We start from the raw sequence: 72,089 nt of genomic DNA, 5'->3' as shown, positions 1-72,089 counted from the left end.
GAGTGGTACCTGTGGGGGCCAGAGTGCCAGACACAAGAGAGATGGAGAGGAATGGTACGTGGGAAATGGGGACTGGGGCATCGGACTGTGCGGAACTAAGCTGAATGCAAGGGTAGCTCGGGGATTTGCTCATCGAAATTAGCACTCTTCTTTCCATGTTTAGTGGTCATCATGGGTGTCTTGAGGATCACCTAAGAGATAACTTAGGTGACCTTGAACCAGCACAAACTCCTATAAGGCTAGGATAGATTTAGAAAGCAATTCAGGTGGGTACTGGAGCTCATGCCTACAATTCTAGCACACAGAAGGCTGAGGCAGGGAGATTGTAGCAAATTGGAGGCCATCCTGGGCAACATAGTGAGTTCAAAACCAGCCTGGGATGCAGAATGATTTGCCAGACAGCCTGGACTATGCAGAATAAGAAATATAAAAAAAGGAAACAAAAATTATAAGGTAAAATTCATAGGTGGCTTGGATATATTGAGGTGTTACAGAAAGGTTAAATCTGGCTTTCAGCTTGAGTGCCCGGATAGAGAAAGATGCTGTTCCCCATGGTGAGACATACAAGAGAGTTTATAGAGGGTGGCTGGCCTTGGTAGGCTTTCCTTTGTGCTCAAGACAACTTTGTGGTATCAAGGGGCTGTTTGTGAGCAAATGGAGAAAAAGAGTATGAAATGCACTGGGCCATTTTATGAAATGCACTAGGTCACTATAAATATTCAGATAACAGTTATGTGTATAATTTCATAAAATGATATTATAGTCAGGCATGATTGCAGGAAGACACTTAAGATCATATTTTTAATTAATAAAATACACAGTAAAGGTGATATGTGCATCAAGAGACAATCTAAGTTTTTTAAAAAAAATCATACAACTAAGGCTTAAACTCCATCCTAGAAACAGATCTGCTTTCCACTTAATTGGCTAGATATAGAGAAACTTGGACATTATGTGTTGGGACACCAATAAACAAGGATGAGTCTCAATATCAGATGAGAACAAAAGACATATCTTAGGGGGAGACTCCAACACAGCAGGGACTCCCTTCCAAACCCCTGATTAGGCACAAAGCACACCCAAACACCTGTTTTCACAGAGATCCTTTACTAAGTAGGGAAGGGAAGTTAAGGCAGCTGCTTTCTGACTCAGGCAGAAAACAGCAACAAATGACCTCGCAGGTGTGGTCTGTGTTAGAATGGACTAGAATTTGGTGGCAAAGGAGATAAGGGATGAGGGAAAGGGGGAAGGGCACAAGAGAAAGGGGGCATGGGTATTTGTCCTGGGGGAACAAAGGACTGCCTCTATATAAAGAGGAGACAGAGGGGACACATAGCAAAGTTTATAAAGTTAAAGGGAGAAACCCGTGTTAAGATGAGGTACTTTAATTTTAACTGAACATGTTAATTAGGTGAGACAAAGGGGCTTCTGATTGCTGGACCTCACAGCTTTGATAGCTGGACTTCAGTAGTTGGCCTTGGGGGGGAGGGGCCAAATAAGGTAAGAATAGACCTAAGCTAGCTTTAGGAATGTAATCTAATGGTTTCTAGCAAGACAGAGGAAATGAGAGAGAAGGGCAAGGCCTGCCAGAGCTACACGCTCTAGTGGGCTAGTGTCCTTTCAACCTTTCCACATGTCCAAACCTTTACTACGAAATAATCTCACCAAAGCAGGACCAACATCCAGGTGTCCAGACATGAAGACTGCTGACTTTGTCAAATGAGACTAGTTAGGTGACTCAGTGGTGTTTCAATCCCTAAAGGTGGAGAGGCTTCCTCTGCCTAGACCCTGATAAATGACATTGCTTGCCCTGCCTAGAAACTGACAAATGACTTCCTTTCAGAAAGCAGGGCACAGAGGTGGACTCTGCATATAGAATTATGTGTTTGATTATGTTACCTCATCACCATCATGGAATGCAGATCTGTGTTCTTTTTTCAAAAGGGGTCATGGCAGCAAAGGCAACAACACTATGCAAGAGGGGCTTGAACGGATTTGAAAATGTCAATGTATAAAAGGGAACAATGGAAAAACTGGAAAAGCAGCTAATAAAACCAAAGAAAACACACACAAACCATGTGTTGCTTTAGGGGTTAACATCTAGAAGTATCAAGGACAGTTTCACCTCAACAGTAGTAACCGTGGCAACAAATAATACAGTTTAAAAAGGGGTAAAAACTTGAATGGACACTTTTCTCTAGAGAAGACTGGCAACCAGACAGCAAACAGGAAAAGATGCTCAATGATCTTAATCATTTGGAAATGCAAATAATGACTCCATATACCATCTCAACACCCATCAGGATCACCACGATTACAAGAAAATAATAAGTGCTTGGGCACGCCTGTGGGGTGATTGTCTTGATTGTGGTAACTGAAGTAGAGAGAATTGCCACTGTGGGCGGCTCCATCCCCTGCCTTGGATTGCACCCAGGGCTGTGTAAATGGAGAACAGGAGCGGAATAGAAGCCGGCATTCATCCCTTTCTGGTTCCCATTTCCGAATGCAATGTGACCAGCTGTCTTAAGCTTCTGCTGCTTAACTTCTCTGCCATGTCGGAGTATGCCCTTGAATTCTGAGCCACAATCAGCATTTTCTCTCTTCAGATTCTTTGATCAGAGTAATTTATTACAACAGTAGGAAATTAAATTAAATGTTATTGGAAGCAGTGTGAAGGAATTTTTCAAAAACTTAAAAATATAACCTACCATGTGATCCAGCAACCCATCTCTGGATTTATATTCAGAAGAATTAAGAGCAAGGTCTCAGGGAGATATTTACACATCCATATTCATGGCAGCATTCTCCAAAGGGAGAGCAAATAAACGAGGTACAAAATGTGTTACGGGCACACAGTAGAGTATGATTCCAACTTAGGAAAGAACGAAACTGACTCAGGTTACATCAGGGATGACCCTTGAAGACACTGTGCTAAGTGAAATGAGTCAGTGACAAAGAACAAATATTGCATGGTCTTATTAAAGGTACCTAGAGTAGCTGAATTGATAAGGGCTGAAGGTAGAACAGTGGTCCTAAAGGATAAGGATGAGCAGGAAATGGGTAGTTAGAGCTTGATAGATACAGTTTAACATCAGGAAGATGAAAATTTTCTAAAATGGGTGATGTGGTGACTTAATAATGGGCACAGAATTATACATACAAAATAGTTTAAATGATGACATTTTTATTATATATGTCATTACAGGGAAAACACAAAAACTTCAATTTTAAAAATCTTACAGAAAAATAGAACCTATTTAAGCCAAATTCAAACATAGAAAGTTGGTACCAAAATATCATTTTATATAAAATCGTTCACAGTAGTCACACTACCCCCAAAAAAGTACCCATAAAACTGAGCACTAAAGACAAAGCTAATGACTTAAAAGAATCCAGAGGAATAAAATAAAATACAAAGTGCAGGTACTTTAACTGTGGAAACACACACACACACACACACACACACACACACACACACACACACACAAAATAAATAAATAAATAAATAAATAAATAAATAAATAAGCAAATAAATAAATAAATAAATAAGAAAACCCTTGGGGCTGGAGGGATGGTCCAGTGGGTAGGGGCACCAGATGTCAAACCTGACAATCCAAGATCAATCCCCAGATCGCACATGGTGAAAGGAGAGACCTGACTCCCACAGGCTGTCCTCTGACCTCCAGACTTCTGTGTAGCAAACAGGCATGCACACACACACACACACACACACACACACACACACACACACACACACACACACACACACACACACACACACACACACGGGTAAATAAGACAAAAAGGAGTCTTGACCCATTTAGTAGACAGTGACTGAGTGCACAACAGGTCATTAATCAGAATGAGAACAGGTTCAGAGACATTCTGGTTTGCAGTTTGGTCAAGCAACATCTCTGAACCAAATGAAACTTTATGTTTGGAAGTGAGAGACTTCAGGCTTTGCATTTTTCTCTCTCTGTGGATACATAGAGAAAGACCAGTGTCCCACAGAGGCTGACTCTAACCTATTACTGGCTGTTTTGCATAGAAAGAAATGTCAGTCTTTAGTGACTTAGGAAAAGTTCATTCTCTACTTCCCACCTCTGCCAGCAGAGAAAGGGGTTTTTCTAAACAAGAACACATTCACTTGAAAATTTAAAGAAGTTTCTTGTGCTGGGAGTTAGCAGTAGATTTGTGGTCCTGTGGGTCCTGCCATATCTGTTCTTGCTTAGTGCTATTTTCTAGACTCTCCATCAGTATCTGATGAGTGAGCACAGAGCTGCTTTCCCACTCACCAGGACATGCTCTGAGCATTGCTCCATCCATAAAGCCACCTTTGACCTTTCCTGTCCTGTGGCATCTTGTGCATACTGTCAGCACAGAATGTCCTCGCTATATAGGATCTGAGCTCCCTTTGGCCCTGAACTTCTTGTCTTCACCTCCCTTGCATGCTACAAGCATGTAACTATTAACTTGATTCATTAAATCTTGAGTGAACCTCATGCACTTAATTAGCAGGCCAAGAGATGAACAAACAGAGGTAAGCAAGAGTGAACAGAGCCAGCTATCCACTTATGGTCTTGCTGCTCCAGGCTGAGCTTCACCCTATCCCTAAGGAGGACACCATCACCCTATGAGCCAATGGAAGAATGGCAGGATCCTACCTTGGACATTCACATTGTGCTAGACAGCATATGAAAGGGACCCAACAATGGCAGTCCCAAAACACAGGAAACTGAGCCACCTAAAAAGAAAAGAAAAGAAAAACAGCATTATTCGTACAGATATATTCTTAGATCAGGGAGCAAAACTAACTCATAAAACAATCATTGTGTTCCTTGCACCTGACCCCCTCCCTGGCTCCTTGGTCAGAGCTGTACAGACTCAGCTCCAAAAGGAGAGGGTATGTATCAGGAGGCTCCCTTCTTCTCTATATTTCTTGCATCTCACTCTGGTATTTTAAAATCATGACATTCATTATTAATCAGTTCTATCCAGTTTGAGATCCACATGACTAAGCTCTTATCCAAGACAACTTGAATTAAGTTGGCAAGCATCACTTCATCAAGCATGTGCTGAACAAAATCTAAATATATCAGCCAAGGAGATAAGCATCCATTGCTCCTCCGCTACACAGATATGCAACTATGATTTCATTTGGGGGTGGGAGGACAACCAACAGAGACATAGCCAAGTTTCCACTGCTATTTGAAGATTGATAGATACATTTTGGACTGTCACTTTTTTCTAAAGCCTGATTATGGCAGCTCCTAAAAGCAGCTTCTTTCTTAAGATAATGCTGAGTCTATTTCACTCTGACCTTCTGCCATCCTGAGTGTCCTCTACTGTGTCCATGCTGTGTAGCTTCTTGAAAATAGCACACATGATTGATGTGCTTACTATTCAGTGTTCTGGACAAGATTTGTGACCAAAGGTTTTCCTATGAATTCCCCCTGACTCTCCCTTGCACCAGATTTTACGGTCTCATAGCATTTGCGCCGTGGAGATGGTGAGTGTACATATTTGCTGTGGAAAACTCTTCCCACAGATGTCCTCTGAGAATCCACTAAGTAGGAGCTTGTGTTCTCTCTCAGAAAACCATCTCAGACGCCAAGGAGGGACTGTGAAGCATGTGTCACTGCCTCCCGAGTCCTTCCTGTTCGACTGAGAAATTCATGCCTGTGCGATGCTTTGCATTTGCTGGGGTGTCACAAAAGCTGCAGAACAGACGGCTGCTCTAAAGCCACATATTCCCTTGGTTGGCTTGCTAAGAAGGGAAACACATTAGACAGAAACAAGGAGTGTTTCTCCCTGCTCTGTGCAGACTGATCTGAGGAGCCTTTGGATTCTCCCTGCTGTCGTGTTGGCTCCCATCTCACCCAGTGTTCTCCCTTACAGGGGGGCTCTTCAGTGACTCATCAGCAGTGCAAGCATGCTCACCATTTCCTCATGCCCCAGTGCCTTTGAAACTCACAAGGTGCTAGGCAGCCCTGCACTTTCAACCTAACACGAGTCAAAAATGGAAGGTCAAGGGCCAGAGAGATGGCTCAGAGGTTAAGAGCACCGACTGCTCTTCCAGAGGTCCTGAGTTCAATTCCCAGCAACCACATGGTGGCTCACAACCATCTGTTATGAGATCTGGTACCCTCTTCTGGAGTGCAGATATACATGGAAGCAGAATGTTGTATACATAATAAATAAATAAAATCTTTAAAAAAAATGGAAGGTCAAGTCTTTCCTAAGAACCTTCTAAACCCTGAAAGTGACCCCATTCTGAAACCAATCAGCAGGATTATCAGATACATAAAACAAATCAGCTGTGTCTCCCAAGAGTTTACAGCTCATCTGGAGACATAAACTAGAATCAAGGAAGCCCTGCTCCCAGTGCTCAGAGATCTGAACTAGAGTTATATCAGGTACTGAGAAAGTGAATAAACCTGGCCCTTGAACACACTGGAGCTGAGCCTGCCTATTTCATAGTCTCCAGGCTTCAAAGACCAAAAGTGCCCCCAAACCCAAACTTTCTAAAAGGTAAAACAATCCCACATGTCTGATAGTTTGACATCTAAAATTATTTAATATTGTTAAGAAGGTAGTATAGTTCAAAGATAGAATGTGTACCTAGCATTTGTGAGACCCTGAGTTCAATTCTCAGTACCATAAAAAAATATAGTGTTTAAAAATACTTCAGACAGCCGGGTGGTGGTGGCACATGCCTTTAATCCCAGCATTTGGGAGGTAGAGGCAGGTGGATCTCTGTGAGTTCGAGGCCAGCCTGGTCTACAAGAGCTAGTTCCAGGACAGCCTCCAAAGCCACAGAGAAACCCTGTCTCGATAAACCAAAAGAAAAAAGAAAAAAATACTTCAGGCTATATATATAGTTATATATGAAATGTAAGTGAATTTGGGGTTTAGACTTAGTTTCCATTCTCAGCATGAGTGTGTGTGTGTGTGTGTGTGTGTGTGTGTGTGTGTGTGTGTGTGTGTGTGTGTTTCAAATCCTGAAACATTAACATTTCTGGTCCTAATAATTTCCAATAAGGGACTTTCAACCTGTGCTGCACCTTGAAGGAGCTGTAGGATTTGACTGAGAGGAAGAGAGAACAGCTAGACAGGAGGGCTGTAGGAACAGAGGCCTGGAGGCAGGCTGTCCCAAGAGGACCATGAGTACAGACAGCCATACCACCAGATGGGTTTCATCAGGTAACATTTCTTCACACCTTAATTTTTGCATGCTTACCTTTCACAGAAATTGTAACCTATCATCTATCAAATCAGAAGAAAGCCTGGTATCCAACCCCAGCTTTATCATTTTCTAACTGTGAAACCTACAAGTTGATATAATCCACTCTTTGGGCTTCTTAGTAGTTCAACAAAATAATAATGACATTTTCATAAGCTAATTGTAAAAATGAAATAAAATATGCCTAAGTAGCACAGAGCCCACACTCAGTCAATGAGTCAACCCCTACTAATGCTTGCTGCTGAATCTCATGTTGAAGACCCCTAATTTCCTTTATGTTTGCTTGGCTTGAGGTTTTTTTGAGATAGGTTCTTGTGGCTACATGGTACACTAATTGGTACAATGGCTGCACTAGAACTCACTATGTAGATCAGAGTGGCTTCAAACTCACAGAGATCCATTTACATCTGTCCCATAAGTATTGATATTAAAGGTGTGTGTCACTCAACTAAGAACCCCTACTTCCAATCTTATTCAATATGATTACATATTTTTATGGAAAATTCTACTTCTATGTTTTGTCTGATCACTTGAGCTAAAAATGATTTCCTATGATAGATGTTTATAATATATCAGCTATACTTTGACTCCTATAATTATTGCTTTTCTTATTTCATTGGTATCCATGTCTATCTTTTATTCTTGCCATGTCCTGTTTATCATCTCACTGTATGAGGACCAGCTCCTCCTTGCATATCACTCTCCTCTCACAGTGAGTGAATGGTCTTGCAGAGCCTGATAAATAGGGAGACCTGAACTCAACAGTGACTATCAAAACAACAAATGGGCAAGATGGTGCTTTATTTACCGAATAAATGTGTCTGCATCACCTGATTTGAGAACTGAGGTCATCTTTAGTTATGACAATGGTCATTGGGATTTTCCTTGTAATCCCTTTAGAGCAATAACCTGTGGGTCGTGACCCCTTTAGAAGTCAAATGACCCTTCCACAGGGATCACATAACACCGTCAGAAAGCACAGATATTTGCATTATGATTCACAATAGTAGCAATGAAAATGATTCTCTGGCTGGGAGTCACCACTATATGAGGAAGTGTATTAAAGGGTTGCAATGTTAGGAAGGTTGAGGACCACTGCTTTAGAGGTTTGACTTAGCCCAAAGCTGAGATTTATAGATGATAAATATCTACAATTTACAAATGGGCATTTCTTGAATTTTCTAATAGAACTTGTTAATATGGCCAAACAATCTTGGCAGTTGATATTCCTTTAGACATATAGAAGCCGGTCAGTGATAGTGCATGCCTTTAATCCCAGGGAAACAGAGGCAGGCAGATCTATGAGTTTGAGGTCAGTTTGGTCTACAGAGTGAGTTCTAGGACATCCAGTGCTACACAAAGAAACCCTGTCTCAAAAAAAAAGGAGGAGGAGGAGAAGGCTAGGCAGCCTCTAAGAATGGAAGTGATTGTTCTCTCAAGAATTCCAAAGAGCAGGAGCTAGATGAATGACTCAGTAGTTGAGAGTACTCAGTGAGCAACCATGAAGAACAGAGTTCAGATTCTAATATCCACATAAAAAGCCAAGAGTCTCAGGCAGGTCTGTGGAGACAGTATTATTACAGGGGTTTGCTGGTTTTCAGCCTAGCTAAGATATAAACCCCAGGTTCAAATAGAGACCTTACCATGGGTCATAGAGGAAGACATCTGAACCCTCCTCTGGCCTCCACACACTCATAGGCCTCTGTATCTTCACACACTCCACATAAATATGTATTCACACAGACACATACATATGTATAAATAAAGAAAAATAAAAAATATTTCAAAGAGCAATGAGAGACACATATTTTTATCCTTTTACTTGTATACTCCAATGAAGAACCTTTCTGGCTTTGATATCCCCAAAGAAGGATGATATTATAAAATTCCCAGAGGTGGGGAGGTCACAACATTGGAGACTGGTTCCTTACTACACCCATTTGAATCGCTCTATTGTCTGTGTTCCAGCTTAAAGATGTTAGTGTATGCGGACTGTATGGACCCCGTGGAAGATAACTAGATTAGAATCTTCTTGAGATCAGCCATGAAGATTTTATGTTCAGGAATGTTGTCCCCAGAGGAAGAAAGGCTGGAGGCTGAGGGATAATTTAAATACAATAAGACAGCAGCACTCCAATGGACTCTAGCTAACAGTGAAATGATCTAGTTCATATCTACATCAACTGGGTATTAGTTAGCAGAAATTTTCTGAAGGAGCCAAAGCTCAAGGCCAGGGTCTATTATATGTGTTAGCTCTAGGGAAAAACCCAGTGTAGAGTCTATAGTACAAACATCAAAAAAGCCAAGCAAACTACCAGAAGACAGGGCATGGTTGCAATGAGTGCTTTAATCCCACATGTTGAAAACTTGACCCCTTAGGCAACAGTGTTGAGAAGGAAAACGTTTAAGGGGAGGTTCATAAAGTCTCTACTATGACAAAGGGATTAATGCCATGGTCACAGGCCTGGGTTCCTTTTCACAGTGGTGAGATCAAACCTCTTCTGGTCTCTTATCCCTGAGATGCTATCGTAAGATCTCCTCGTGATACAGGAAAATGTCCCCAGTAGATATGGCTCTTCAGCTGTGGACTCACCAACTTTCCAAACTGTGAGCCAAATTCTTATCTCTTCATTATTAATCCAACCAGTTTACAACAATAGCAAATTAAACCAGAGGGTGAGCCAGGATTTAGACAACGCTTTGGAAGCCTGCATTTTCTTCTTTATACCAGCCAAGCAATGGAAAGTGTACAATGGAAAGTGAAGGAAAATTAAGAATAGCCTGTCTGTACTACCTCTTTTTGGTCTACTGGAGAAAAGTCCAGGTAAGGTTGAGCTGAAGAAAAGCAGGGAGTTTGGATATATGAGAAATTTTGATGTTCACTTCCTCTAAGACAATTCAAATGTGACTGAAAAATGATGGCATCTCCCAAGACATTAGATAGAAACAGGAACAAGAGGTGGATTTAGAAATAGTAATCACAGAAAAAATGATTTTCCAAGTGAGCTCTTCTGTATCCCACCTGCTCTAAAAGTCTTATTACAAGCATCACAATTCATAAAAGAATTGAAGCATACCACCCATTTTCACCTCTGTGTTAACACTCTGCCCATAGTCAAACAGCACTCTATGACTGCATCCCAAGCATGGGCCATTTACTGCAGCACAGATGAGAGGAGCTCATTTCCCAGGACCACACACACCGGATGTTAATGTGTGCGAAGTGGGAAGAATAATTGCACCCTTCACGGTGGCTGAGCTAGAGATGAATATTGGCATTAGTCCTTGAGCAGAATTAACTACCCTTTCTGATATGTTTAATTTTCATGGTGTAGTGCAAAATACTCCTCGTAGGTGCTGAGTTAGAAGTTGAATACAAAAACCAAATAACATGCCATAGTTTTAATTAAAAAAGAAAAGAATAGACTCCCCTTCACCAGTCTTCCTGACTCCTTAGGATGGTGAATGGGGACTGTAAAGTTGAAAAGAAGACAGGGAAAGAGACCACGACAAATCTTCATTCACCTCACTATATTGATATGATGGGGGCCAGAAGAATTTTCAAAATTCCAAGTGAATTTTGAACCACAGATAACGTCACCAGCACTAATTCGGATCATTGATACTAACATTCCTACTTGGGAAGACTAGTTCATATTGAAGTGTTAACAGAAAAATTTCTTCTCTCTCTCTCTCTCTCTCTCTCTCTCTCTCTCTCTCTCTCTCTCTCTCTCTCTCTCTCTCTCTCTCTCTCTCTCTCTCTCTCTCTCTCTGTGTGTACATATTCCCATGTGTAGTGTGTGTGTGCACACATGTAGAGGACAATTTCTAGTGTCTTCTTCAATCAATCTCTACCTTATTTTTGAAGACAGGGTCTCTCACTAGACCTGGAGCTCATATACTGGCTAGGCTGACAGCCAGCAAGCCCCAGGCAAGATTCTCTGCCTTGCCAAACTGAGGATTACAGATAGTCCCTGAGGCACCTGGCTTTTCAGGTGGGTCCTGGAGACTGAACTTGGGGTCCCCATGCTAAAGTGCCAAACACATTACTAACAGCTATTTTCCCAGACCCAATAAAATTCGTCAACCTACTTTCCCCACTAACAGCATGGCACACTATATAACCAGGAATGCAAAATCAGAAAGAAAGAAGTTGAGATGAAATCTATTGCCTCATAGAACTTCCCTCTCCCTTCCTGTTGTAGGGCATTTTCCTCCTTACTGAATAACTCCCTCTGAGAGAAAAGAGACAGCTCAGCTCCAGAGACTTCAGAGTAAACAAAGGGACAAACAAAGGTCTAGGAAGCAGAAACATGAAAGATTCCTCAAGGCCCCTCCCAGGCATTATAAAAGCAGTGAAGAAATAATAGGGGAAGAGACGCTAACCACACAGAGGACAGAGTCAAGGACTGTTGCTTGTGAATCCTACAATGTGCTCCAGCGTGCTCCCGAGGACTCCATAGTGTTCCACCCATCCTAGAAGTTCTCAGTACCACAGACTAGGATATGGATTAACAATCACACAAATCCAGACCAAATATATAATATGGGGAAGAAAAAGTAACAAGTCATTTTACTGATATCAAAATACATTAAGTACGTTCAAACTTAAGTATCTAAACAGGCAAGCTAAATTAAAAAAAAAAAAAAGAATGATCCCAAAGAATATAAATAGCCAGGCATAGAGTAACATATGCCCATGATCCCAGAACTGAGAAGGTAAAGACAAGAGGATGAGAAATCCAGGCTCATCCTCAACCACACAGCAGTTTGAGGCCACGCCTGAGCTATATAACACCATGCCTCAAAAATAAAAGCATATGTATGTTAATCATTTATAAAATAATGTTTCATGATTAATAGATATTTGGCAGTGGGTATAATGTATTTTTTTCCACTTCTCCTCTAGCTCTCCCTAGTTCTCTTTCATTTTTAGTTTTTCTTCCTTTGCCTTGTCACATAAACAACAGAACAGAAAGCCAAAACACACTTTTGTGGTATGTTTAATTTAATCACATAAAGTCTTACATTTACTACTTTTAAATATCAAATTAGATGATTAGACATGCATTTATTTCTCCTAAGTTAATTTTTGGTTAGCAAACAAAGAAATAATTTTTCACTGTGACATTTTCACATACATGTAATTATTCTGGTTTTTTTTTTCCTTTTTAGTCCTTCTACTGCCCTCCTCCATGCCAGGCCTCCTATTTCTCATTCCCTTCTCTCCATCCCTTAGTTTAATGACAAATATATTTCATTACTCTCTCTTGTTCCTTCCTCTTAGCTCCCTTTAGAGCCCTTTGTATATATTCTCTCTCTCTCTCTCTCTCTCTCTCTCTCTCTCTCTCTCTCTCTCTCTCTCTTTCTCTGTGTGTGTTGTGTGTGTGTGTGTGTGTGTGTAAAAATCTAGATTTCCTATGTGAGAAAAATATGATATTTTGCTTAACATTATTTTGCTTAACATCCATTTCCCTGTGACTGCCCTAATTTTAATTTTCTTTACAGGTGACTAAGATTCTGCTATGTAAACATGCTACATTGTCTTTATCTGCTGATGGGCATCTAGGCTAGTTTCCATGCTTTGGCTACTGTGACTACTACAGTAATAAACATTAATGTCTATATCTGTAGCATGATGATTTCAAAACCTTCCAATGTTTACACAAGAATGATATATTCAGATCATATGGTAGTTCTAATTTCAGTTTTTTAGGCACTTCCACGGCATTTTCTTTCATGAATGCAGCCCTTTATCTACTTTTTTTGAGGGTCAATTAAATAAAAACTTATATGCTCTTCCCTATATGAAATCAAAACAAAAGGCACATGGGTATGTGGAATGACCACAGGCTGAACATACACAAAACCATCTGAATGTTGCTCTGTTTGCATTTTTCCAGAGAACAGAAAAGTTCTATTTTTTTTAACACAAATGATTCCTTAGCAAATTTGCCAGGAAAACTTTTAGCTAAATGCTAAAATGAAATGCTTGAATGAAACAGGAAACACCGAAGATCTTCCCACAAACTCCCACAAGCACAAAGCCACAAAGACCCAGTCAGTTGCCCATACACTGTGTTCCCAGGTCTTGGATGCACTGCCTTCTTGTCAGATCATCCCCAATCAATACCAGATGTACCATCCAGATAAGTGCTCATTAGTCATATGTTTTAAGATGAGCCTAGTTCTCACACCCACCCAACAGCGGGAACGGAAATGATTACTCTGGGCACCATGACAGTGTGACTGTGAAAGCAACTGTTTAGTGTTAGCTGATTTGCATGTTGGTGGAGAACTCCAGAGTCGTGTCTGGAGGAAGTCTGTCCTGTCTACACTTCCATATGAAGCTCTAAGAGCAAGGAGGTCAGATTCTGAACCCATATCCAGCCACCCTGTCTAGAGTGTGGTGTCCCTTATTATCCTCCCCTGCCAAAGCCTAATTGCTTGCATCCTTAAAAGGAGAAGGAGCAGCTGTGGTAGAAGTTTCCATGCTTTAGGTAATACATTCAAATCCAAGACTAGATGTCAGATATCACTCAACTTTGAGAAGCAAATGAAAACATCCCTCTAGCTTTGTGCTGGGAAAAGGAAATATCTTTTCTACTCTCCTACTCAGCAGGTAGAACAGTGTTTCTTATGTCCAGTTCTAACACCCTAGACAGCCCAGAGCTATTTGTTTCCAAAACTAACATGAATGAAAATAACTAACTAAAAATGGGGTTTCCCATTGGCAAGTTGAGAAAATGTCATAAAGATGTGGAGAACTGGCCAGGAAGCAGCAAAGATCAGGACCTGACCCCATTCAGTGCTTCAAGACAACTAGAACCTTCTCATGAAATGGAAAAGTGGATTCTTCCCAACTGAACCATGGGACATGAACGCAAAAGTTGTGTTAAACTATGTAAGAAAAAAAAAAACAGACAGCATAAACAATGATGGTAAAGTCAGCTGTGGGACATTGAGAGATGACCTGCAAAAGAAGCAGGAATAATGATGGGGACTCCAAAAGCTTCCTCAACTTTCTGAGCAGAGAGGAAACTCCCTGTTCTTCTGTAACCTTGAAAATAGAAAGGGATCCCCTCCAAAAGCATAAAACTTCATTTCTTACCAGATAGGCAGATGAGAACTGGAGAATGATTGGGACATGCATTAAATACATAACAGCTGGATATAAAGATTATAATATTTGTTATTTATTATGTATTTAATGCATGCCCCTGTTATGATTCAAGTCCCCCCATAGAAGCCTCCCTGGTTACTTTACCAAAACTCTTACAACTATACTACTCTCAGTCTAAGCCAATCCCCCCCCCAATCTCTTACGTCTCGAGCTGCCCACTTGCAGCTGGATTCCTTGGTGGGTATCATCACACAATCCCACAAACTCAAGCACTTTCCAGAATGATTCTTTTACCTCATAATTGAACTTAAATCTGGTGTGTCTTGTTAACCGGCATCCCTGAGTCATTGACCCCCCAATAAAGCTGTTTTTCTCTAGCCTCACATTGGGAAAGTTGTCGTCATTATTTTTCATGGCCTTATCGACTCCATTGTATGTCTACCCTCTTGCAAAGTTTTCATTCTTTGAGACTAAATCACCTAGGTGCAGCACCTTTCTCCTGGCTCAAAACTTTTTTCTCTACCCCCAGCTCTAGTATGATTTTTGTCATATCAACATACATATAGCAGGTCAGTCTAGAATCTTCAGAGGTAGTCAGATTCTTGATGGCCTCACTGTGTGACAACATGTCACTTCAACAGCACTCCCAAATTCTGAGAATCATACCATTTTAGAATTTTCACCACCATGAATTACACAACCTCTGCTATGTTAGGTGCCAAATTTTACTCTCTAGTGACCCTCCTTCACTTAAGTGTCATCACTTAAACATGTCTCAGCCTCAATATGACTGTTAGTCCATTACACCTAAAATAGTTTCCCCTATGTAGAGACCCATCACCCTGTCACTTTCCTCCTTGCCTGGCTTAGATGAAATTAATTAAATTATATCCTTGCAAACATCATCTATTCCCTTGCCCAATTTTCTTCCACTAAACCCACCTGGCAACTCTCTACCTGGGAAGCAAAGCAATTCAACCTTTCTGTGCTTGTACCCAAGCAGTTTAATACTGCCAGACAATTTCAAATAAGTCAAGAAAAGTGTTTATCTTTTAATTGATACTTTTATTACAAATTTAATTCCAACTATCCAGCATCACTAATGCTTTCTGGAAACCTTAATTTTTGATTCTATGACTTTCATGACTTCACTTTCCTCCTTTGGTCCACTCTCTGCCTCAGATATGGAGGTTGCCTCATGCTGCTTCCTCATCTTATCACCCCCAGGTCATCCCATGAGCCATGTATACACAACGGTTCTTATGTTAAACTTGTGCAAGTGACCTTCTAAGGTTAGTCTTTATGCTTTCACAGGGATTTTGACTGTAGCACCCAGTTTCATCAGTCTTTCTCCTCCTACCACACTATTTTGAGCTGTGTACAAGAGTGCTTTGCTATGTCTCATCCCCAAAGGAGAGTTTTTACTGAGGAGGGGAGAGACACAAGCACTACCCTCTCTTACACACTCAGCCAGCCTTGGTTCTCTTCCCACACATGTTCTCAGGAGTCTCTACCACCTCCTCTCTGCTCACTCCCCAGTCCCTCTCCACCCCGTGCATTTCCTAAACTCTTGTTGATCACACATAGAAAAGCTGTGGGTTTTATACATTCAGCCTGATTTACTCTCTCTGAAGCACTATTTGTATGCCACCAGATTCTATTTTCATTTTGAAACAGAAAACACAACATCTGCAAGTTTATGTGATTTTTCACTTTCTAAAATTAATGTAGATCCTGCATTATATTCTTATTGGATGCATTAAGTTTTCAGCACAGTTGGGTGTTGGTGGTGCATGCCTTTAATCTCAGCACTCAGGAAGCAGAGGCAGGCAGATCTCTGTGAGTTTGAGGCCAGCCTGGTCTACAGAGCAAGTGCCAGGGTAGGCTCCAAAGCTACACAGAGAAACCCTGTCTCAAAAAACAAAACAAAACAAAGCAAACAAAAAGATTTCAGCATAAGCAGAATGGTGACATGAACGCTAGAAGTGTAGGCATTAACTTCCAACTTTAAAAAAAAAGGTATGATTTTACCTGTTTCTTTCGCAATGACTTCGACTTTAATGAGCAACAGTAATATTAATATATATATATATATAATGAACACTTACATATTACATATGATAATAAAAATTAACACAAATTTTAGCAAAAGATGGCTGAGCTTGTTTCCTTTTTCCTTTTCTCCAATGGACAGTGCTATTTTTTGTACTTCTTTGTGATACGTACTTCAACTTTGCATCCTTTCCAAAAGTGGAGGTATAAAATGCGTAAGACTCATAGAAAAGTCTAGTTTGCTGTGTGCATTCTCTTATAATTTGAGCTCCAGTGAAATGCATGCCCACAATATGAAATCTGTATTGAGTATTGTACATATGTGAAAAAAATGATACTTCCTCAATAAATGAAGGGATATCCTTTTATGTATTTGCAATTATGATATAAAATTTCTCCATATCACACTCAGCTCTTTAGGAAACGTATGTGTGTTGTTGCCTGATTATAGATTTTGATCATGTTGTCAAAAGACAGTTTTGTTTTTAGTTGTTGTGGGGATTTTTTTGTCTGTCATTATTACGTTAACCTTGCCTGGGGAGATATAAAGAAACATCTATTCACCTCAAATAGGACACCAATGACAGACCAAAGTAAGGATTCTATCCAAGTCCAACTTGGTGAACCAGTTGGAGGACTTAGTTACAGGAGCATGGGTGACCCCAACAGGGCTTCATCACCTCAAGATCTTACGCCATCATGCATGATGACCTCATGGAAGCTGCATTATACAGTCCCTGTTTCAGTTAAACTTCCACTTCTAATATACCCTATCATTGCTCAGGTCACTTGCAGCTTCAGGATGGAGGAAGGAAGAATGGTTGGACTCTGAGATGGGGATTTTGTGACCTTCCCCACTGGAGCTCTTAACAGCTCCATTGGCATTGCTGTAGACCTAATTATTTGATTGATTCATTTCCATGACTACTGGACCAAGGTTAACTCTGCTTCAAGATGACAATGGGATGACCATCACAATCCCTGAGGAAAAAGCCATCCTGTTAACAATCACAGCATTTCAGATGAGAAGTTACAAAAGCTGGGCATTGTTATCCATTCTAGTAACTAGTTCTTACATATTTTGTGTTTTAGATAGATTTCTTCATGGACTATGGTTTATCTGCTCATAACTGTTATAACTGAGTGCATGCTTGCCAGAATATGTTACTATTATGTTATTAGATAGCTGATGAACTTTCTGATGTTTTGTTTCTCAAATAAATTGCCTTTAAAATATAAATGTGTTTTTTAAAAGTCTTATAAATTTTTTCAAAAGTATGTTTGCAGGAATTTAGGTTTTATGGATTTTTGACTTCATGAAAGTGAGCTTACAGGAATTCAACATTCAGAATTACAGTATTTGAGAGTATGTCTTTTGAAATTATGGCAAAAACAGCAAATTAAATGCTAACAAATTGGGCACTCTGAGGGAAAGGGATTAATCCCCAAAGAATGACACTCACTAAGGTTGAATAATAAGCAAATATAAAGTCCTAAACAGACAGAAACTTAAGGGAGGGTTGATTGAACTCACCATTAAGAGGGAGCATGGTCCAGCCTGGCTGGGTACCATGGAAATAGGAGGATGAGGTGACTAATAATGCTGCATCTATATTCAGGAAGCATGTCGGTGGTGCTCAGCTAGCTTTCACTTTAGTTTTTTCTATCACTTCAGGACACCAGCCTAGGGGATGGTGCCACCAAGAGTTCCCCTGCTCAGTTAAACTTCTCTGGAAACACTCTCATTGACACACTAAAAGGTGTCTCCACAGTGATCCTAAATCCAGTCAAGTGGACAATGAAGATTAAGAGTCTCAGCTGACACCACCTTAATATACAAGCCAGGGAAACAATATCACAAGGAAACTATTGCCAGGGGCCAGAGGGATTACACAAGACTGGCTGCTCCTCCAGAGAACCAAAGTTTGAGTCCCAGCACCCACATGGATGCTCACAACCATCTATAATTCCAGTTCCAGGGGATCTGATGTCCTCTTCTGGCCTCAGCCAACACCAGGCATACACACAGTGCACAGACATACATTCAGGCAACATATCCATGCAAATAAAATAAAAGAATGAGCAAAACCAAGTTTTGTTATAAAACACAAGCCAATTGTTCTGATGAACATTGACACACACACAAAAAAAATTCAATAAAATATTAGTGAAATATCCTTAATAATATGTTAGCAAACCAAATGTAACAGCACATTGACACAGTGGGATTTATCACTGGCAAATATTTATTTCTGGTTTAACATATGTAAATTTATTAATGTGCTGTGTACCACAGTATCAAAAAGATAAAGACCACATCTCAACAAGGTAGAAACAATATTTTACAATTTCTAATACTCTGAAAAATCTCTTGCTGTAGTATAGGAACAGAAGGAATGTTTCTCAACATAATAAAGGCCATTTATTGAAAACACACAAATAACAACTATTACCAATGGGAAATTTTTCCCAGAAAGATCCAGTAGAAGACAAAGATTCCCACTTTTACCACTTGTATTCAACATAGTACTAGGTGTACTAACAAGAACAGTCTGACAGGATAACAAAATAAAGGCAATAAGTAAAAATATCTCTATCTTCAGAATACATAACCCATAGAATAAATAGCAAATACAGACCACCACAAACTCATCTGTTTATTCTTTTATACCACCTAAAGCAAATACATATATGTATTTATATAAATTCCTATCAAATTGCAATGGTATTCTTCACAACAGTAGAAAAGATAATTTGCATGGAAACACAAGAGATGATCATCAGTCAAATGAATTCTGAGAAAGGGAAACAAAGTTGGAGATAGCACACTTCTTGTTTTTAAATTATATTAGAAATTGTTGGATCAGTTGGTGAATTGAAACTACATCAGTATGACCCAGCAATAAGAAAGAACAGAGTATATTCCTGAGAGGGACTGAAGAGAACAGTAACAGATATAGTCACAAATGGAATGAGGAAAAATAAAAGGTGTAGAGAAACAATAACGACTCAGCCAAGGAAGCCACACAGTCCCAGCCTTGTGGCTCCCTAGTGAGGCTGGGGGAAGCAGAAGCCAGGAAGCCCTCACACAACAGACTGAAGGTTCTATCCATAGGACAAGCCCATAGCTGTATAAAATCATCTCAAATCCAGTTGGGGGCTTTGCTGTGGAATGTGGAATGTGCAAACAGTAGATAGAAATTTCATTACACTACATCCTATAGCACAGAGGTCTGTGTCTTGGAACCATCTTGAGAAGGACATTATTCTTTAAAACTGAGCCACACAGTGGACCTGGGAACATTGATCTATCAGAAATGAGGAACTGAAGTCAGTTTCCACAGTCCCAATCCATGAGATACTCACAAGAGGCAGTCAGGAGAAGCAATAAGATAAAAAATGTAAATGGTAGGAGGTTCAGTTCAAACAATAAAGTATAGATGGGAAGGCACCTTATCTCTGGCAGCCAGGAACCAGCCTTATCACCTGAGAGTAACTTTAGAGTTTGGCTCGAATCAGAAGATAGAGAAGCTATCCCTTCTGGAATGAAGTTCATGACAATAGACATTGAGAACTTGGGAGCTCCATTTGACTACTGGGAATACACAGCCATGTTCTCTCCAGAAGGTGCTTAATGCATAACAGATTATAAAAATGTGGAGACAGCTCTATCTGCACAGATACACATGCTGTGCTTTCTTTCCTTACTCCCAACATACTTGGAAGACACCTCACTGCTCCCAGTTAGATTATTAACCTCATTAATAGACTATTATAGCAAGGCTTCAAGTACTTAAAACAAAGAAAATCCATTCAAAGCTAGAAGAAGAAAATGATAACTCACAAAATCATGAGAACATCATCAGAACTTTCAACAAAACCCTCAAAGACAGGAAAGTATGCCAGCCATGATTGAATTAGCAAGCAAATTAATCTGTTAAGATTAACATAACAATAACAATAACAAAGATTTCAACACATGTACAAACTAAATCAATTCATCTCCTGCAAACTTGTACAGCCACTTTGCAAATCAGTATGACGGTTTCTCAGGAAAATGGGAATCGATCTACTTCAAGATCCAGCAATTCTACTCTTAGGCATATACCCAAAGGATACACATTCATACAACAATGGCATCTGTTCAACTATGTTCATAGCAGCATTATTTGTAATAGCCAGAACCTGGAAGCACCATAGATGCCCCTCAACTGAAGAATGGATAAACAAAATGTGGTTTGTTTACACAGTGGAGTACTACTCAGTGGTTAAGGAAAATGACATCTTGAAATTACAGACAAATTGATGGAACTAGAAGAAACCATCCTGAGTAAGATAACCCAGATACAGAAAGACAAACATAGTAAGTACTCATTCACCATATAAGTGGATATTAGACATAGAGCAAAGGATACCTAGCCTATAATCCACAACCCCAGAGAAGCTAGGAAACAAGGAAGACCCTAAGAGAGACATACATGGACACCCCCCCCCCACGCAGACGGAGAAAGGTAAAAGATCTCCTGCATAAATTGGAAGCATGGGGAAGGGGGAAGGGAGTGAGGAGAAAGAGAAGGGGAGAAGGGGAGGGGGAAAGAGAACATGAGAGATAAGGATGGTCGAGTTAGGGGAAGAACAGATAAGGAGAGCAAGGAAAGAGATACCTTGATAGAGGGAGCCATTAAGGGTTTGATGAGAAACCCGGCACTAGGGAACTCTCCAGGAATCCACAAGGATGATCCCAACTAAGAATCTAAGCAATAGTGGAGAGGCTACCTTAAAGGCCCTTCCCCTATAATGAGATTGATGACTACCTTATATGCCATCATTGAGCCTTCATCCAATAGCTGATGGAAACAGAAGCAGAGATTCACAGCTAAACACTGAGTTGAGCTCCTGGAACCCAGTTGTAGAGAGGGAAGAGTGATGGGCAAAAGGGTCAAGACCATGCTGGGGAAACCCACAGAAACAGCTGACCTGACAAGTGGAAATTTCTAAACACAAAACTATATAGCTGTGCATGATAGCTAATGCCTAAATCCCATCACTTGGAAGCCTGAGGCTCAAGGACTATTATGAATTCCAGACCAGTATGGGATACACAGTGTCACAAAAACTAGTTATTGTAAAAGATATAACAATGTTATTTGAAAATATTCTAGTATTACTCTAGCCCAAACTAGTTTTTATAGGCCCTATGCAAGTGGGTAATCAATCTAAAAACAACAGAGGATAAAAACAACTATAACCATTTATTAACACATAGCTAGGTGTTAGAGCAGGGGGATGGTTCAGCCGAATCTTCCTTGAGGTTTCAACGAAGCAGTGTCGAATCTGGGCCATCTAAAACATCTAAATGGCTGGAAACCAGCGTGACTGGTCTTAAGCATCCCCCGTCTCTGTGCCTCTCAGATCATCTCCCACCTGATGACTTCAACACATCAGCTCACGGTTGGGGAGGGAGGGGGGAGGTGTATGTTTGAAGAAGACCAGGTAGAAACAGCTACTCTAATCACGAGCCTCAGTATCCCTTTTGTGACACTCTATTGTTCAAGTCAGCTATGAGGCCCACCCAGATTATGCTTTTCAGTGAAGGAGTCAATGCCATGTTCCAAGAAGTGTGATGAGATGTATAATACATTCTGCCACATGGAATTATGAGAGTCAATATTAACATTTCAAAGAAGAGTTTAAGCACAATTATACCAAAATGACCTGAGAATTAGGCCAAAAGTACTCATTATCTCAGCTTAGAGTTATCAGGCAAAATATAATGTTTAGTTAAATTTGAACTTAGATAAACAAAGAGTAGTTGTTGAGATTTTTTTTTATTGTAACTACCATGCAACATTTAGGAGATATTTGCTCACACCCCCAAAATTATTCATTTGAAGTTCAAATTGAGGGAAGCATTCTTAATTTTGACTTGCCAAATCTGACAACCCTCTCCCAGACTGACCTGGGTTCAGGAAATGGTGGTTTCTGTCTAGTGTTCAGTTTGGTGAATGGGATACACTGTTTGTATCATCATTGTCCAATTCTGTCTGTGTGGTAATCAGAACTCTTTCTGAAGCTGTTCCCTCCCTGGAATGGACATGAATGTCTGAGTTTTCCATGTCTACTATGTATTACAGAACACTGACTTTGTGGGTCTTTGGTTTCCCAGTTTTCTCTTGAGATCTCTCAGCTGCGCAGGAGCTGATCCCCTGGCAGCAGCTCTGTTTCCCGACAGGCAACATTAATTCATTTTCACATTCACGCTGACATCACTTCCCTTTCTGTCTAACAACAACAATCATGGTGAAAGTCTATTTGGAAAACAGCTTGATGGAACAGCTGTTTTATCTGCATTATGTGTCTAAAGCTTTCTCTAATTTGGAGAGAGAAATGCCCCCAGCCACAAGAATCAGGTATCAAGGAAACACTACACTTTGCTGATTTATTATTCTACTAGCACTGTTAATACACAAACTATTTACATTGGTTTTGTATAATCCTCACTAAATTACTAAAATGTTTGCCATTTATTTCCAAACCTGTCTATCCAGGGTGACCTGCAGTGGCTTTCCCACTCATTATTCCATAAATTCTCAAGCTGTTTCACACTCCCAAAGTCCATTAAAGAATAGCTCAAGGCTTACCTTTGTGTGGAGTCACTAGCTGTTGTGTAATCCATTTGTCACCAAATTTAGATCTGAGACTTTAATGCTCACTTTGGACATATTTAGCATCATCTTCTTCCCCTGCTCAGACAAGCATAAGTTGTGATGACTCACCAGAATTCAGGTTGCCATGGGAACTATCAGAGTGATACTATCACTTGTAAGAAATGGTCTGGGTAGCAAGCAATCGGGCCTCTGCATCTGATTCATGGGGTGGTCCTGATTTCCTCTTTTACTGTTACAAAAGAGAGTGGAGAGGACTGTACAGTGTTAGCTCTATATCCATTGTCTTCTCTTTCCTTAAGAACAGAATCTCAACAATGACCCACCCCCTTCCACGAGAAATTGGGTACTCAAAGAAACAGTCCAAACCAGTTGAGAGCAACACCAGTTGGTCCACACAAAACTCAGGTCCCCTTTAGTCTGAGTCAGTGAAGAAATAGTATCCCCTGGCCAGGCAAGTGGACAAAGAAAGGCAGTGGTGGCACAGGTACCTTGAGAGCCACCCACAAGTAAGTATTAGAACAGTCTTAAAATTGAACCAACCCAATGTCCAGCAAAACACAGTTCCTCAGGGCATCAGTAAGCCATTGTGATGAAGCAAACAAATGAGACAATAAATTTGTTTATTGGATAATCACATTGACTATAGAATGGAGAACCAGCCGAAAGGTAACACAGTGGCTTTAACCTTTCTGACAAGCTTAGGCTCTGTTCAACAGACATTTGATCCGGTGAAGTGGTAACGCTATGGAGGAGTGGTAGTTTCCTGGCCATTTGGTGTACTTCGGGAGAAGAAAACCTAAGCCACAAATCATAGATCGACAATATTCCATTGTATGGTGTAAGCCAACACAGAGTGATCCAGTGAGCTAGATGATTCTCTTTGCTAACCTGTTTTATCAACATACCTCAGAGTTCTGCAACTGCTCATACCAAAATGTCTAAGCAAAAACATGGAATCTGTTGCTAACACCTAAATTCAGTTTTTAATGATGTCAGGACTGCCTCTCCATTCTGCTTTTCATTCAGTTGTATGCATTGTTTTATTCTCAGCAGACCAACAACTCCAAACCAATCCAATTTTAAATATTTCTATGTTTTGTTTTGGTTTCTGAGACAGGGTCTGACTATGTAACTTTGTCCTGGAACTCAGTGTGTAGACCAGTCTGTCCTCAAACTCATAGAGATCTGCCTGCCTTTGCCCCCCAAGTCCTAAGGTTAAAGGAGTACACCACTATGCCTAGCCAATTTTAAATATTTCTTAATGCCAAATATAAAGAACATGCCCTCTATATTGGCATTTATGTAAATCTCTGAAAGGGATCAAATGTCTTTATCATACATAGTCCTGTTCAATGTAAAAGTGATCTATAGGTTGGATGGTGTTCCCTTAATTTGACTATAGCTTGGAAATAGGGCCTGCCAGGTGATACTGGTTACATGATGACAGGCAGAAAGTTGAACCCCTAAACCCATGATGTTGAAAGCTTTATAACAATACAAAGAGATGTCAGGACTCTTTCTCCATATGATCATACCAAAGAAATGCACCATGAACACATGGACAGATAGGAGCAACCTACAAGACAGGTGAAGTCTTAGAATGAAACCTAATTTTGCTGATATTTTGACCTTGAACTTCCTGACACCAAGAATTATGAGAAAGAAAAGTTTTGTTGCTTAAGCTGCCCAGCCTTTGGTACTTTGTCATGACAAGCTGATGTGAATGGGAAGAAAAGGAAGCCATTTATTTTAAATGTTGGGAGCTAGAGAAATGGCTCAGGAATTAAAAGCCAGTACAGTCTTCTAGAAGACCCAAGTTTGTTCCCTAGTACTCACAACAGGCAACTCACAACCACCTGTAACTCCAACTCTAGGGGACCTCATTCCCCCTCTGGCCTCTACAGATACTACATTCATGTGTACAGTCCACACAGAGTCACACATATACACAAAATTAATAATAAAATAGAATCCTTTTAAAAAGGAAAAAAGTTAGAATTGCTGTGTACTAAAGATGGTTTAAAAAAATACAGAGAATCTACATTTCCTACCTACCATCAGAAACAGCTTAAAGACTGTGAGTCTTGGTTTCATCTCTATTGTTGTTATAAAAATACCCTGAAAAAAGCAACTTAATGGGAAAATAGTTTAAATTGGCTCACAATTCCAGGGGGGATATAGTACACCATGCTGGAGAAAAGTCATGGCCACAGAAGCATGAGGTCAGCCTGTCATATTCCATCAGCAATTCAGAACCAGAAAAAAAAAAAAAAAAAAAAAAAAAACAGAAAACAAGGCTGGGAGCTGTCAAGCTCCTAGACAGATCCCCAGTGACATACTTCCTCTACCAAGGCTCTACTTTCTAAGCGCTCCCTATAAACTTCCCAAACCACTAGCTGGATACCAAGTGTTCAAATTCCTGAGCCTGTGGGGCCATCTCACAATCTACCCACAGCATTATGTGCTTGAGTTAGTGCAGGGAAACAGTGTTGGTTCCCAGGCCTTTAAAACCATGCCTCATATCCTCTAGCCTTTTCTTCTCTACCCTCAATATTTTAGAAGTCACCCATTCGAGATGACACAGGAGGCCAGGCATCCTGCTTAGAGAAAAGAGTCCCAATCCAGAAGAGACTGGATTGTGAACAAGAAAACACTTTTATTTTAGAAACTGAGATTTATGGATTTGTCTCTGCTTGCAGCTAAGTCTAGCCTTAACAGTCTGCCAACGTGGAACTCTGCTACCAAATAAAAGTAGTATGCTGAGTGAGAAAGTTGAAGAATTTTAAAGTGTTCAGAATAGTTGATAAAGTTGATAACACCCACATGACTCATTGAACACAGAGAGATCGAATTGGTGCCTACACAGAATCTTCACTCCCATCTTTGGTACAGGAAGGTACTCTGCAAGCTACCAAAAGAGGAACATAAACACCAACCCATCCACAAAACCTTTGATCTAAAATCTGTCCTATCTGCAAGATATGCTAGGACAATAGTGGCATAAAGTTTGTGGAAGTCACCAACCAATGTCTGGTTTGACTTAAGGCCCATTCCATGAGATGGAACTCATATCCAACACTGCTTGGGTGAGTAAGAAAGACCAGAGAGCCCAGAGACATAGGGTAAAACCAAATAATACTGGTCTAACAAAAGTGACAAAATAATAATAAAATGACTCCTACTGATATTCTGCTATACTCAGACATCATCAGAGAAGTTTCCTCTGACAGCTAAAGGAACAAAATAAGGAGACCGACAGCTAGACACTACACAGAGGGACCTTGGAACACACATTTCTAAATGGGATGTCTCCATCAAATCCCTCAACTCAGAACTCAGGGGACCCCATGGAAGAGGAGGCAGAAGGAGTGTTAGAGTGAGAGGCAACGAAGGACATCAGGAGAACAAGGTCTTCTAAATCAACTGAGCAAAACTCATATGAACTCAGAGACTGATGCAGCAAGCATAGGACTCTGCACCTGGTCCTCTGTGTAGATATTATAGTTTTTGGGTTTTTTTTTTTTTTTTTTTGGTTTTTTGAGACAGGGTTTCTCTGTGTAGCTTTGGAGCCTATACTGGCACTCGGCTCTGGAGACCAGGCTGGCCTCGAATGCACAGAGATCCACCTGCCTCTACCTCCTCAGTGCTGGGATTAAAAGCATGTGCCACCTACACCCGGCAGATATTATAGTTTTAATTTAGAAAATTTATAGTATTCCTGAGAGTATACATGAGTGTGTCTCTGATTCTAGTGCCTTCTTTTGGGGCTTTTTTCCTTGTGTTGGTTTGTCTTGTCTAACTTTGATGTGATGGTTTTGTTATATCTTATTATATTTTATTTTGTTAAAAATAAACTCTTTTAAAAAGAAAAAGAAAAACTGATAAAAGAAAATCATAATTGTAAAGAATTAGAAGGGAAGGAAAATACAGAAAATTCTTATACTTACGTATGTCTATGCTTGTGCTTGCTTATATGTGTTGCTAGTGATTGGCACCAAGACTTGGCATGTGTTGAACAAGTAACCTGCCAGTGAGCTGCATCATAGCCCCATAGCACTGTTGTATTTAAGGTAAAACATGTTCTTATTATTGATTTTAAAATCTTCACCAAAAGAGAGAGAATGGTTAAATAAAGCACATGTGGTAAAACATTCACCATTGCAACTGTGTAGAGATGGAACAATTGATACACTATCTTCTTATTTTTTATATGTCTAAAAATTTTTAATAAAAACATATTGTAAAAATCCATGAATGAGACAGAAAAATCTCACAATAAATACACAGCAGAAAATCATGTGGCAAAGGTGGATTTGAACAGATCAATGATCCAAACAAGCATAAATATACCAATCATATTAAAATACTTTCAGACTAAAGAAATAGTAAACCAAATAGAACTATACACTATCTATAAAGACAACTGAAACAAAATGATTCAGCAATGCCGAGAGTGGCAGCAGAAACAGGCACCAATGAAAAAGTAACTAAAGCAAAGGGCCATTTGTATTTGAGGAAATAGATGAAATTTTAAGCACTGACTGCCTACTCAACTTCCACCTTCCTTCCTCCCTTCATAAAAGAACTCTGATTTTGCATGCATGTGGTATGTTTGCATTATCGCAAGCAAAACATTCAGACACACAAAATAAAATAAAACAAAACTAAAAACCAAGACCAGAACGCTGAATTTGCTCCATCGGTAGAGGTGCCACGGAACTTCAACTTCCTCCCTACCATGGGGATAAACATTGAGCGTCTCTAAGGTCTTTTTCTCACTAGTGATTCACTGAAATGTGAGTATTACCCCACTTTCTGGCCAGTGATACTGACAAGGACAGTGATTCTGAGGAATATTTTTTCAAGTTTAGACATATTGAAAAAAATGTGAACCATTTTTCCCTCTGGACACTCGATTGCCTCCATGTGCTCTCTATGGTGGGCACTGAAAACTGATAACCAGAGAGCAAAACAGACAACTGGGAGATCAGACCCCACACAGTGAAGGAACCCAGTTAGTTCCCTCAAAGTATCATCAAGCTGATAAATAGCCCAAGAGGGTACCCCCCTGATGGGGGAGGTCCTTTTGTATATATGTTTATCTTATTGGTTGATGAATAAAACACTGTTTGGCCAATCAGGCAGGAAAATAGGTGGGGTTAGGAGATGAAGAAAATTCTGGAAAAGGTAGGCAGATAAAGCCCACCAGGAGAGTCTCCATGTAGGCTGCCAAAGGAGTAACAGGTCCAGGCATTCTCTGGTAAGCCAAGACCACATGGAAATATATAGATTATGGGTTAATAATTAAGACAGAGCTAGCCAATAAGAAGTCCTAGCCACCGTCCAACAGTTTAATAACTAATAAAGCATCTGTGTGTTTATTTGGGGTTGAGGTGGCTGTGGAACCAGGCTGGTGGGACAAGAGACCTTCCATAACACCCTCCTCTGAGTTAATCCAGGACTCCTCAAAAGGAGTTGTGGGACAGGAATAAACATGAGGGACTTTCTTAAGGAGATGAGAGAAAGTGGGAGTAGGTCAAGAGAGGCTGAAGAGCCAACTGACTGCAATGCAAGCATATCTCTCCAGGGAAAGGAGGCTGCACAGGCATGGCCAAGGCTGTCTGGACCAATGAGCTACCAGCAGCTGTCAGAAGACTTCCAAGTCTGGTGAATACAAGCATGCCCTGAGCTCCTAGTGGTGCACAGATACTGTCTGGGTGCAGACTACAAAAAGCAAGAGCTCTGGGAAAATGCAGAGAGGATTTTCTGTTTAAAGCCAATGTGGCTGTTGGTGGATCAGGCTCTATGAGGATCCAGGTCCACAAGGCATAGTGTCATGGCATTCACAGCCTCATTTTGACAGCCTTACTCCTCCTCTCTTTGACCTTATTATACAGATAATCAGAGCCACGTTGATTTAAGCCAAAAGGTATCCTAACTTACCTTAGTCATCAGACATCATACAACAATAAAATCAACCACAAGGAAAATATAGCAATTGATATTTGTTTTTGTCTAATGGATTAGCTGTGAAATAGATTAGAAATGTTGACAGAAATGAGGGCATGAGTAAATCCACATTTATAATAGAATGTTCCAGTATCTCTAGCATTGATTTATAATTTAACCAAAAATTGTATTAGGAATGACACAGAGGAACTAAGCATCATCCTTAGTAAATTTTAATCATTCAAAAGAACTCACTTCATTGCACATAAAAGACAATACAGGGATGAGGAGTCAGCTCAGTCTGTAGAGTGCTTGTCTGCCATGCAGGAAGTCCTAGATTCAATATCCAACACTGCTTGGGGCATGGTGCTGTATGCTTGTAACACCAGCATGTGAAAGTAGGAAAATCAGAAGTTTAAGGTCATCCTTGGCTACATAGCAAGTTCAAGGCTGATCTGGGCTATATGAGACCTTCGATTAAAGGAGGTGGAGGGGTGAGGGGAGAGACTTGAAAATAAATACACAACAGTAATAGTCAATGAAAATAAAATAAGCTATGTATACTTTGGGCAAGTATGTAAAGGAAAAGTGTGTTCCTATTTCTTGGTAGAATGTATTTACATGTATTTGGCCTTTTGGAAGACTGTATTGACAAATACAAATCAAAAGATAAAAAAGTCAAATATCCCCTTTGATAAAATAGCATGTGCCTAAATCTATAAAGTGACAGAGAAATGTTTATGCTGAAAAGCCACAACCTCCCACCATCCCATTTGAAAGCACATTTCTGGATCCCCAGAGCAATTTTCCAACCAATCCTAACTTCACTTGTGTTAGCCACCTGGTTGTAACCTCCATTATTTGAGATAAGGCACTTACTCCTCAACTCTTTAGTGATCAGTTTCATTAAACTGTATATTAACTTATTAACACTACAGTTTACAAAACTGAAAATATTTAACATGCTTCCTAAGCACCTTGCTAGGCTATATATAGATGGTATAGGTAAATCTGATAGGCAAATATATTTTATATGTAGTATGTGTTCTGTTATTTTTTGTGTCCTATTATTTTTAAGATTTATTTTTTGTTGTATGTCTATTAGTGTTTTTGCTTACACATATGTATGTGCACCACAGTGCATACCTGGTGGCCATAAAGAGTAAAAGATATTGTCCCCTGGAAATGGAGTTACAGATAGTTTTGAGCAACTTTGAGTGCTAGGAACCAAGCCCAGGTCGTCTGAAAAAAAAAAGCCAGTTCTCATAAACACTAGACATATCTACACCCCCAGTGCTTGCCTGTTATTAAATAGATGCTGTCTTGAGTATTTTATTTAAAATTTTATTATCCCTTTATTAACTTTATACCCTGGAACCTCATTTTAAAGATGAGGGTGTTTACCTCCTTATTCCGCACCTTCTATCACCTCAACTTTGTTGGGGGCATTTGTAATTTCATATCTTCAAGGTCTGATCATTCATTTACTCTTAAAGGCTTGTTCTCGACTGGGCTCAGACTTAGAAGTGGAAGCTCTCAGTGAGAACTGCCTGTGTCACCTGGCGATCTGCTCCTAGTGTTTTTCTTTGGCTTCCTTCATTCTCTTGGCTAGAAGTTTAGTGTATTCTGCAGCCTCTCCCCTATTTTCCTTAGTGCATTTCTCCAGAGCAATACCTTGATGTTTGTGTTCAGGACATGGAAAGATAAAAAACAAAACACTGAATTTCAGGTGCTTTGGTCCTGGGCTTCTTACTATCTTTAAGGGCTTTCTGACAACACATTGGTGGACATCATCTTCCTTAGAAAGGCTGAAAAGCTTTCAAATTCTGCTAGCTCTTTCAGGACCACTGAGGCACAGGATAGTCTGTCAGTCCAGGAACATCCCTCTCTACTTTTTTTTTTACAATAACCAAGTTGAGAATACTCAGAATGTCATCTGCAATGCATCCTGAACAGAATTTTACTTCTTCTGTCCAGTTATCCTTGGTCTCTAATAAAAATACCAGTTATGAAACAGCAGCCACACTCTGCCATGGGTCAAGACACCTTGCTCCATGGGAAACCCTTGTTTGTCATAACCAACACTAACTGGACCACATCACTGTGCTACTCTTCACCCAGATTGCTGCTTCTTCCCCCAGAACAGCTTCTTCTGTAGCCATGTACATCTCATAGAAAGTATAAAGCTTGCTTATCATCCCCTCCAATAGGTTTCTGACAGCTGGTGGCTGGGAAGGAGATATTCAGGTTCATCTTGACATGGCCTACCACCTAGAAGGCACCACAAAAAGGGTGCCAAACTTTGTTTTAACTTGCATTTTTAAACAAACAAACAAACAAAGCTATTGCATGAATTTTCTCTCTGAGGGAGACTATGAAATATCTACCCCTTTTTTGCTAAGGTCCCCATGACAAACTAAAGCTTGATTCCACCAGAGTTCACCCAGGGAGCCAATGGGTTTATTGAGCTTACTTACAGAGCATGAGTGGCCCCAAAGCACTCATATTGAAAAGGCATCGCCCAGCATGGATGATGGATCCACATAGATGGAGACTCTCCCCCTTATCTGTCACAGTCTATATAATCTAAACCACCCCCCAAGACCCCAAGAGCATGTGAAATTAGGTCAGAATTGCATGCTACTATCTGGATATTCAGGTGAGGAGCCAGTAACCCTTCCCACCCACTTCTTCTATGAGGGGTCAACAAGCCCAGCTGTGATGATTCTTTGCAAGCAGACACAATGAAACTCAGGAAGATGGTGGCTGTTTGGCCCAGAGGATCCTGCTGCACAACATGAACCTTCATCCTTTTCTCATAGACATATAGCGAGCTGCCTATAGAGACAGGGGGCAAACAATCTAAGACAGAAAAGGGACAGGCGCTGGGATTCACACTTACTCATCTCTAGCAGAGCTAAGTCTCTTCTGTGGCTCAGTTTCTCCATCTACAACAAAAGACTTCCCCTACCTGTTTATCTGGAACCTCTCATCAACATAAGGAAACATGAAAATACACAATGGAAATTTTCTTATTCAAGTGCCAAAAAGGAAAGGACACCCACAGTCTAAAGCATAATTTTGAGCTAAAGAATATGCCAACAGTGCCCTTTATTCATACCTCTGGAGTTCAATGTGTTTCTGCTCCAGTGGTATGCAGAGAATGCATATTTATTCAATTCTTTTAGTTAGAAAAATTAAAATGCAAATATATGCAAATTATGGATGTTATAAACGAGAACAAGACAGAAAAGTAAAACCTTGATTACTGGTTGGCTAGAGGGACATTAGCAGAATCCTGAAATGAATCCCCAAACTCCATGCCTGGAGAATCATGGCCAAAACAAGCCCCCACTCTCGCCCCTGCACTTCTGAAGTCACCACCTGGATTCTCTATACCAGTTAGCACTCAGTTCTCCTAGCTATATCAACACTACATGTGTGTAGGAGGTACAGAATCTCAACTCATAAATGTTTAAATTCAGTCACATTTTCTATGTACTGTTATCAGGGTCCTTCCCTCAGTTCCTGAGATTTTGTTATCTCTGTTGATTTGACAAGAACTGGGGAGTGATGCTGGTTAGGTAGATTTAGGCTCTGGAACCCCACAAGTGAACAACTCCATTCGAGTCCTTGGCCAGAAGCTGAAAAAGTCTGTGGATCTATCCTACAAGGGCCAGGGATGCCAGAAAAACCTCTAGCTGCTTCTCTGTCTTCTAAAGAGTAACCCTGCCTGGAAGCTATATGGGAAGGTGTGACCAAAACTGAATCCCAGACATTTATGTCTCCTAGTGAAGAGCTATAGAATTGGGTCTCTGGTTTTGTACTGGAAATGAGTGATGTTTGTTCCCTATCCTCAGCTCTTGAGGGGGAATCATTAGGAAGTGAGAGGCCATTGAGAATAGACATTTGCCTTACAGTTGACTTTTGTCCCAACCCCACCCCATTTCCTGGTATCACTGAAAAAAAAAAAAAAAAAAAAAAAAAAAACATCAACTTTACCACTCTTTAAACCTCCTAGCCAAAAGAATGAACTCCTGTGGACCTGGGTGGAGATATGACATTCTGATCTATTTCAAAGATTAGAAACTTATAGACCATTGTATCTTCCTTTAAGCCTTAATCCAACAAGGGGCTAGAGAGATGTCTTGGCAGTTAAGAGCACTTGTAGTTCTTGAAGAGGACTAGGATTCAGTTCTCGGCACTCAGAGTGGCTCACAACCATCCCTAACTGAAGTCCCAGAGGATCCTACACCTGTTTTTAAACTCTGCAGACAGCACATAAATCTGTTATACCCCCACATATGGGCAAAACACTCATACATATAAAATAAACACTACCTCTGTCGTGCAGCTATTTATCTACCTGCGGCTGCTTGTCTGCCATGTGTTTTGCTTGCAGACCTTCACTGTTGAGTGTGCCTTCCTTCTTGGACTTTAACCTAAAATGTTTAGTTATCTTTCTTCCCTCTTCTTTATCTCCCTCTAGGCTGCTGACCAGATATAGTTTGTCTTCCCTGCTGTTTTTTTTAATCACAAACTCTAGTAAAATTATCATCAAACATCTTTGCCAGTCCCTTTCTAAATTCTTTTATTACAAAACTAGAATCTAAAAGAGGGAACACTAACTTCTCTGGTAACAGACTGAATCCAAACAAGACACACAGAGTGTAGCGTAGAAGGTATACTGTTGCTACTAGGGCATCCCCTGGCAAGACTGCAATGCCTGTGGGTCTGTAAAGAGCAAGGACATGAACCATACCAGAGATGGTTTCAAGGAACAGCATTGCTTTACTGCATGTGAGCAACCACTTATACAGTAGAAGCCTATGGGCTGTGATTGGTCAGCACATTACATCGGATTGGATAGTGAGCGCTCATAGCATACTTTAACGTGGAAGACACACATTAAAGGAGACATGGAGAGTGCAGACTCATTTACAGTCACTACTGGCTACTCGTGCTACTTCAGAGTTCAGGAGCATGATGAGTCCTGCTTCTTATTTAGAAGCACAGTGTGCCAAGTAGGCTGCCCTCCAGGTCATGCCTGCATTTTCTCCTACAAAGACAGAGTTTTCTTCAAAATATGAAACACTCTCAAGGATGGGCGTGTACACTGGTCTTCATAATTTTCATAGACATACTCTAAAAAGTAGCTTGCAAAAAGATGGAGAGTTATCCTAGACTCATGGCACGTCTATCTCTAACAGACCATGTAGTATTAGAAACACTCTTTGTGGGTTAGATAATAACCAGACAGACACCATGCCAAACTACACATTCAGTAAGCTTCATACTATTTCTTAAAGTTTTGGGAACAGATGGGTTTCTGGGGGCGGTGTATAGCTATCCAGATGATTGACAGAATAAACCTTTAGAGGAAGGGACAATGGTATTTCTTTGTTCTTCATCAGAAAGTTTCCTATTAAACAGTACTCTTATCATCCTTCTAGCAGTTCATAAAGTCACGTCTCCATCCAGCATCATAGACATAACTCAGATTCCATTCTTTTTTAACATGCTTTGTTTGTTTGTGTTTTTGTTTTCAAGACAGGGTTTCTCTGTGTAACCCTGGCTGTCCTGGAACTCACTTTGTGGACCAGGCTGGCCTCGAACTCAGAGATCTGCCTGCCTTGACTCCATAAATTCAATTATTTTAACCAAACATTGCATAATAGGTTTTATTTTAAATTAAAGAAATTAAAATAATAAGTAAGTCTACTGAAATATTGTGGTGGTTTGAATGAGAATGGCCCCCATAGGCTCATATATTTGAATGCTTGATTCCCAGATGGTGGACTGTTTAGGAAGGATTGGGAGGTGTGGCCTTGTGTTGAAGGAGATGTGTCACTGGGGTTAGAAGCTAAGGTTTCAAAAGCCCACACCAGGCCCAGTCTCACTCTCTTTCTGACAGCTGCCTATGGATTAGGATGCAAGTTCTGAGCTCCAGCTCCAGCACCATGCCTATCTGCCTGCCACCACTCTCCCCATGATGATGATCATGGACTAACCCTCTGAGACTGTAAGGAAGCTCCCAATTAAATGGTTTCTTTAATCATTTGTCTTGTGCATAGTGTTTCATCACAGCAATAGAATAGTAACTAAGACCAATAACAATGCCTTAGGAGGAGGAAGTCCCTTTCCTTCTCTGGACCTCAAAAAGGCACTGCTCCCTCCACCTTCCCCTCTGCTGTCCAGACTGCAGCCCTCCTTGCTTTCCCACAGTGCTTTGATAGTAAGAGGGGGAAGCTGTGATGCTTTCTCCTCTCTTTTCTTTTACCTATCACTGTTTTTCACCTGTAAAGTTAGTGTTACCAGGGCCACAAGTAGGACCCAAATCTGATTATTATGGAGGATCTGCTCCCAGCAACTTCCAAGTGTGCTAGTGTCCAAGTAACTACCTAAAGATATGACCTTCCTTCTTGTCTTTAATTTTGTAGTTCATTGGGGAAAATTTAAATCAGAAATTTCTAAGTAAACTCAATCAAATCAGAATTTTATTTCTTAGCTCTAATCCCTTGGAGTTGGAACTAAGGTCTAAGGACAATAACAAAGCAAAGCTGTATTACTTAGCCTCCAAATGTGGAAAATTGGAGCCTGTGAGATGACTCAGCAAGTAAAGGCAAACTGAAAACCTGAGTTTAATCTTCAGGATCCATATTTTAGAAAGGGAAAACCCATTTTCACAGTTGTCCTCCAACCTCCACATGAGAAATGGTCATTAGTCATTGCCTCATCTGCCGACACTGTCATCCACTGTGGCACCTATATCCCTTCTGGTCACTAATTGGTACCTCCCCATACAGATGTTTGCAGAGCCACACACATGCTTCTAGACCCTGGCTAATCACACTCTCCATGGCAGCCATGCTTCTACTATACTCCCATTCCTGACTCTAGTGAAAGGCTTCCCAAGTCCTTTGCCTCTTTGGATGATTTCTCTGACCCTCAGCAGACATGGGGAAAATGAAACAATGCTCTCCTCTTCCCACCACAACTATAAGAAACCTGAGACTCCCATGTCTGAGCACAGGACAGCAGCACTCTTGCCCTATGCTTGCTCACAGTGAGAGATATGAGAACACTGACAGGTTGGCTGTCTCACATTCTCTTAACCTTGCACAACAGGAGATAATAGTTTATATCTTTTACTTGTTTCTTTGTCCATGAATTCATGAACATTTTATGTGATCCTAGCAAGAAATAAATAAAACCCAACCCACAATGCCAAAACCATATCAGTGTACAATAAGTAAACTCTGGGATCTACATTTCTGTTGCAAAGGAAATAAGAGAAAGGTCAGAACCCATTTTACCTCATCTGTGTCAGAACAGCCAACTTAAGTCTGCAGAGATGTCACACTTACCATCAGCTCTTCCTCAAGCTACATCACTCCCAGGACTGTAATAACGTCAGGCAGTGGACAAGAGCTCAGAAGTTATTATTTGACCCTGTAAAGGCCCCAATTCTTTTAAATTTCTGACTCATTAGACTAATGGGACATAAGGTATAAACTTAAGGGGGGCAGCGATTGGTGCCATGTTCAGAGACACCAAGGAAAATGCATTCTCTCTCTCATCAGAGAGGTGTAAAGAAAAAGCTAGAGGAGAAGCAGTGTTAGAGGGCACACCACTGATGGAGAGGCTGCCCACTAAGTGGCAGCTCTGGGAAGTTTTTCTGAATGTGGGCAGCAATGTGGAGGGCAGTGAGAGAATGCTGGGAACAGGCCTTATGGAATATGTGTACTGGGTGATGAGAAACTGTCAGTTTGGATACACAAAGCACTGAAGTGCAATCTGAAAAGCAGGTATTTCAGCCACCTTCAAGGGATAAAAAAAAAGAACAAGTCACTACATGTAACTATAGATGTCCAAAAGATACAGAGAATATACTTAGGAATATAATAGGGGAATAGAAAAATATCAAATAAAAACAAAAAATGAGTGTGGAAAATAAGGGCAGAAAATGAAGAAAATAGTAGAGACCTACTTCAGAGAAAGAGCCATAATGAAAATACGACAAGGTGGAAACCAGGAGAATCTTGAGGAGGGAGAACAGAAAAACCATTTAAAATAAAAAGTAAAATCAGTGTGTTCAGAAAAGTCCAGCAATGGTCATATGGAACAGTCTAGAAGAGGGGGGAAAATAAAATGAGATGGAGAAGGAGGAATCCCAGGGTGTGGATAACAAAAGCACATTCTGAACATTCCAAGCTTTATAACTGGGGAAACAGTAAAATTAGAATATTCTGATAAACGTTGAAAGTCTGAAGACGTGGAAAGAACACTAATATGCACAATTTAATGACTACTTTATAATAAGTCTGTGAAGATCAAGCTGGATCATGAGTGAGTAGATTACCAAGAATGTATACATGTGACATAATTATAAGATAGTTTAATGATTGTAAGACTAACAATAATATGAATAAAACAGATCCATTATCCCGAAGCTACTGAAAAGTAACTGCAGCACCAGAAACTTAAGAGCAGTCCTGGATGTATTTCCATCACTTAGCACAAAGGGAAGCTATTAGCTTAGTGCTAGACATGAGCTCATTCAAGAAGGGAGAAATTAAGCAGCCCAGGGGATAGAGGGCCCACCCATGGATAGGCATCGAAAATCAGTCTTATCCCCAAAGGCATGGATATCCAAAACTAGGCTAACATGCCTCTTTAAAAAACAACTCGGCCAGTCTCAGATGGCAACTGTGGAATCAAGTTCCATAAATTACTGGGTTTTTCCAAAGTATGCTTTTGTCTTTCTGTGGTTAGTAAGTCCTCCTCATTGTGACATAACATACACTAGCCCCCTCACACATACATTTCTCAGCCTCCCTTGCAGCTATGTTCCATAGAGCTATATTCCATCTAACAAGATGAGAACTGCCATTTGTATTTTATAGGTTGTATCTTTTGAATTACTCTCTTTTTATACTAACTGAACTCTGGTGTGGTAGCTGTTATATGTATAGTTATCTGCTTTAGTCCACAAATAACACAATAGGTATGAACTTTTCTTTTTCATTAATTAAGTTTATTCATTTATTTTATATACTGACCACAGTTTTCCTCCCTCCTCTCCTTCAATTCCTTTCCATTGCTTCTTCTCCACCACCGCCCCCCCCAATCCACTCTTCCTCTGTTTCTGTTCGGGAAAGGGCAGCCCTCCCATGGGTATCAACAAAGCATGGCATATCAAGTTGCAGTAAGAATAAGCACCTCTGCTTGTATTAAGGCTGAGCAAGGCAACCCAGTAATAGGAATAGGTAGGTCCCTAAAAGCTAGCCAAAGCATTAGTGACAGCCCTTGCTCCCACTACTAGGGATCCCACAAGTAGACCAAGCTATACAACTGTCACACATATTTTGAAGGCCTATGTTTGTCCCATGCAGGCTCCCTGGCTATTGGTCCAGACTCTGTGAGCTCCTATGAGCCCAGGTTAGTTGTTTCTGTGGGTCCCTTTGTAATGTGCTTGACCTCCCTGGCTGTACAATCCTTCCCTCTCTTCAGCAGGATTCCCCAAGCTCTGCACAAACCTGAAAACAACCTAAATGCCCCTCTACTGAAGAATGGGTAAAGAAAATGTGGTACATTTATACAATGGAATGTTACTAGACTGTTAGAAACAATGGCCTCATGAAATTTGAAGGCAAATGGATGGAACTAGAAAAATAAACCTGAGAGAGATGGGTGATTATATAAATTGTCATCAGAGAGCCTTAATCTAGTAACTGATGGAAATATGCAAGGACCCACAGCCAAGCATTGGATGTGAAGTTTTCAATCCATATATAAGAAATGGGAACCCTTAAATGTGTAAGAAATGTGTGTTAACATCATTATTTATCCTTAAACTCTATTTCCAGATCCCATCTCAATCAAGTGAATTCTTTGATTAATCAGGATTTTTTCTTACCAAATAGTTTCAGGTTTTTTTTTTCTTTCTCCCAGGTTTTCTGACGGTTCACACAGCATCCAAGTATGAAGAAGATTCATAAATGTGATCATCATGAAGATTTTCAGACATCAGCTGAATAGTAAATTGTTTGAATTCTTGTGGTTTTCAGGTCCAAAAGACATTGACTAACAGTTACACTTCTGCCCAAGAAGCCCCTCCAGGAGATGCCTTCTTCTCGGCTGAGAACATATTGCTGGTGCCAACAAGAAAAATGACATTAGGGTGCCTGGTTCAGAATTCTGCTTCAGGCTCCTCTGTTGAGATTCCCATTGAGCTCCAATTATTTATCCTCCATGGTCTAGTGATACCAAGAGGCTGATACTCTCTCACGGTAAAACAAAAGAAGCCAGGATGGGCTCCTCTTTTCTTTCTTCTCTCAGACAGGGTTTCTCTATGTAGCTCAGGCTTACCTTAAATTCATAGTGTTTCCCAGGCTGACCTCACTCAAATGCAGTTCTTCCCCAGCTTCCCAGGGACCAGAATTATAAGTAGGCACACCAGGTGCTGCTCCCCTCTTTTCTTGAACCGACGAGTTCTCTAGTGTCTTTCCTATCACGTCCTTCCCTCACACCATTTCGAATGAAAAGGCTCAGACCTTACAGATGGCTGTGATAATCCAACTGACCATATTGTACCATATTTAGAAAAAATGCAACCCTATCACAATTTCAACAATGTAATTCACAAGCCACCATTTAGTGCAATTAAATTTATATGTATGGCCCAATAGGCTTTTCCTCTAGGCACCCTATGTTGTAACTCAATTACATGCACATGTTGACCAAATCACTACTTACTGCACTCTGGATTTTCAAATAACCCTGAAAATATCCTTATTCCAAAGACAAGCATGCTTTCTTATGATGTTTGTTGATGGTGATGGTAAAAGGAGATTTGCATTCCAACTTTGAGGATTTTATCCTAAATTTCACCTGCTTTTCCCACAATACAGGACCCCAAGCATGACAAACCCAGCGATGTAAAGAGAAAATAGAAATGCCTGGCAGTTCTTTGACCTCATCGATGTGATTGGATCTGCCCCCTCATCCCACCTTGACCTGTGCTATCACCAGTACCTGCTCCCTTTCTCGGATCCCAGTTCAAACCTGCTACCTGGCAACCACAACCTCTTATTCTTCGAGAAGACTTCAGTCCCTTCTGCCAAACTTTCTAACCACAAACCACTTTCTCCCTCTCCATTAGCTAATTACCCATTAGCCTTCCTTTTGTTATTTCATCCTTGATGGTAGAGCCCATTGTAATTACTCCCTTGCAAATACATTCAACTCCCTGGCTGCCTACTGCCAGTCATTCTTGACTGAGAAAACCTCTGCCCACTAGAATCCTACCATCTTCCTTTTTAGCATCCCTTCCTGAGCAGCTAAACATTGCTGGAGAGTTCACAACTGAACTTGATCATTCAGTGAACATTTCTTGAGCTTCTACTATTTTTCTAGCCCTATTTAGACACCATGTAAATAGTGCAAAAGAAAACAAACAGCTCTCCTTTAGAGTCTATACCCTCCAGGACAGGTCTTACTGGAAACGCATGTACTTCTGCGCACTCAAGAAAAAGCAACAAGTCCAGGCTCTTTATTTCATAGGCTCTTTTCCAGTGCCTGGATTATCATTTCATCTCCTCTACTCTCTTTCAAAATTTCCATGATGCCTCCTCTATTCGTAGCCTTATATGATGGTCTTTCCCAATCTTTACAGACAGAAAATGCCATAAGCTAGTAAGGTACATGCTTCATCTACTTAAATATACATTCATTCATGTTATAACACTTCCCAGCTTCAAAGAATATCACTCCCTCCACTTGTGCCCTGAATAAAACTCCCTTTCACCTTCTCAAGGTCATTGATTTTCAGTTGCCACCTCCCTGGAGGAACATTCCCATCTCATGCAGATAGACTCTCTTAAAGCCTGTCTTTGGAGAGCCCTCCATTTTCCTTAGCTACCCAATCTTCTTAAAAGAGATGCTTACACAAATGTCACCTTATGCCCATCTACTCTTAAACTTATTCTAATAGGCTCCTAATGTACACTACTCCACCACCCACCAGGCCTCTCATGATGGTCAAAATCTACTTACATGCTGCTCAAACTATCACCTGCTCCTGTCTACTTACCCTCCTTCTTGCCAGTCTTCTGCCAGGCTGCTTCCCTCCTTTAAATATTGCCTAATCTCTTAAGAGCACTGCTTTCGCTTCCAGAGGTTTGATTCCAGCAACCACATGATGGCTTACAACCATCTATATTCAGATCTGGTGCCCTCTTCTGGTGTGCAGACATACATGAGGCAGAACATTGAGGGCAGGAGGAGGAGGAGGAGGAGGAGGAGGAGGAGGAGGAGGAGGAGGAGGAGGAGGAGGAGAAAAGAAGAAGAAGAAGAAGAAGAAGAAGAAGAAGAAGAAGAAGAAGAAGAAGAAGAAGAAGAAGAAGAAGAAGAAGAGTAATAATATTGCCTAATCTCTTTGGTTCTACAGTCCCCAGGATTTCCTCTTGTCTTGCTAGTTATTTCTACAGGTTTCCTTTGTTTCCCTTTCCCTGGTTCTAAAGCTTGCTGGTTTTAAGATCTGATATCTACTCTCTCCATGATTTCCAAGGAGCTTAGGGTGGCTTTAAATACTGTAGTACTTGTGGCTCAGCAAATCTTACATTTATGTCTCAGCTCAGACGTCTCCTTTGAGGTGCTGAAACATGTATGCAACTGAAGATCAGCTTGGTGCAAAAGTAATCATGGTTTTTTAATTTCTGGAATTTGATATTAAAGTACCTGCTTAATAAGTGTGCCTAAGCCATACATCAATTCCATGCACTTTTCTCACTGTCTGGTTTCTGCTCCTGACTTATTATCTTCTGTTTACTTCATATTTATTTTACATTATAAAAATAACGTTAGACAAAAGGCAAATTCAAAAATTTTATTTGAGATCTGAATGTGTTGTAAAGCAGCTGAGGCAGCTTATGATGCCAATCATGCATTTGACCTGGAACTGTAAATGAGTACAGAGTGAAGCCAATGACGCATTGAACCCATACAGTGGTACAAACAAAAGTTCTAGCAAGGAGAGAAGAGAACCTGGGAGACGATCAGTGAGGTTGTCAGCCATCAGAAGCCAACAACAGCCAAGTGAGAACAATCCCCAAAGCATATCCTCTTGTAGCTACAGATGTTGCCAAAGAGCTAGTGTGGACCATTCACCTGTCATCTGGTCTTTATAGCAAAGTGTAAGGTGAGAAGAAGCCAGTCATCTGCAGCCAGTGTGGTCCAACACAGATTTCTGAACCCAGGGGATACCACTAGGTCTAGAAAGTACACTCAGCATATCAGAGGGTGCTCTGAAGACTGCAATTCCTGCAGCCAGCATTCATCACCAGAAAGGGCCTAATTCTTCTCCACTGCAACTTCCAACCATGTATCACACAATGCAGTCTTTAAAAGTTGAACCAGTTATAATGCTTTGCCTCATGCACCTTATTAACCCAGTCTTTTGGCAACAAACTGACTACAGCTTCTTCAAGCATCTCAATTTTCCCCAGTAAGAGGGGATGCAGAAAATACTTTCCAAAAGTTTGTTGAACCCCAAAGCACAGCTTTTACACCATGGAAATAAACAAACTGGTTCTCACTGATAAAAAGTGTGTTGATTGTAGTAGTTCCTATTTTGATTAATGAACATGTGTTTGAGTCTAATTATGACTTGAAGTTCATGGTGAAACTGATTCCTTTTGTACAAACCTAACAGACTGACCAATTCAGTCCACTCTTTACCTCTACTACTAAGACCCAGCTATTTGAACCACTGCTCCAATATGATCTTTCCAAACTGCCCAGAAAACAGTTCCAGACAGTCTCCACACAGACACCAGGGTGATATCATGTGCTGTTTCTGTTTCAATTCTTAGCCACATCTGGTAGGGCATACCAAAAATCCTAGCACTTGAGAAGTAGAGGGAGGAATATCAGGAGTTTAAGGTAAGTCTTGGATACATAGAATTGGAGGCCAGCCTGGGCTATATTGAGACCCTGTTCTAAATTTTTAAGACAATAAAAAGAAAAAGGAAAAGAAAAGAAAAGAAAACTCAAATGGTTTCCTTTTCCGTGGCATTAAAAAACAAAAGACACTACACCCCCAATATGGGCACAGGGCCTACCTGACCTGGATTTTCCTGGTGATAATTCCCTCACCTGTTGCTCTATAACCACAGGGTATTTTGCCTGATTTTCAAGGATGCTATTCCTTCATTTAGTATGTCCCCTCCTCCACTTATGGATAGCTCTTTCCACCTTTTTTCAGTTATAAAAGGGTTGTGCCACACTTTCTACCAGTGCTATCTTAGACTTCCATTGTCATTTTTTTCTAACACAGCAGGCCCCCCAAACCCAACAGTTCCAGATCTATGTATTCAATGAATCACAGATCAAAACTATCCCCTACAATTGCATCTCTAGTGAGAATATACAGGCATTTTTCCTTGTCATCGTTCCCTAAGAACTGCAGCCTAACAATTACTCACATTGTACTAGGTAATGTAAGTAATCAAGGCGTTATTTAAGATCTACAATCAGTTGTGTGTGAGTCACACGAATACTACAGCATTTTATATAAAGAAGTTTGAACATCTGCAGATTTTGGTATCTATGAGGAATGATGGGGAGAGGTCCTGGAAACAACCCCCTTCAGACACTGAGAGATGACTGGTTTTATTGCTGTTTGTAATGATCTCTAATAATTTGGTTGTTCCCTTTGTGGGGGTTCCCATGTCTCCCATTCAAATGTTAATCTGCGGGAGTAACTACATCTGCTTTGCATCATTGCATTCCCAACATGTATCCAAATACTTCACCCAACTCAGGACTACACTGCAGGAAGAATAAGTAAAAGAGTGAATCGAGTATGGGCTCCTAAGGTACATATTTCATTTCCACAGCTATTGAAATCCTTGTGTGGCAGCGGCCTATTTACTTATGAATACTAGCTGCCACTTTGTGTTCCTTTGGATATAAAACTGCTTTAATTGAGCCTCTGAGATATGCAGCTCTCTGGATTTTTCAATTATTTTTTTGCTATGCCTGGAGCATCCTTTAAAAAAAAAAACCACAATTAATAACTGTTCTATGAAAGCAAATGATTTTGAGCCTTCAGAATCCGTGTTTGAGTCTCCAAGGTGATGTGATAAAGCCAACATGCTAAAATAAAACAGACTAGAGCACCCTGCAATCCTGAAAGCAAACGCTATTAGAGAGAAAATAAAAGAAACCACTTTCTGAACCCATGTGCTGGGCACTGAATTAAACCCTTAACACGCACACAGTATGTTTGTAACTCACAGTAGCCCCATGAGAGAGGCTCAGTAATGGTCCCATTTCAGAGAAAAGAATAGAAAACTGAGTTTCAAGGCTTGATGACATGATGAGGGTCACCCAGCTGGCAAACAGTAAAGCCATACTCAATCACCAATCACAGGGCTGGTGAATAGGCACTTTTCAGTTCAGAGGACAGAAGATAATGCAAAAGCAAGACAAAAAACTGCTAGGCCCAGCATTGTATCTTGCAATTATCCCATCCATTAATGAAAGTTGGTTTTCTACAGTGAGTGGCTGTATTTTTTTTCCCGTTTATCTCAGTCATTGTTATGCAAACCTCATAGTTCTCATTTGCACAAAAGTCCTGGGAAAATCTTTAGCAGGGCTATGTTTAGGTCTTGAAAGCTATTCTTTCCTTTCCAGGAGGCCCCAAAGTGACAGGCTAATGGGAACCACACTCCTTTGCCCTGGAAATGTGTTCATTGGATCATTTTTCAGAACAGGTCTCATGGAGAAGACACAAGACCAAGAGCTTGGGAGCAGATGTGCCTCTCACAGGCTGTACCCCTCGGTCCTGAGTTGCAGTCAGGGAGGAAGCCTGGAAAGTAACAGGCACTGATGGAGAGAGAATTACCATCAGTTTTAAACAGGTTCCTTTTCCCTCGTACTACCTACCTGCCAATTCTCCTTCATCTTTTTGCTATCTTTGCATCTGAGCAGACACAGAATTACACCAGAAAGGCAGGCTCCGTTCCAAGTCCCCACACAGAGAAACGAGGTTCAAGAAGATATTGTAACCATTACAGGTGAATTTAGGACAGATATAGTGGGTCATTATTGGATTAAAGTCTCTTTATTTCCAAGCACAGCCGGATGAAACACAGGCCAGAGCTAGGTTAAGAACCCAGCCAGCGCAGCCAGAACAAAGAGAGCGCGGTCCCCCCGTGCAGTTCTTTAAGAAGCCCCTCTTACGTCATGCCCGCTTTCCTTCACCCCGCCCTTATGGGCGAGTCCCCAGGTCCACCTGGTACCTGCCCCAGGACTATTGGGCGGGGCTAGGGTTACTCCCTACAGGTCATGGCCAGGTTTATCAGCTGATTTCCTTGTTGGTCTTTCTTAGTTTAATTATCAGTAATGATGGCTGCCTCTCATAGGTGCTTTTCCACTGAGGATGCTGTGTTTGTTAGTCAGTTTACCACTGCAAAGCAAAGCAACATCTCAGAAAAAGTCAAGTTTTTTTGCCTTACACTCCTGGTACTTCCAGGCCATGTTCAGCTAGTTCTATGCTCTTGGGTCTGTGGCAAGGCAGGATCACGTGCCAAGAACATTGACGAAACAAAACAGCTGACCTGAACAAGGGGGAGTACATGGACCCCAGAATGCTGTCTGGGATGCTATCACGGGATTAATCCAGATCCCTGAAAGTGGATGTCAACAAGGAGGCCTCAGCACCCTATGCGGCCTCTGGTATTGGATCAGTATTTTTCCCTGTTGTAAGAAGGGACTTTGAGAGCCCATCCCACGTGAAGGGATGCTCTCGGCCCCCGGACACATGGGGGAGGGCCTAGACCCGGCCCAGGATGATGTTGTGGAATTTGGGGAGCCCCCATGGAGGGTAGGACCCTCCATGGAGGGGGGAGGGAGAAGAGGGAGGGGTGCATGGGGGAGTGAGAGAGGGAGAAGGGATTAACATGTGAAATTATAATTTCGTAAAAATTAAATTAAAAAAACAGAAAAAAAGAAAAAACAAAACAAACAAACAAACAAACAAAAAACAAAAAAACACTCGCCTCATGACCAGGAAGCAAAAGAGGAAAAAAAAAGAATAGATATCCCATATTACCTTTTGAGGGCACATCCTCAATAACTTAAAGACCTCCACCTCTTAGAGACACTACCACATCCCAGTAGTACCCTCTGGGGAGCAAACCTTTACCATGTGGCAAAGAATAACAGGCACTCAGTCTCTCAGGACTTCTTCATGTTGCTATAGTTTGGATCTTGCATGTATCCCAAATAGTATGCGTTATGGCTTGGGCCCTAGAATGCCACTATTAGGAAGCAGAGCCTTCAAAGGTTTCAGCCTAGTAGAAAGAAAGTTTTTAGGTAGCTCAGGTTAGGTTTCTTCTCCTTCCCTTTTGCTTCCTACCATTAGATCACAGACCTTTAGCTTCCTGCCAGCATCACCCCCTCTCATTCAGAAATAAGGCCACACCTCCCTATGGCTCTGGCCTCCACCTCCTAGGAATGCAACTGGGACTTATGCTCAACTGCCCTTCCTTATCCTGCTATGCCCAGCACACAACTCTGATGCCTTTGTCTTGGGCAGACTGTCTACCCTCTGATTTCTCTGAAGGCTTATAGTGAGGGGTTTGTGACATGACAAATCCACTTGCCAGGTAGCTAGGGAACATAGCATAGCCCACCCACTTTGGAAGAACATAAAAGCAGACTGGGTGCAAGGGCCACTTTCTTTTAGTTCCCCAGCATTTTTTTTTTTTTTTTGTGACATGTGGATGTCGTCCAAAGTCTTTGGGAATCTCAGAATGAAATAAACAGTCTTTTTTTTTTTTTTTGCTGTCTTTAGACTTTCTGTCGTGCTGCAATTACAACTAGCCAAGCTACCCAAGAGCTGGGGGAGCTAAGGGAAGAGAAACTGAATATAATGCAGGCTTTTCTAGGTGGTCTGAAGAGTAAGTTGGATACCTGCTGGGACACCACATTCAGTGTTTCAAAGAATCCAGAAGAAAGAAGTATGACATTGTGGCAATAATGTCTTCAACAAATAATCAACTCCCAAACTAATGCCTAACACCCCAGAGCCTAAGCCATCCAAAACTTCCCCCATTGTATTCACATTTATACTTGTCCTGAGTTCTGAATCTAAAATGGCGAAGGGAGAAGGTTGAAAACCCATTTCAGCTGCTTGCCAGAAAAAAAAAATGGTGTCATACGGCCAATGGTTATTTTTGGAAAATCCACTCTCCTTTAGAGATGAAAACCAAATCAAATAGCTTTTCTGCCTGATCAGTTTTCAAATGTAGAAGTAGGGGAAGTGAGCTTCAGTAGAGATGCTATCATAGGGCCCCATTAAAATTTCCCATTTTAGAAACCAACAGGGCCTATCTCATGAAGGGTGCATTCTGTGTCCAAATGGTCAAGCTATTGACTTCACTTCTCCCTGGTGACCAGAGCCCGGGTATGTAATGTCTTTTCTCAGTTCCTCAATATGTCCCTTTCTCACAGTGCTGAAGGGTCACAGAAGCAGTCACCTTCTCTCTGACCATACAACATAGAAAGCAGCAACATTCCCTTTCCCTGAAATGCTCCACACAACCAAGGGAGAGGACTTTGTCCATCCGTTCCCAGATAGATAGAAAGTGTGGGCTAAGTACTTGCTGCATGGGAGCCTTGAGTCTAGGGAAAAAGTTTAAACTGGGTGGCCATCAACAGGAAAAAAAGTAGTTTTTCCCTATGAAATATAGCAGTATGTGAGCATAATAAGTCACATGCCCAAAGAATTATTCATGAGGTTTTAAAGTAACTTCTGATAGTAATTTTGGTAAAACTTCTACTAATAAAATATATTGGACTCTTATTTGAAGCTTATATAAATTTGGCATTCCTTAGTGAATTGTACAATGACTTCATTTTAAGCATACTATACTTTGGCTGCTCTGGAGAGACAAGCTATACCCATAAAGGTTAGTTTCCTATCCTCAGTGTCTATTTGCTTTACAAAAGTGGTTATTCCTTCTCTATCAGAGTCTTACTGGCTATACTAACCACACTTAAGAGCAGGCTCCATGCCTAGCAATAGATATGCAACACAAAACAAGCTGAATGGTATTTTTGGAGGGTTTATATTTTTTTGTCTCATAATTCTTTTTTTAAAGATTTTATTTATTTATTATGTATACAACATTCTGCTTCCATATATATCTGCACACCAGAAGAGGACACCAGATCTCATAATGGATGGTTGTGAGCCACCATGTGGTTGCTGGGAATTGAACTCAGGACCTCTGGAAGATCAGTCAGTGCTCTTAACCTCTGAGCCATCTCTCCAGCCCGTCTCATAATTCTTTATCCCAATTTTTTACCTTCTAGATCTTTTGTTTGTATTATGGTTTCTGATCTTATGTTTTTATGAGATTTCTATGTGTGTGAATCTGTGTGTTTGTTGTGTCTGTATGTGTTTCTTGTGCTTTTTCTTTAGTCATTTTCTTCTGTTTGTTGGTTTTTTGTACTATTCTGGTTTGTTTGTTTTTATTTTATCATTTTTTAGATGTCTGGCTGTTTTCAAATGAGAGTGAGAAAGAAAAAGATGGGGACTTAGGTTGGTAGAGAGGTAAGGAGAGGAAACCATAATCAGAATATAATGTATGAAAAAATCTATTTTCAAATTATAGAAAAAGTAGTTATTCTCCCATGTACCTTATCGCCATTTCATGAATAACATCATATGCACCAGGGATGGGGGATGGGCACAGTTCCTATATAATATTATCCATGCAAAGAATTATCTACCTCTTTCCAAGAAATGCATTTTTGTTCTATTCCTGTTTGTCTACCTTGTTGCTTAACTAAGGTTATAAATACAATTTTTGTTCACATGAAAATATGACAAAACTGAAAAATATTAAAATAGTACTAGTAGCAAAAAGGATCCTGCCATAGGCCCATAAACTATGACAAAAGCCTTGGCCCAGCACGATCCACTACATAAAGGAAAGGGGACTCAGCAATGCAAGTAGAAAAATGTCGACCTAGTCCATTCTTCACCCATTCCAGCATTCATACAATTGGCCCTGGGACATCACAGTCATTCCTACTTGATCACCCTCTGATTCTGGACTCAAACAACAGAAGGAAGCAGAATTCAGAAAACACTTGCCTGCTTCTACTCAACAAAGCGATTAAAATGTTTCGCATATTTTCTTTTGAGTGCCCAAAATATTTCCCACTAGAGAGATCATCCTTTGCTTTAGATTTCTCTACTTCCCCCTGTCGTGTTTACATATTCTAATAATATCTGCATGGCAGGAACATGCTTCTGTGCTTCAAGGAGAAAATGAATAGTTAACCAAAAGAATGGCAGGCTAGTCCAAAGGTACCCCTAACAGGATCAGGCTTCCTCTTCCTTCCCTCTGCTTCTCTACTGTTTTTGTGTGGCACTTCTGATTGGGTTGGCATTGAAGAAAACCAGCCTTACATCAGGCATACATAAGTTCAGAGGGGATTTTGCTGCAACTTTTTCTATTTATTTTTCCTCCCTGGTTTCCCCCAAGGGTTTTTAGACAGGATTCTCACCATGCATCAAAGTTGGCCCTGAACTCTCAGCCCTCTGCCTTGATCATCTCCCAAGTGCTAGGCTTACAGGCACATGCCACCATGCCTGGGTTTCACTCTTACTTTTTAAAAAATAAAAACACAGATAAAAATTCATTGGGGCTAGAGATACGGTTCAGTGAGTAAAGCGCTTGCTGAACAAGCATGAGGGCATGAGTTATAACCCCAGCACCCACAAAAAGCCAGGTTTACTACACATGTGCATGCATGCACATGCACACACACACACACACACACACACACACACACACACAAATACATACACATGCATACACACATAAACAAACATACACACACATACATATACATGCATATACACACATACATTCATCCGTACAAACACACACACATAGAAAAAAATCATTGATTACAAACTAAGGAATAAAATACATAAAGATAACTACAGTAATTTGAATTACAAGTGAGAAATGGTAGTATGTATTTATGTTTTATTAACTGGCTTATGGTTATAAAATAAAAACTCCAGAACATATTTGAAAGTCACAAGTTGGAAACCAAGGCAGAAAGGCTCCCCAGACTCATATATAAATGTTGTTTGCATTAGGCTGGTTACAGGGTCATCATGGGGATGACCAGAATGTAAAGCCACTCTGCTGAGGTTTAAGAGTGACTGAGGGACTAACGTCAGTAAGAAAAACTGTGTCATTATGTGAAGTGTGCAGAGCTGGATGTCAAGCTCCAGCTTGACACCTACAGACTATGAGAGCCACTTTAACATGCCATCTGAAAATACCCAAATGGTGACACCTTTGCTCAGGTTGCCTTGAAGGCTGTTTGTAAGATGAAGAATGGGGAGCATCCCAAATGTGCATTATAGGAAATGAGTAATGTTCAAATGTTAATATATCAAGAGAGTTATTTATAAATGTGTAGGCACACACTATCAGGAATTACCCATGCCAAGTGAAGCCCAATACTGGAAGACATTTATGCATGACATTTTAATAGACAGCTTCCTTCAGCATGTTCCAACAGAAAAAAAAATGTCTGAAATAGTCTCAGCCCTTAATAAGCTGGGTTTCTAAAGCTGTCGACGACTTCATATGCAAATCATCAAAGACATCTGCTAGTTATTTCAACCAAGTTTATGTTGATCACATTTCTCACTGTGGTTTCTTAGCCAGCCTGTTGACTCACGCACGCACATCAATAAGCTGACCTCTATAGGAAGTAATTAGGAAATGATTCTGGCACTGTCTTGTGATTGATGTCCCCAAAGTTTCAAATTAGCCTTTAGAAATCTCCTAAAGTATCGATCGCTTTGTAATGTCACCTTAAAAGAGTAAATAGCTGTTTGTTCATTCCACAGCATCTGGCTGTGCACAGAAGTAATATCACAGTGGGTTTTTAAGCTCTTTGGTAACTAAAAGCCATTCTGGGATGGGTTGTATAGATGTAGATGCATGTGGAGGAGTCTCATCTGGAGATATATGTCTCAAGTAGACACCTGAAGACAATTTCTAAGCAGACTACAACTTTTTAAATAAAAACATACTGCTGACAAAGACCAACTTATGTATCAGTCACAGTTAAAGATTAACAATAGTTAGAATAAATTATATCATTTACAGCACAATGGAAGGAACCCGAGGGCACTGAGTCAAGTGAAATAAGCCAAACACAGGAAAACAAATTCCACATGTTCTCTTTCATGTGTAGAGGCTCCCCAAATGGTCTAAGCATAGAAGAGCCAAGATTAGAGGCTAGGAAGGATACAGAGGCAGAAGAAAAGAAAGTTGCATGATAGGCACCAAAACACAGACAGCAGGCATGAATTCTGGTACTCTATAGCATAGTAGAGTGACTATTCACAATAACCTAACTATTGAATTACTAAAGCTAGAGGAGAGGGGCTCAGAGGAACTATTATAGCTAATCATACTTGTTAACTTGACACACCTCAGAAGAGGGAACCTCAATCAAGGAATTGCCCCCATCAGATTGCCCTATCATCATGTCTGTGAGGCATTTCTCGATTGTTGGTTGATGTGGAAAGCCTAGCCCATAGTGGGTAGTATCATCTGGGAAGGTGGGCCTTAGGTATATAAGAAAGACAGCTGATTAAACCAGGGAAAGCAAGCCAATTAGCAGTATTCTCCATGGTCTCTACTTCAGTCTCTACTTCAGTTTCTGCCTTAAGCCCAAGCCTTGGTTTCCTTCTATTGTAAACTGTAAGCCAAAAAACACTTTCCTCCCTGAAGTTGCTTCTGGCCAGTGTTTTATTATAGTAATAGAAAGCAAACTAAGATAGTCCCTAACATAAAGAAACAATAAGGAAAAGAAAATGCTGAATTCCCTCATGTAAGTATTAAAATATCACACTGGCCAGGTATGGTGGTACATGCCTTTAGTCCAAGCCCTTGGGAGGCAGAGGCAGAAATTCAAGGCCAACCTGGTGTACACAGAGAGACTATGTCTCAAATAATTAAATAAAATATCACACTGTACCCCATAGATATGTATAATTACTATATATTAATTAAAAATCAATAATAATAATCAATGAGTATAAAAACTTGTCCAAAAGTATATATGGTTGCTTCTCAAAATAATGCATTATAATTTACCTATGCTTCTTGTGATTATGTGAGAAGATACCAAAGGGAAGTACTTTACATTTTGATTTTTGTCATTTTTGAACAATCACTATTACTGGTCTTGCATATGAAGGTCACTCACTATCAAGACAAACAAAGATTATTTAGAAATAAGCATTACTATACATCTGTAGTCAGTCTACAGACACTCAAGACAGCTACTGGGATATTAATGGATAGATAGTAAATACAGCACCAATACAAGGATGACTTGCCTCTCAGGATGAAAAATCATAGTGTGATCCAACATACCACTCAAATGCGGCAAAATTTAAAACTCATCAACTGTTCAGTTCTAGAATTTTTGTTGAAATTTTTGGATTTTAATTAATCATCTGAAATTGCAGAAAGTAAAGCTCTGGACAAAAACAAACTGCTATATAGGAAAACACGGACCATTCGGGTCAAACCCATGACTTAGGATGTCCCTGTACAATCACTAACCAGTCATGTGACCTTGAGTAGTTCAGAGCATCCATGAATCAAGACACATGGTTTTAACTCCATCTGTAGACTTAAGCAATAGTGGGCCTTGCCTTAGGTCCCAGTCTGAATTTCCTTGTCCAGACCCTCACCCTCTTCTTCCCTCTCTAATAGTCCATGGAGAGTGCCGGTCACCTGCATAATCTAGTCATTCTTAGACACAGGAGCCCTCAAATTCTCCATCCAAGTACCACATTCCTGCCCTCAGGGTCACTGTACACCTCTTTCCTGGGCCCATCCTTCTACAGGAGGTGCATAGCCCATCTTGTATATTGTATGTTTGAAGGCTGGCTAGCAAGCAAGTGTTGGCAGAGAGAGAGGAGGTAGTGGGCACACATAGTTAAGTGAAAACACTGGTGTCTCTGCATAGGTCTTTGTAATTCAGGACCTAAGCTATGTTCTAAATTGATTTCTGTTGCTGTGATAAGCATCAAGACCAAAAACAAACTTGAGGGAGAAAGTGTTTATTGGACTTACACTTCTTATCATGCTGTATTATTGATGGAAGTCAGGGCAAGAACTCATGAAATAACCTTGAGGCAGGAACTAAAGCACAGACATAGAGGAACACTGCTTACTGGATTGCTCTCTCTGGCTTGCTCAACTAGCTTTTTATAGTTGACATGCTGGAGAAGGCCAAACAAGGAGATGGTAAACATATACTGCTTGCAGGAGTTTGGAGGAGGAGAGAAGGATGAATAGGTAGAATACAGATTTGTGTTTTTAGGGCAGTGAAAACATTGTATTTAATACTGTAATTATAGATTTAAGACATAACTTTTTATCAATAGATTGTACATCTCCAAAAACCAAGACCTACCATGGACTATGGACTCAAGTAATAATGTAACAGTCCTGCTCATTGGTTGTCAAAATATACACTTTGGTGAAAGATGCCAATGTTGGGGTTTACTGTACATACATAAGGGCAGAACTATAAAAGAACTCTACTTTCTACTCAGTTTTTCCATGAATTTAAATTGATCTTTTTTCAAATCAGTTCTTTTTTCATTTTAGAGAGAGTCAAAGTCAAAGAAAGTACATCTTGTCACATCTACATTGCCCCAACCCATTCCTCTCTTCACAACACAGACCGTATGATAGAGAAATTATATTATTTCAAATATCAGTAATAATGAAGTTATGGGAAGTGAGAAACTTGGAAATCATTGACAGAGAAAGTTGTTCAATATGTGAGACAGATGTTCTTTCCAGCTGTTTGCAGTAATCTCACCAGCAGTGTCAGACTTAGAGTTCCAGAAATACAAAAATGCTAAAACAGCAGTAACTCACAGAACAGTTTGCAGGCAGGATTTTAACCCTTCAAAGGCATGGAGGACAGGGCATACGATGTAGAGGGGTTTTCATTAGCTTGTGACTTGTACTAGCAGAATCAATGTTTTGTTTTGTTTTTTCCATTAAATCTACTGAGGGGTGTTTGATGCTCTTTCAGGTAACACATGGCTTTGCTTTTTCACTTCATAACTGTAGAAAATGGTTAGTGAGGTCCAATGAAACTGAATTCACAACATCTCAGGCCGTTTCAGGAACTGAAATGTGGAACAGCACATAGAACGTACCCAGAGGTGCCTTCTGAGGAGCTGATGCTACCAATGCTTCAGCCTCCGAGGTCCTGCAGATGCCGATGTTCAAAGAAAGCACTGTTTTCCCAAGATCTACTTCTCAGGGGTGGTAAGAAATGAAATAATGAAACTATTGTGTAAACCCTCCAGGGGTGAGAGACATTGCTGAGATTTGAACACTGCCGTGTAAATCCAGGACACTGGCACAGACTGGAAGGATCTGCCTCCTTCTTGCCTGCCTACCTGTTATGTTTTTGCTTTTCTTTTTTTATTTCAGACAAAACAAATAACATCAGAATAAACAGAATATAGAATAAGCAAGCAAAGGCACACCTGAAGATCTCTCTTGCGTGTAAAGAAGTCAGTTAAAGCAATGCAATGCTTCAGGACAGCCCAGGAAATCCACCTAGTACACCTAGTAAACCTTTAGTCACTGCCTATATTTTGGACCCACAGATGGAACATGATACTGAAAATCTGGAAGGGGTCCAGAAAAAAGGAAATCAGAAATATGCTCCCAAGAGGGAAATAGGAAAGAAATGAGGCTTATTTAACCTAGAAAAGAAGTGGCTCAAGGGAAACTTACTAATTTTCTTTAAATAGGTAAAGGGCTAATGTAAGAGTGACATGAAAATGATAATTTCTACTGTTCACAGCTTAGTAGATGATATAGTAGCAGGAAAAAACTCAACAAGACATCAGGAGACTTAGGGAGGCTTGTGATCCCCTGAAAACTATGGAATAGTGGGAGTGCTTTTTAATAGCAGGCATTTAAAAGAAAACACTTCTCTAAGCAAAGTCTTACTTTGTAAGGGAAGATACAGAAATGGGCTTCCACAAGTCTGGTCTCGGAAACACAGATATTCTTAAGGTGAAAATGTAGTACTACCTCAGGCATATCTTCGACCTTGGAACTCACCCCTTTCGTAAACAATGTGAATATAGTAACACCAGGTGGCAAAGCATTTAAAAGAAACCACCACACACCATGGTGCTTTCTTAGGCATGTTCTACAATGATGCTCAAACAGGATTTTAAGAATTCAGCACGGAGATGACAATCAAATAAACAACAGTTTTGATCCCTACAGTTTTCTATGAACTGATTCTTGCTATGTAATTTTACTTTTTTGTCTCAAGTCAAATTCTCTCTCTAACCCTACTCTTAGTGGAAACAATGTCTCACCTAAAATCTGCCCTTGGTGACCACATGAGGTGACACAGGGAACTGCTTGTGGTGAATCCTTTAAGTCACTTCAACATCTATGATGCATTATTTGAACAGGTATTCAAATTATATGTAAAAAGCAGTCCCATCATGTATCAAATCAAGAAGTCATATTGGTCAAAGCTCAAGTGCATACATAGTACAGGGTGCCATCAGTGGACTGGATCTAGTGGCCATAAGCTAAGTGTCCCATCCTAGAAGTCAAGCACACTGACTCTTGATGGTTCTTTTTCTTGATTCTCTGGGGATCTGTTTACCTTTTTTAAATGTTTGCATAGAAGGGTGTAATTTCCACATAGCACCTAGGTACTTCTTACATACAAATACTCACTGTGATGTCTGGTCCATGACAACAGAGAACATAATTTTGAATTGGTAGCTCTCTCTGGGTACAATGGGAAACCTTACCAGGAATCTCACTTATAAGGTCCTTTCCAGCCATATCATCAACTCTCTTTATTCTTGAGCGTCCATGCAAATCAAACACTTGGGACATTTCAGACCTGAAAACAGTCTCATAACATGGTCCAGGAGTCAGGCAAGCCTTAATCACAAACTCTCTGCACTTGTCTCTGTGACAGAGATCTGAATGTCACATCAGTGATTCTCAGAGTCTAACACTCAGAGGAGGAGCTGCAGTGATGGCAGAGAGAAAGTTCTCAAAAGTACAAATTGTCTACTCTACCTCACCCACTCCTGTCCAGTGCCAAGACTGTGATGGTCTCTAAGGCTTGAGAGCCATGGAATTAGATTTTGATAGCAAGTCAAAGGATTCCTTGTAACAGGTATTCAAATGCTATGAACTTGGGATGGTGGAGAACCAATGCCCAGAGGGCAATTGCAATAATGTGGGGCAGGATGCCAGCCATTGCTAACCTGCTGTGTGAGGAAAGAATGGGCCACTTATCCTTGGAGGATTTTAGATTTAAAGAGAAGTGATGTAGTATTCTGTAAAGGGGATACACCCTCTCTCTAACGGAGTCATCTCTCGGCCTTCCATTCCATGGGGAACGATGAGTAATGGTTCTCCTTCCCAAAGAGCAGGTTTTAAAATGCAGTGGTAGTTAACACTGCTGATGTGAACGGGTATTTAAAAAGAAGGTGGGGGTGGGGTGGAGATGCAATCCAGAAAACACCACGCCAACTGGCAACTCTATTTTGGTTTTGCTATGATTTGGATGTGGGTTAACCCCAAACATTACACATGCTGGAAATTTGGCCCCTAGTCTGGTAAAAATAAGAGACGTCGTGGGACCTTCAAGAGGTGAGGCCTAATGGGAGGTTGACAGCCTTGCAATGGAGTCAGAACCCAGTTATTTCTCAAGAAAGTGTTGTTTGCTTAAAGAAAGGCCATCCCCAAGCCCCGCCTTTGTGTAGCCATTTCTGCTTCTCCATTGTATTATAATTCAGACAAAGGGGCTCTCCCCAGATCTGACAGGATAGGGTCGGCTCATCCCAACCTTTCCACATCAGGTCTTTTTGTGACAGCAATGGAAATATTACTGATACAGTTTTGTTTTGTTTTGTGTGTTCCCTGCCAGGGACACTAAGAAACACTTTCCCCTGCTAAGCTTACAGGAGCTATCAAAGGAAAAGGCAAAGTAGTAACAGGCAAGGAAGGAACCATTACTTGGTTCCCTCCTGCCTCACACCTGCCACACATGGACTCAAGGCTCAAAAGATACCATGAAGATGGCAGTTCTAATTGGTACGGAACAGGTCTAGGCTGATACATGTGACCTTGCTTAACCTCCTAATTCTCTGCTGCTATGCCGTTTCCAGAAAGTTAAGAAAAAAAGTGGAGTGGGGGGCGGGCATTGTCTTACAAGGAAGATAGTAAATAATGGCACAAAACACAGAGTGCCTCTTGCTAAGACAGTTGAGCTGTGACAAAGACTTAAACAAACTAACAAAAAGCATGATCCACAGAAAGTGCAACAGACTGGTAAAACACTTTGGAAACTCTGGTCACTTCATGTCACAAGTAAATCAATTTCTAATCCTTTGTGTTTAGAAGAAGAGAACTTCCATAGTGTTGCCTCTTCTCCACTTTCCCTTAGCCTTTCAAAGTGTCCAGCCTATTTTAACTCAAGGTCCACTGACTGCTGGTTCAAGTTGAATCAGCACAGAACATTTGCTTGTTCGTATTCCTAATTTCCCAGACATAAAGATTGAAACTAGGGCTTTAGGCATGCCGAGTATGAGCGCTATGACCCTCCCAACCTTTCTACTCAATGGTAAATTCAGTCTGTCTGACCCCTCAGAAATCCTTCCCAAAATAATTCGGTTCCTGAACTTGGAAGACCTGTTGTCTGTATAATTCACCTGACACTTAGTCATGCTCTTGTCCTCACAACCCTCCTCTCAACAGTTCCCCATACCCTGTGTATCATTTAGACACAGACTCGAAGCACTCCAACTGCCTCACCATGCCTCACAATATCTAAACAAATTGTAAGCTTTACCTATGTGTGTGAATTCCCAACACTGTGGCAGAATATTCATTTCATGATAGCTTCTAGCTTAACTTCCAGTTGTCGGAACCTTTGGCTTAGGCTCCAGTTCACACTGGGCTAGGCACCAGACACAAACTGAGAAAGTGTCTATATATAAACAGCCTGTTGTGTATCCTAGATACAGTGTATCTAAAGCCAGCTTTGCTGAAAAAAAAAATAAAAATGTGAAAACAATATACATGGCCACAGAAAATAAACACTGGGGCCTGGAAACTGTTAGCAAATGAATACTTGGCTGAGAGGGGAAGATAAGAGAAAGACAATTAGATTCCTGATGGAGTCAGAAAAAGAGCCAGTGCCTGGGGCACCAGTATGACATAGTCTGGGTCGAGCATCATCTGCATCCCAAGGTCCTCAGTAGCCTCTTCCCTCTTAAGACTCTTTCCTGTGCTTAAGAGGAAACATGCTTGGATTAGTGTGATAGCCTGCTCTCAGCTCCTCCTCTGCTTTCTATTTCTAGCTTATAATTGGTTCAATGTGCAGCTGCAGCACGAAAGGCTAGTCCACTTCCCAGGCTGCTCACATGATGTTCATCTTCTAAGAGATACCGTTTCTTTTTACTTTATAAAATGGGCTTGCAATCTTAATGTTTATACACCAAGAGTGTCTGTAATTGCGATTAACATGCTGAGATGACTCCACTGCACCACCATCAGGCCTGTTGTGATTCCTGTGCAAAATTTGCAGCTGGCTTGAGGGTTCAATCCAGTTGTACATCTGGTTCTGGGGGTAGAACTATATCTTGTGCTTGTTTTTTTTCAACCAATTGCAATTTAATATTATACTACTTTGCTTTCTTTTGCTGTGCTAAACACCATGACCAAAAGCAATTTGGAGAAGGAAATGGCTTATTTCACCTTACATTTCATAGCCCATCACTGACAGAAGCCAGGGCAGGAACCTGGAGGCAGGAACTGAAGGAAAGGATATGGATGAATGCTGACTTATCCACCCAGGACCACCTACCCAAGGTTGGCACTGCCCACTGTGGACCTTGCCCTCCCATATTAATCTTTAGTCAAGAAAATGTCCTACAGACTTGACTATAGGCAATATGATAGAGGTTAACCTTCAATTAAGTTTCTCTTTTCCTACATGACTGTAGCTTATAACAAGTTTGCCAAAAAAAAAAAAACCTAGCCAACACAAACACCATATACTGCTAGGTCAAGAATATCTTGATTTGTGTCACATGTAATATTGTTCCCAGCCTTCCTCCACCCCTGTTAACTATTATACCCAAAGAGGATGTGTCATCAAAGACTCTAAATAAGATACTCAGGGAGCAGACAAAAAACACAGACTTCAAAGGTAGGCTAATCCAGCTTTAACCTCAGCTGTTAAATCTACTCATTCACTTATTTTATATTTAGCTAGTAATTGCTGAACATCTGCCATATGACAGAAAGTGACACGGGCTGGCAGTGATGAACAAGATATACTCCCTGCTTGCCTCTGTGAAGTATAAATCATAGCAGGGTGTGTGTCTTGGTGGTGGGATTCAAGGATTCTCTCAGAACAGAGAGGCATCCCACATAGCCTGAGAAGGAAGATGCCAGAGACATACAACTTGAGCTGATGATGAAAAGAAGAAGGGGAAATTAACAGCAATATGAGGAGCAAAGAATATTCCAGGCAAGTGGGATAGGAAGAGAAGAGTCCAATGAGGAGAACTCACAACAGAGTCTGATGTGGTTGAAAAGTAGGGGGTAAGGAAGAGCAGAAAATGACACAGAAACAAAGCCTTACTCATTATCCAAGTGTGTCCAAAGTGAATGGTGCTAACATCTGTAAAACAGCATGCAGAAGGAGAACTGTAGAACTAGAGTTTTGTATTTACAAAGCTTAGTGTCAAGGGAATAGATGATTACAAAGTGGAGTCAGAAATAGTTTGATAACCAGTTTATCGGGGAAGAGTACCCAGACTACTATACCCAGCAAAGCTTTCAATCAATATAGATGGAGAAAATAAGATATTCCATGAAAAACCATATTCAAACAATATATATCCACCAATCCAGCCCTACAGAAATTACTGGAAGGAAAATGCAACTGAAGGAAATTAACTACAACCAGAAAAATATAGGCAATAGATAATCCCACTTTACTAACAGCCAAAAGACAAAAGGGGTGGAAACCCACACACAATTTCACCACAACCACCAAATCCAAAACAAACAAGAATGAACAATCAATAGTCATTAATATCCCTCAATATTAATGGTCTTAACTCACCTATAAAAAGACACAGGTTAACAGAATGGATAAGATGACAGAATACATCCTTCTGCTGCATACAAGAAACACACCTCAAATTCAAAACAGAGGGTACCTAATAATTAAAGATTGGGAAAAGATTTTCCAGTCAAATGGACCCAAGAAACAAGTGGGGGTAGCAATCCTAATATCTAATAAATTTGATTTTAAATTAAAATCAATCAAAAGAGACGAAGGAGGTCACTTCCTACTCATCACAGCAGAAATCCATAAAGATGGCGTCTCAATTCTGAACATTTATGCCCCAAAATAAAGGCATCCACATTTGTAAAAGAAATCTTACTAAAACTCAAATCACACATAAAACCACACACACACTTATAGTGGGATACTTCAACACCCCATTCTCACCACTGGACAGGAACACCAGACAGAAACTTAACAAATAAACAAAAGAAACAATAGAAGTTATGGCCCAATTGGGCTTAACAGACGTCTATAGAACATTCCATCCAAATACAAAACAATTTACCTTCTTCTCAACGCCACATGGAACCTTCTCTAAAATCGACCACATACTTGGCAACATAGCAAACCTCAATAGGTACAAGAAAATTAAAATAACCCCATGTATCTTATCAGACCACCATGCTTTAAAGTTAGAATTCAACAACACAAATTGCAGAAAACCTACAAACTCATGGAAATTAAATAATGTCCAATTGCTCAATTCCTGGGTCGAGGAAGAAATAAAAAAAGAAATTAAAGATTTTCTAGAATTCAATGAGAATGCAGACACAATATACCCAAACATATGGGACACTTTGAAAGCAGTGCTAAGAGGACAGTTCCCAGTGCTAAGTGCCCACATGAAGAAACAGGAGAATAATCACACTAGAGAATTAATAGCACAACTGAAAGCTCTAGAACCCAAAGAAGCCAATACACCCTGGAGGAGTAGACTCCAGGAAATAATCAAATTGAGGGTTGAAATCAATAAAATGGAAACTAGAAGAACAATACAAAGAATCAATGAAACAAAGAGTTGGTTTTCGAGAAAATCAACAAGATAGACAAACCTTTATCCAAACTTACCAAATGGCAGAGGGTGAACATGCAAATTAATAATATCAGGAATGAAAAGGGGGACATAACAACAGACACAGAGGAAATCTAGAGAATCATCAGGTCATATTTTGAAACCTGTATTCCTCAAAATTCAAAAATCTAAAGGAAATGGACAATTTTCTGGACAGATTTCACCTACCAAAATTAAATTAAGAACAGATAAGCAACTTAAGTAGACCTATGACTCCTAATGAAATAGAAGCAGTCATCAAAATTCCCCCAACCAAAGAAAAGCCCAGGGACAGATGACTTCAGTGCAGAATTCTATCTGAAATTCAAGGAACAGCTAATACCAATTCTCCTCAAAGTATTCCACACAATAGAAGCAAAAGGGTCGTTGCCAAACTCTTTCTTATGAGGCTTCAATAACCTTGATATCCAAGACACAACAAAGAAAGAGAACTAAAGACCAATATCCCTCATGAACACTGATGCAAAAATGCTCAACAAAATACTGGCAAAATGAATCCAAGAGCATATTAGAGAAATCATCCCCCATGATCAAGTTGGCTTCATCCCAGGGATGCAAGGATGGTTCAACATATCAAAATCAATCAATGCAATCCACCATATAAACAAACTGAAAAAAGAAAAACCACATGATCATCTCACTAGATGCCGAAAGAGCCTTTGACAAAATCCAACATCCCTTCATGATAAGGGTCTTAGAGAGATCAGGGATAACAGAAACATACCTTAACATAATAAAAGCAATATACTGCAAGCAGTCAGCCAACATCAAATTAAATGGAGAGAAACTCAATGCAATTCCTATAAAATCAGGTACAAGACAAGGCTGTCCACTCTCTCCATACGTCTTCAATATTGTCCTTGAAGTTCTAGCTAGAACAAGAAGACAACAAAAGGAGATTAAGGGGATACATATAGGAAAGGAAAAGTCAAACTTTCACTATTTGCAGATGATATGATAGACTATATAAGTGACCCCAAAAACTCTACCAGAGAACTCCTACAGCTGATAAACACCTTCAGCAAAGTGGCAGGATATAAGGTTAACTAAAAAAGATCTGTAGCCCTACTATATACAGATGATACATTTGTGGAGAAAGAAATCAGAGAAACATCACCCTTTACAATTGCCACAAACAATATAAAATACCTTGGGATAACACTAACCAAAAAAGTATAAGACCTGTACTGTAAGAATTTTGAGTCTCTAAAGAAAGACATTTAAGAAGATACCAGAAAATGATGACTAAGGATGTTGAACACTTTCTTATGTGTCTTTCAACCATTTTAGATACATCTATTGAGAATTATCTATTTAGTTCTGTACCCCACTTTTTAATTGGGTTGTTAGGTGTTTTGGAGACTAGCTTCTTGAGTTCTTTGTCTATTTTGGAGATCAGCCCTCTGTCAGATGTGGGGTTGGTGAATATCTTTTCCCAGTCTGTGGGCTGCCATTTTATCTTGCTGACTGTCTCCTCTGCCTTACAGAAGCTTCTCAGTTTCAGGAGGTCCCATTTATCAATTGTTGACCTCAGTGTCTGAGCTACTGGTGTAATGTACAGGAATCAGTCTCCTGTACAATTAATTCAAGAGTATTTCCCACTTTGTCTTCTAATAGGTTCAGTGTAGCTGGATTTATGTTGAGATCTTTGATCCATTTTTACTTAAGTTTTGTGCAAGGCTTGGGTCTAACTGCAGTCTTCTAAATGTCTGCAACCAGTTATGCCAGCACCGTTTGTTGAAGATGTTCTCTTTGTTCCATCGTATAAATTTGGATTGTTTGTCAAAATTCATAGGTATGTGGGGTAATATCAGGGTTTTCAATTCTATACCATTGGTCTACTCTGAGATACTATCTTACTCCTGTCAGAATGGCTAAAATCAAAAATACCAATGACAGTTATGCTGGAGAGGTATGTGGCTGGTGGGAGGGCCAACTTGTAGAGCCACTGTGGAAATCAGTATGGTAACTCCTCAAGAAAATGGGAATGAGTCTACCACAAGATCCAGCAATTCCACTCCTAAGCATATATCCAAAAGAAGCACATTCATATAACAAGGACATATGTTCAATCATGTTCATAGCAGCATTATTTGTAATAGCCAGAAACTGGAAGCAGCCTAGATGCCCCTCAACCGAAGTACTACTCAGCAGAAAAAAAAAAAAAAACCAAACAATGGAATCTTGAAATTTGCAGGAAAATGGATGGAACTCGAAGAAACCATTCTGAGCAAGGTAACCCAATCACAAAAAGACAAACATGAGATGTACTCACTCATATGTGGACCTGCTTTATGATACATAGTAGTGACCATGCTTTATCAGAGCTTTTTTAATGATGTTGCTCACAATGGTTTCCTCCCAGATGATGACTAAGAAACTAATTTAAAAAAAAAAATGGTGCCAAGTACCACAAGAATAACAGAACTGTGCTGTTTTCTGGGATTTTGTTTTTTACTTTTTTGTTGTTGTTGTTGTTTGGTTGTTTTTGTTTTTGTTTTTTCTGTTTTTTTAAATGGAGTATGCTGGATGTCTCTACAATTTTGTTCAAATGACTGCAGAACCTGGAAAAGCTGTTGCTGCTATTGATGCATAACATATTGCCATTATTGCTCTTTATATATAAATATATATATATGCTAATTTAAACTCAAATATGTGGTGAATCCAAGGTGTTTCAGTGAGTGCTCACCTGTGCATACAAATTTGATTTCATCTTTAGTAAGTAGTAAAGTTATATGCTTGCCAAAAAAAATAAATAAATAAGTGACACACTGGAAGACAAATGTCACACAATTTCAATTTTATGTGTAACCTAGAAATAATGAACTTATGGGAACAGAGAGCATAATTTTGGCTATTAGGCTTCAATGTGGGTCTTTTAACAATGGGGAAACGACTGGTTTAAGGATATAAAACTGCAGTTGAACAAGAGGCCTGGACTCTGTGATGTCTTGAGATCTACTGAGAGCATGATAAATATGGTTGATAACAATATGTTATATTTTAAAAGTTGTGAGATAGTATACTTTAAGTGTCCTCAAAACAAAAATGGTGAATATGTGTGATATAACATGTTAATTGGTTTAATTTAGCCATGCCATTGTGAACATACTGTATTATGTATCATAATTGTGCATGACTTTATTTATGAGCTAAATAAATGAATGAAAAACAAAGAAGATACCAGAAAATGGAAAGATCTTCCATGCTCTTGGATAGGTAGGATTAACATAGTAAAATTGGCAATCTTGCCAAAAGCAATCTACAGATTCAATACAATCCCCATCACAATCCCAGCACAATTCTTCACAGACCTTGAAAGAACAATTCTCCATTTTATATGGAAAACAAAAGACCCAGAAAAACCAAAACAACCCTGTACAATAAAGGAACTTTCACAGGCATCACCATCCCTGACTACAAGCTCTATTTCAGACTATAGTCCTGAAAACAGCTGGGTATTGGCACAAACATTGACAGGTAGACCAATGCAATAGAATTGAAAACCCTGATATTAACCCACACATCTATGAATACCTCATTTTTGACAAAGAAGCTAAATTTATACAATGGAATAAAGAAAGTATGGTGCTGGCATAACTGGATGCTGGCATGTAGAAGACTACAGATAGATCCATGTCTATCTCACCATGCACAAAACTTAAGTCCAATTGGATTAAAGACCTCAACATAAATCCAGCCACAATGAACCTATTAGACGACAAAGTAGGAAATACCCTTGAATGAATTGGTTCAGGAGACTGCTTCCTGAACATTACACAAGTATCACAGATATTGAGATCAACAATTGATAAATGGGGACCTCCTGAAACTGAGAAGCTTCTGTAAGGCAAGGGACACAGTCAGCAAGACAAAACTGCAGCCCACAGACTGGGAAAAGATATTCACCAACCCCATATCTGACAGAGGGCTGATTTCCAAAATATATAAAGAACTCAACAAGCTAGTCTCCAAAACACCAAACAATCCAATTAAAAAGTGGGGTACAGAACTAAATAGACAATTCTCAACAGAGGAATCTAAAAAGGCTGAAAGACACATAAGAAAGTGGTCAACATCCTTAGCCATCAGGGAATTGCAAATCAAAACAACTCTGAGGTACCATCTTACACCTGTCAGAATGTCTAAAATCAATAACACCAATGACAGTTTATTCAAGAGAGGATGTGGAGAAAGTGGAACACTTCTTCACTGCTGGTGGGAGTACCAACTTGTACAGCCACTTTGGAAATCAGTATGGCAATTCTTCAGGAAAATGGGAATCAGTCTACCAGAAGATCCAGCAATTCAACTCTTAGGCATATACCCAAAAGAAGAACATTCATACAACAAGGACATCTGTTCAACGATGTTCATAACAGCACTATTTGTAACAGACAGAACCTGGAAGCAACCTAGATGCCTCTCAACTGAAGAATGGATAGGGAAAATATGGTACATTTACACAATGGAGTACTACTCAGCAGAAAAAAAAAAACAATGGAATCTTGAAATTTGCAGGAAAATGGATGGAACTAGAAGAAACCATTCTGAGTGAAGTAACCCAATTACAAAAAGACAAACATGGTATATACTCACTCATATGTGGATTTTAGACATAGAGTAAAGGATTACCAGTCTACAATCCACACTGCCAGCAAAGCTAGTAAACAAGGAGGACCCTGAGAGAGACATACATGGTTCCCTGGAGAAGGGGAAAGGGACAGGATCTCCTGAGCAAATTGGGAGCATGGAAGGAGGGGAAAGGGAGCTAGGAGAATTAGAAGGGGAGAAAAAGAGGGGTGAGGAGGACACGAGGGAGCAGAAAAGTTGAGTCTGAGGAAGAATAGAAGAAAACCAGAAAGAAGATACCATAATAGAGGTAACCATTTTAGGTTTAAAGAGTAATCAGGCACTAGGGAAAACGTCTGCAGATCTACAAAGACAACACCAGCTAACAATCTAAGCAACAGAGGAGAGACTACCTTAAATGCCCTCCCCTGGTAATGAGATTGATGACTGACTTATATGCCATCCTATAGCCTTCATCCAGCAGCTGGTGGAAGTAGAAGCAGACACCACAACTAATCACTGAACTGAACTGGAATCCATTTGCAGAGAAGGACAAGTGATTAGCAAAGGGGTCCAGACCAGGCTGGTGAAACCCACAGAGACAGCTGACCTGAACAACAGGGAGCTCTTGGTCCCCAGACTGATAGCTGGGAAACCAGCATGGGACTGATCTAGACCCCAAGAACGTGGGTTTCAGTGAGGAGACCTCAGAATTCTATGGGGCCTCCTGTAGTAGATCAGTACTTATCGCTAGCATAGGTATGGACTTTTGGAGCCCATTCCACAGAGAGGTATACTCCCTGAGCCAAGACACTCAGGGGAGGGCCTAGGCCCTTTCCCAAAGGATATGATAGACTATGATGACTCTCTATGGAAGGCCTCACCCTCCCTGGGGAGCAAAAAGGATATGTGAGAGGTATGGTTTTAGTTGTGGGGAGGTAGGGGAGGAGGGGAGGGAGAGGGAACTGGGAGTGACATGTAAAACAATCTTGTTTCTAATTCAAATAAAAAATCTGTAAAAAAAAAAAAAAGACATTCTATGATAAACCAAATTTAAACATATCTATTCACAAATCCACCCCTACAAAATCAAGCCCTCCTAGGAGGAAAACTCTAACCTAAAGACATTAACCACGCCTAAGAAAACACAGGAATTGGAGGATCAAATTGGGAAGATGAGGGGAGAAGGGGACAAGGGGGGAAATATAGGAAGATACAACTAATACTGAGGGTCATTCGAGGGGTGGTAGGAAAACCCAATACAATAGAAGCTTCCTAAAATATATACAAATATGAGGTAAATTAAATGAAATTGCCAAATAATAGGTGAGACAGAGCCCCAACTGGACATCTTTTGTGACCAAATGTAGCTTCCAGTCCCTGAATTGGGTTACATCTAACTGAGTTGGTGGCCAAAGGTATCTCATGGGAATCTCCAAACAACTCAGGATGATGCCAAACTATAGATTGTTCTCCATAGCAAGACCTCATTTTTAAAGACAACATCTACAAAACTTATTGAGCATAGAGAAGTTGAGCTTATGCCTACATAGAACCTTCACCCCTAGATGCTAGTGTCTGTGCTACTGGAAGGTACTCTGCATGCTACCAAAAGAGAAATGTAAACACAAACAAATCCACAAATCCTTGGACCTACAGTGGTGTCCTGCCTGTGAGATATGCTAGTATAATGGTGGCTCAAAGCTTGCAAGAGTAACTAACCAACGTCTGCTTTGACTTAAGGTTTACACAGTAAGATGGAACCCAAACCTGACCCTGTTTGGGTGACCAAGAATCTGAGTCTAAATAGCCCAAGGACCTAGGGTAAATCAAATGCTACTGGTCTTTTTTTAAAGTGGCAATGAAATGGCTCCTTTACTCATAGATCACTACCTTGCCCAGCCATTTTCAGAAACCCTTCCCCCTGCTGCAGATGGGAACAAATATGGAGACCCACAGTCAGACACTATGTAGAGAGTGAAAAACCTTGAACACTCAATTCTAAATGGATGTCTCCATAAAATTTCTCCCCTCAGAGCTCAGGGAACCCTGCTAGAAGGAAAACTCTAACCTAAAGACATTAACCACACCTAAGAAAACTTTGGAATTGGAGGATCACATGGGGAAGATGTGGGGAGAAGGGGACAAGGGAGGGAGTATGGGAAGATACAACTAATGCTGAGGGTCATTTGTGGAAAAGGAGGCAGGAAGAGTGTCCTTTTATATGTGTTATTGCTTCTAATTTAGTGTCTTTGTGGGATTCCTGAGTGTGCTAATGAGGTGGGTTCTGTCTGTATCTGTTTCTTGTGCCTCTTTGGCTCTTTTCTTCCTGTTAGTTTGTTTTGTCCTATTTCGATGTATTCGTTTTTGTTTTGTCTCATAATTATATTTTATTTTGTTTTATTGTTATGCCTTAGAGGTCTATTTTCTAATGAGAGACAGGAAGCAGGTAGATTTGGATGGGAGGGAACATAGGAAGGACCTGGGAGGAGTAGAAAGAGGGATACTGTAATCAGGATATGTTGTGGAAAATTGTTTCAAGATCTACTACATTTGTTTGTGCTGTGGGACATTTGTTTAATGGTGCAAAGATGTGTTGCTTTCTTTTATGTTTCATTTTTTAATTTTGTGAAACTGGGTTACTTTGCCACTCTAAAACACCGATTGGTCTAATAAAGAGCTGAACCATCAATAGTGAGGCAGGAGAAAGGATACTTGGGGCTGGTAAGCAGAGAGAATAAATAGAAGGAGAAAAGGAGAGGAGGAGGAGCAAGGAATCAAGGAATGAGAGGAGGAGGAGGACTTTAGGGGCCACACAGCCAGACATGGAGTAAGAAGGAAATAAAAGATATACAGAAATAGAGAAGAAAGAAGGCAAATGGAAATGGGATAATTTAAGTTAAGAAAAGATGGATAGAAACAAGCCAACCTAAGACCCGGTATTCATAACAAACAATAAGTTTCCATGTGTGGTTTATTTGGGAACTGGGTAACAGGCTCCCAAAGAGCCAAAGACAAAAAAAAAAAAAAAAAAAAAACCAGCAACAACAAGGATATATTGTATGTCGGAAGCTGTTTTCAATAAAAGGGGGAAAAGAGAAAAGAAGGAATGAATGATTTGGGGTTGTCAAGATGCCCCAGATGGTAAAAGTGCTTGCCATGCAAGACTCACAACTTTTGCGAGTTCAAACCCCATAACTCACAGGAAGAAGACAACTGATCCTCAAACACTGTTTTCTGACCTTCATACAAAACATACACACACTCCATAAAAATGTTTAAAATTAATGAAATGAATGTGTTCTGAGATAGAACAAACTCAAAACAGTCTATGTGAAAGAGAAAATTATAAAATAATTGTACAAAATAAGTTAGCTGAAATAAAAATACTTAAATGTTAACTCTGTTAGGTATTGGAGTACAATTTGTGACTTTAATAACAATTTTCTTCTTTTTTTATTTTTTGGCTTTTTCGAGACAGAGTCTCTCTGTGACTTTGGAGGCTGTCCTGGAACTAGCTCTTGTAGACCAGGCTGGTCTTGAACTCACAGAGATCCATCCACCTGCCTCTGCTTCCTGAGGGCTGGGATTAAAGGCATGCACCACCAGTGCCCGGCATAACTATTTTCTTGAAATCAGTTTTTACAAAAATGAATCTTAACAGAAAAATAATTATAATCATGGAGTCTTGAGTTCAATGTGAGTGTTTTCTTGATATACGAAAAAACAAATGCCGACTATTAAAATAAAATAAGGAGCTTGGGGGTATAGCTCAGAGGCTTAACACATACTTAGCAAACAGAAAATCTGGGTTCAACCCACAGCCCTGAAAACATAAATGAAATATTTATCTCTTCTTTGTCACACTAATGTTGAGTTTGAGAACCAGCATGAGTGTGGATGGGGTAAAGTTAGTGTTGTAGCTCCTTCAGCACTCTGGGAACTACCAAGACCTCCACTGTACGATGCGTGGGATACTGTGAGGAACTCCTCCATCACGGATGTCTAGGGCATTTGAATTTGTATAATGAGCACACAGTGCCTTTGTACTCAAGAATTAATAGATGTTTATTCTGAGGTTTCCCTGGCTTGGGTTATGTGTCAGAGAAACAAATACATTAGCTAGACCTAAGAGGACGTGCAGGAACTGACAATTAGTCACCTTTGAAATGAGGCCCAAGCTGTGCTCTGGCTGTAGAAGATGGCTGTCGACTAAGTGTCAAGCAGGGCCACTACGTGATATTGAGTGATGGGTCTGCACGCATGGCCAGTTTGGTAATGAAGTCACTGCCACATTGCTATCCTCACCAAGGGCACTGATTAGTCCTAGACTCAGGAGTCTTGGAAGAAAATAAACTCCCACCACAAATGAGGAAAATCTGCTGCTGACGGCTTTTGCTGCTGCCTCTGGTAGACTACAACTATGAGTGCTCAGGAGTGCAGAATCAGAGACTTTGACAACTTACAGGTGGGAGAGCCACCCATGAGAGCAAGAGGAAAAGGAGGTGTGGTGGCCTGTGGAGCACCTCGCTGACTTTGAACACCATGCTTTGATCCCACCACAGAGACATCAGCAGCTGGAGTCATGCACACATGCATATCCCTTGCCCTTTCCAGACAGAGAACGCGACTCTATTCACTGTGTCTCCCACCTGAAGGACCAAGTTAGACAACACTGGCAATGGGTGGAGGAGAAATGCTGTGACAGATATTTCATCTAACTCTACCTGCTACCTCCAAAGAGTGTAATTCTACAGTGCAAACCCCAAAATATTGTCCTCGTGTAAAAGTAATGTTTTTAAAACATTTTTAAGTGTGTGGCTGAGTGACTATGGGTTTGGGCACTGGTGTGAAGTGCTTGTGGAGGCCAGAACAAAGAATTGGACTCCCTGGAGCTGGAGTTACACACAGTAATGAGCCACCTGAAGTGAGTGCTCTTCTTGTCCTCTGCAAGAAGAGCAAGCACTCTTAACCACAGAGTCATCTCTCCAACCCCTGAAGGCAATATTCCTGGTCAAATTTCTACTGCAAAAATTCCCCTTGCATGTAAATGCAGCTAAAAGTCAAGTAACAACCCAACAGCCAGAGACTAATGAGGAGTTAGTAGACCACTGACAAGTGATCAAAGGTAAATATATGATAATGAAAAGCATAAAATCAGAAACCTAGACAACATTGGCAATTATAAGAATAGAGGGCCTAAAATAAATTTAATGACTGTTCATTAAATAGCATGCCACACAGCTATTCTGTGAAATCTTCTGTGTAGTAAGAATTAAAGTCTATAAATCTTGAAGTGTGTGGTGGGAGCTGGGGATGTAGTTTAGTTAGTAGAATGGCTGTCTGCATACGTGAGACCCTGGGTTCCACGTCAGCACTATATAAATTAGGAATGGTGGCTCATACCTGTAACCCCAAGAACTTGTTAGGTGGAGGCAGGAGGATAAGAAGTTCAAGTTCATCCTGTGCTCCACAGTGAATTTGAGAGCAGCCTGGGTGGGCTATAAAACAAAGAGAGGGACTTGTATTTTTAAAGTCCAAATTTCATGAAATAAGCTATTTTTATACCTAACAAGCTTTTTATATAAACTGTTGTCATCCTACAGAATAACTCCATTAAGTACATTCACCTGACAAAGGCTTGTTATAGCAGGCTCCATCTTCCGGGCATCTCTGCTGCTAGGAGTCATTATTTTTTGGACAAGAAGGTAAATCCTAGAAGGATCACCTTATTTCTCTGAATTTTACAAAAATGATGTCTGAATCTAAAACCCTAAATGTAAATCAACAGGCTGCCAATAGATGGGGGTGGGAGTCGGGGTGGACACTCTGTGATTTAACAAGTCCTAACAAGTTATCATGGTGATCTCTGTTCCCTTTCAATGTCCTTTGTAACTCCCCTATACCCACTGGTGCAGATTAATGGGGCGTGGGACCACTAAGTGGAGTCACTTTGCATTAACAATTCAGCTGAGACATGAGTTTCTAACAAGATGACTCCAGAACAGCAGGATGCAACTTTAGCATCATCCCCCCTCCCCCGTTTGCTCTCACACCTCACCCAGGGGAAGGTCTTGGCTGCACAATGGTCTCAAAAGGCCTGCACAA

General features: G+C 40.4%; 1 pseudogene; it reads right to left on the bottom strand.

Annotated features, from left to right (window-relative positions):
• Window positions 1-30,515: 30,515 nt before the first annotated feature.
• LOC118238177 lies at window positions 30,516-31,288 on the bottom strand (annotated as a pseudogene).
• Window positions 31,289-72,089: the final 40,801 nt, after the last annotated feature.

Source organism: Cricetulus griseus, chromosome 2 (assembly GCF_003668045.3).
Source record: "Cricetulus griseus strain 17A/GY chromosome 2, alternate assembly CriGri-PICRH-1.0, whole genome shotgun sequence".
In the NCBI taxonomy this organism is placed as follows: domain Eukaryota; kingdom Metazoa; phylum Chordata; class Mammalia; order Rodentia; family Cricetidae; genus Cricetulus; species Cricetulus griseus.
The sequence above is the reverse complement of the archived record's forward strand: the minus strand, read 5'-3'. Positions and strand labels throughout refer to the sequence as shown.